Consider the following 72,089-nt stretch of genomic DNA (forward strand, 5'->3'; position numbering starts at 1 on the left):
GAAGAGAGGGGGGGGGGAAGCAGGCTCCCCGCTGAGCAGAGAGCCCGATGGACCCTGAGATCATGACCTGAGCGGAAGGCAGAGGTCCAACCCACTGAGCAACCCATGCACCCCAAGTGAATGTGTTTTAATGCCATATCCTATAATTACTGATGTGGTGAATCAACAATTTATTTTACTATGTCTATGTCTGAATTGTTCTTAACCTATAAACCAAGGATATGTGGGACTGTCGTTAATATATATAAAAATTAATACATAAAAATTCATTGAATAATACCCTGCATACTATGAGCTAAGTAAATGTCAATTATTATTTTCATAATATATAAATATGTATTTATTAAAAATAAAAAATATATAAAATCTTTTCAGAGATAAGGTACAATATTAAAAAAAGTGAAGTGCACAGATGTAGAGGATACAGCTCTGTAAAAGGAAAGGCAATGTACACAGTCATCCAAGAATCCCACATGACTGATGGTTTTTGAGTGCCATTTCTGTCCTCTCGAGACTTTGGTACCATTAACTGCGATGATGATGATTATTGCTATTTTTGATGCTACAATGACTTCTGTAGAAGCAGAAATCATGTCTTATATCACTATTTTCCCCAAAGTCTAAAGCACTATTAAAATATAATGCAGATACAAAATAGAAAGTGTATTTATGTGTTTTAACTTGACTTTTTTATTAATATTAATTCAGTAGGCCATTTTTATAAAAATTTCTACCATTACAAAGTGAAAATAAGCACATCAAGCCAGAAACATTAATGGTAAGCAAACATTGGTATACAAATATTTTAGTACTGGAGTTTGTAACGTTTCCTCAGAATAATAATGTATAAGCAAAAGTCTATTTCATTCTCCTCTAGAATTTTGAATACTTGAAAAAAAATTCCATTAAGTGCAACAAATCCTTAACATAAAATTTAAATAGTTGATAAGCTTCTCATAACACAATTGTTAGCTTAAGGTTCTCAAGAGATTTGGTTCTGAAATTAGATACAATCACTTTCCTGCCAAAGAAAACTACATCAGTTTAATGAAACTGTCACAAACTAGACCAAGCAATATACACATCAAATAGATCAGTTCTCAAAGATTGGTCTTCAAACTTCATGACTTTTATTGCAACAGAATAGCAAAAGTTGCTCAAATTCTAGCGATCTTTTTAGTTAGGAGACATTTCTTCTCAATAGTCAAAGGTCCTTTAGGATCTGGAGCATTAGGCCAGGAAGTTTTATGTGATCATATAATTTATCACTCTAACTGGGACACTTCTGAGAGTATCAGGAAGGGCTATTAATAATTACATGAGGCAACAGGTATGAACTGGGACTATGTGGAGAAAACTGTAGTTTGGGTCACTCTATTGAGTTCCATCTGAACTGAATAAAAGATTTTCTTGTTGTTGTTAGATTTACAGGTTTTTTTCTTCCTGTCCTGTACTGGAACCAGTCTTCCCAGAATGTCTCACCTAAGGGTACTTTCCACAGCTTTTCTATAGATATTTTTTTTCCCTTTTGTTTTGGACTTTAAGTGAGAATTAGCCCTTGGTCTGCTTAACAGCATTCTTGGCATTTACATTCTCTTCTTGGTAGGCATTAACTAAAGAAACATAACAAAATTTGCTGTGGTATCTATCAGGATTTTAAATTTATTTTTTAGGGGTGCCTGGATGGCTCAGTGGGTTAAAGCCTCTCCCTTCCAATCAGGTCATGATCTCAGGGTCTTGGGATCGAGCCCCGCATCAGGCTCTCTGCTCAGCGGGGAGCCTGCATTCCTTCCTCTCTCTGCCTGCCTTTCTGCCTACTTGTGATCTCTGTCAAATGAATAAATATAATCTTTTATAAATAAATAAATAAATAAATAAATTTGTTTTTTTCCAAAATGCCTACATTCCAAATAAAAAAAATCCATTCTATAAATGGATTTGAAGATTGCTAACGCTTCCATTGAAAATATTTCTTATTAAGTTCAAATCCATTTGGAAATATAAAAACCAATACTATGATTTGGGTGTTGTATTTTTTAAACAAATAAAAGTAGCTCATTATAAAGTTTTCAAATCTGAAATTTATCTGTAATGTGAACATAGAGGACAAGAATGTTATATCCAGAATGTTCTGCCTGCGGCAGTCTGAACCGATTGAGACAACAACCTTCAGTCTGAAGAGTCTGCAATGCAAATAAATACAAAATCATAGCACTGAAAACTACTGATGTTGCAGACATGAAGTGAATTAAACATAACCTTGTAAATGCTCATATTTCAATCAAGATATGAACATTTTTCATGTCATTTCATGGTTCTATTTTGAAGCAATAATTCATTATCTATGTACTGCTTTGCCATGATTAAAGTTTAAATGGATGAGCTAAATTCCACTGAGCTTTGGTGAAAACTTAAAAACTTAATATCAAATAACAGCTCTGAGCAGTTTGTAAATAAAAACATTCAAATGCAAAGCTCTTTCACTGTAGCTTAAAGCAGGGTTTTGACATATAATGAACAGTACAATCCATATAAGTAACTGGCATCTATACTGATAAATTTACCAAACATACTCTATTTCTATTAAGCCTTCATGAATTTAAATAAAAGTGTCTTTTTTTTGAGATAACAGAAAAACTTTTGACATTCTGCAAACTAAAATGGAGTTCAAGTTAAAATCACACCCTAGAACAATCTAAACAGCACCATATTCACGACGCAAAGTTCAGTATTCATTGTCCTCAAAGAAACATACCAGACACATGTCACTCATCCGAAACATTCTTACCGTTGTAACCACAGTACATAAATGGATGAGAGTCTAGTTAGGAAATGATGAAAGGTTATTTTGAAACCATACCTTTTGTTAGAGCTGTGTCTCAAGCTGATTTATAACAGGTAGGTTAGCCTTTTTATAATAATAAATAGATAAACCTAAATCTTCCGTAAGTTAGTTGCTACTCTAGTGGAGTGCAAGAAATTCTTGTTTAAATAATTAAATTTTAATTGTTTAACTAATTAAATTAATTAAATAATTAAGTAGTATCAACCATAGAGTAGGAAATTCAGGTATTTTTAAGATTTTCTATTACTTATTTATTCTTCCATTACTGATTCATTTATTCAACAGACATTTATTGTACCCCTCATAGGCAGAAGATAGACACTAAACATTATGGAAACTAAACTAAGGTAAGACAAATTCTATATACCCTGCCTGTGGCAGACAGAATAACGGCCCCCAAAGAGTTCCATTTCTTAATCGCTGAAATCTATGAATGTTTTATACAGTTAAAAAGAACTTTGCAGATATGATTAAATTAAGGATTTGAGACAGAATTATGCTGGATTATCCAGATGTTACCAATGTAGTCATTTCTTATAAATGGGAAAAGATGTCAAGGTCAGAAAGAGAAATTTGCCAATAATATTCTGCTGTCTCTGAAGATAAAGAAAGGGGTCATGAACTAAGGAATGTAGATTGTCTTTTTGAAGCCGGAAAAAGAGATTTCTCCTTAGAGCCTGCAAAAGGAATATAGATAGTCCTGCAGACATCATGATTATATTGTGGTAAGGCCAATTTTGAACTTCTGACTTTCAGAACTGTTATAGTAATTTAATAATAATATGTATTATTTAATAATAAATTTTTGTTGTTCTAGACAAAAAGGCTGTGGTAATTTGTTACAACACCAATAGGAAAATAATCCACTGTCTTAAAGAAATCTGTAGGACAACAAAACTACAGCCTAAATACTGAAGTTAACAAAAAAAAAATTAATATCTCTTTGAGAGATAAAAACATGAGATAAGATAATGAAATACTCACAACTAGAAATATTTATTGAGCATTTATTATATGCAAGGCACAATCTAATTTTCACAACAATTTTTGGAGTAAAGTAGTTTTCACCATTTCTGAAGTGGGAAATGATTTAAATTATTTAAATTTTATTTTACTTGAAGTAATATTTACTTAACAGACCAATAGTTGGAAGTAACAGAGCTTAAATCTGTGCTGTATGTTTTTAACTCATGAACCCTAATGCACTGTGTTATAAACCAGTCATTAACCCCCAGTTTAGGAGAGTTAAGGAAGTTGAACAACGAAGGAGAACTAGCCAGACAATGAATTTGTGTATACATTAATTAGTGGGGATGAGGAAATCATTCTTTAGACCAGAAGCAGTAAATCCAACATACATGTCCTGCAGAAACATCTAAATTCAAGTTTTATGCAGCTTATAATCATAATCACTGACATATGCTATATTTTATTTAATTGAAGGGATCTTGTTATATGGGATTTTACCTTTTCTCAATTCTTTGGTAGCTTCCATTGAGTAAATTTTCCCCCAGAGTAATCAGAGAGCCAGTATGACTAGATAAACACACATGCATGTAAGCACAATGGCCCAATATTAATTTATTTATCTTTTTGTATTCCCATAAAGTCTCATGAAGCTATCCATATATGGAACACCTAAATATTTCACCAAATAAACAAATTAGTGACAATAATCAGAATACTTTATGGTTTGAGGTGTCTTATATAGCAGTGTAGCATAACATTTCCACAAAAAAGGAATTCCATCTCACTTGAGTTATTGAAGTCATGTATTAAAGTATCTATTTTCAATGTCAGAATAAGAGGTGTATATTATTCTATTGAAGTAATTTTAGTAGTGAATAATTTAAATGGGAAAATTACAACATCATACCTTAAATTTAGGAAAATGAGAAAACTAAATGAAAATGTCGTGATATTTTGTTTGAGAGATACAGGGAGTCTGCAATATATGCTAATATCTATTGAAATGGAGAAGCAGCAACTCTGTGAAGCATTTTTAAAATATAATTAACCAATTTTGTTGAGTGATCAGATGTAGATACTATTAGGAACAGGAAAAAAAAAAGATAACTCCATTATTTTGAAATTAGGTTACTGGGAGCTTCATGTTGCTACCAATGGGCCTGTTCAAATGAATTCTGTTTGGGACTTGCTGAATTTGGGACTTCACATGAAATACCACCCTGCAGTGTGTTTTCTGGGAAGCCAAATTTCTGGTGGCAATTAGATTTTGTGAGGGAAGAAAAATGGGGTAGAGGTATGGACTCCAGTGAAACAACTGTTAGAATGATTTGTTTTGCAAGATTTCCCATGTCCTTAACATTGTCATATATAATATGATGATGTAAGAGAAAAGTGGATGCTAAGTTATAGAAAAAATTTCCAGCATATTTTCTGTAATATATGCCTATAGAATACACATTAGCAAACCCAAATATAGGTTTTTCCCATAGATAATCAAAACAGAAGAATTGCAGTTAAAAGACAATGACTAAGGATATTTAGATGATAGAAATAACAAGGGAATATGGGGAGGATTGAAAATAGTTAAGAAAAATGTGCAGTTAGAATAAAGAGTGAGGATGAAAATGAGTAACATACACTTTTTTTTTTCTTTTTTTTAAGGGAAACAGAAATCGAACACACCAAAGACAACAGGTAAATTGAAATGAGAGAACTAAGGGAATCTACACTGGCATCACTGGAAGAAAAGGAGAAAAAAAAAAGATTTCAAGAATGATTCTCTTGCTAAAGAGCCAAATTCTGACAATGGTCTGCGGGGAATAAATACTGAGAAAAAAAAAAAAGAGTTTGGGGATCAATTTTCCTATTTCTCTGGTTATATCAAAGAAAGTAGGTTCAGTGGAGTGGTGCAGTCATAATTTACATTGAAAGGGGATAGATAAATAATAGATGAGTCATTTGAGTTGAAAATTTACAAAAAAATTTAAGATGTTGGTGAAATGCTCAAGACAGGAAATTAAAGACATAGTAGATAAATAAAAAAAAAAGTTGGTGGTTACGTAGGACCTGAATATGTTTATTTGTAGAAGGAAAGCATTAATAAAGAGCATTATAACTCAATTAGGTCAAGGGAGAAATTCAGGAAAAAATGCAGAAAAAAAATTAAGCTATAAAAAATGAAGAGATAGAGAATAAGGATATAAAAAAAGATATTTTCATAGAGATGAAAATGAAAGTGTCTCAGATAAGATTAACTCACTGTGAGAAGCCAAAAATGGGTAGAAGCAAAGTTCCCTGAAGGTGCACACAATTGCTCTGGTGAAAGCTATATTGTAACGAAAAGATCACTGCCCTTAGAAAAAGAAAGATGTCCTAAAGCTTGCTTCAGTCACTTTGTGACTATAAACCCAGTAAGTGACTCTACCTTCTCTTAGTCTTAGTTTTCATACTCTTTGCAGAAAGTGGTTTGTACAGGGTAAGTCTCTTAAGGCAGATGAAAGTTATTATTGTAATATAGTTAAAAAGAAAAAAAAAGATCACATATTGTTCCATTGCTTTGTTAAACAATATTTTATCCTTTAAGACATTCTGGTCTTTCTCCAACATACGACTTTAGGAATTAAACTACGTGTGTCATCACATGTAGTTCCTTTGTCCATGGATCCTCACAGCATGGATTTGGATTGGAATTTCAGTATGCTAAAGATTCCCTAATTGCTTTTCCAAAGCACTCTATTTTCATGTTCTGTGGCTCTGGAAGGCTAATCTTGGCCGGGGGCATCAACGGAGTCCCTCATTCTCTTTCTATTCAGCACTAGGAGTAACTGTGCCAACACTGCAGTGTGGGAAAGGAGAATGGTCACAGCCACAGGTAACTGCTTCCCTCAACCAAAGGCACAACTCCTGCAGTATGACTCTTTCCTGGGAATTATTCTATTGCTCTGCAACTTTTCTTCTTTGGGCCTTGGGGTGACAATAGCTCTACATTGCTTGGAAATGTGTGTCACTAAAGATCTTATCTGTTTTCCTTAACTTTTCCAAGAACTTTGTAAATAATTGTGTTTTCCTTTAATTAAACTCTTTTCAACTACCCCATTTATGTGTGTCAGTTTCCGCTAAGGGCCATGACCAGTACAATCAAAGAATATATGCATGTGGACACAGTGGAGCATGCCCACATTTAGACAGGATCACACTTATTAATTATTCTACAGGATTATACTCCTTTATCAGTCCATACTGATTCCTAGCTCTCTAACATTGGAAGTGAGCTCCAGTCAGGTCACTTACTATGAATAAACTATGTGTCTTTAGCTCTGGTGTGTTCATCTAGAATACCATGCCATTTATTTATTTCTGTAATATAAATGATAATACAGAGACAGAAAGATAGGGATTTCGCCTAAGTTTTTATTTTCTGTATCACTTTAAAAAAGTTCTTTCCCATCTAAAAACTGTGGATAATTATTTCACCTAATTAATAGTTCTGGTGAGTAGATTAAATGGACAATATACAGAAAATATAATTTGAAATGTGCCTTGAACATGGTGCACAGTGTAATGTTAAATGCTTGTGTCTTTTCTTGTTTTTTTTGTCCTCTTGCTCATTATTATTCCTATTCTTACCATTTTTGTCGCCACTCCATTGAGAACAGCCATCCCACAGAGGACATGAGTTGCCTACAATTCCTAGATCTTCCAGTGAAAGGTAGAGAAAACTGCTTAGACTCATCAGTTACCCCATTTTAAGATTCCATCCAAGCTATTTCCATTATTCTCCAGATGCTTGCTTATCTCATTCAATATCAGAAACCCAGGCCTTCTAATTCATGCATTATCACCGAAAATATTATTCCTGTATCACACTTTATATCTCACAATTCAACTCAATTTCCTTTTCTTTCTTGTCTAAAAACCTCTTAATATTACCTCTTAAAACTCAGCTTATCATTAGCAAATGCTTTAGAAATCCTTCAAACCTGTCCTACCCCAGCCCTTCATCAATACTATGCTGAAGGCAACCTATTGGCCTTACTGTATTATCAAAGTCTATCCCTACCCAATATTGTTATATATCTTTACTCAACCTAAAAAGCCCATAGTTATATGGTCGTTCAATATAACTTATATGAAAGCTGTAACCAACAAAGTATAGAAAAACAGAACCAACAGGAGATTTTGTATATAAAAATTGGCTCCCACAATCAATTGTTGGACCTGGCAAATTTTAAATTTGTAGGGCAGGCCAACAGACTGGAAAATCAGACAGGATTTTTCATTATTACTGTCTTGAGGAATAATTTCTTCTCTAGGAAACCTTAGTTTTTGCTTTTAAGGTCTTCAACTGATTTGAGAAGGCCCACCTACATAATTGAGGATAATATCCTTTACTTAAAATAAACCAACTATGAATGTTAATCACATCAACAAAAGATGTTCTAGCAATATTCAGACAAGTTTACAAAAACAGGCAACATAATTTAGCTGAGTTGGCACACAAAATCAACCATCACACACCTTTAAATTTTTCCATTACATTTTTTAAAAATTTTACCAGCAAAAAAATAAAACTACTAATGTATTCTAACTACCTGCCAACAATATCTTCCCAGTAAAGTTCCCAACCACCAAGATAGATATTATAGATCACTCTTATAACCTTAAACCTCTATCATACACTTTTAAGCTTATCCCAATGCTTAGCTCATAAACTTACAATTAACTTCATTAAAATAAGAAATCAATCATAGAGGAACTCCCTCATTTTCTCATCATGAAATTCACTAAGTTGCCACCATTCATAACTATGTTCTCTTTCTTTTCTTTTGGCACGATGGATGAAAGAACCTCATATGTTTAATTAGTCCAGTTCCTCCACTTGAAATCTGTACTCCCTCAACTTTTTACTCCTCAAGGAATTTGTTTTGCAACTGAATCAGTGCTCTCATGGATTATCAGTTTCTTTCCTTCACTAGGCATTTCTATCAAATGTCTTAAGTATCCCCTCACTTAAGAACAAACAAAAACAAGACTAATGAACAAAAATGAATTCAAATAATCCTTTTGTGGGACTGTACAGAAAATATTTTTATACTATGTATTGAAGTATTTTATGTCTCTGTATATTGTTATATAGAGATAACATTTTGTAATGTCAGATATTCTTGGTCAAATTTTACCAAACCTTTCGTCCTGGTTTAAAACAACCCTATAGATCTTGGATATCAGAGCCCTCTGTCTGCATGTCATTTGAGAATAACTTCTCCCATTCCAGGGGTTGTCTCTTCATTTTCTTGACTGTTTCCTTTGCTGTGCAGAAGCTTTTTATCTTGATGAAGTCCCAAAAGTTCATTTTCACTTTTGTTTCCGTTTCCTTTGGAGACGTGTCTTGAAAGAAGTTGCTGTGGCCAATGTTGAAGAGGTTACTGCCTATATTTTCCTCTAGGATTTTACACCAGTTAGAATGCCAAGATTAACAAGGCAAGAAATAACAAGTGTTGGAGAGGATGTAGAGAAAGGGGAACCCTCTTACACTGTTGGTGGGAATGCAAGTTGATACAGCCACTGGGGAAAACAGTGTGGAGATTCCTCAAAAAAATTAAAAATAGAGCTACCCAATGACCCAGCAATTGCACTACTGGCTATTTACCCCAAAGATACAGATGTAGTGAAAAGAAGAGCCATATGTACCCCAATGTTCATAGCAGCAGTGTCCACAATAGCCAAAATGTGGAAAGAGCAGAGATACCCTTCACACACGAATGGATAAAGAAGATGTGGTTCATATACAATGGAATTATTACTCAGCCATCAGAAAGGATGAACACTCAACTTTTGTATCAACATGGAGGAGACTGGAGGGGATTATGCTGAGTGAAACAAGCCAAGCAGAGAAAGTCAATTATCATTATGGTTTCACTTGCTTTTGGAATATAAGGAATAACACGGAGGGCATTAGAAGAAGGAAGGGAAAAGTGAAGGAGGGGAAAGCAGAGGCAGAGATGAACCATGAGAGACTGTGGACTCTGAGAAATAAACTGAGGGTTTGGAGGGGAGAGGGGAAGAGGGATGGGTGAGCCTGGTAATGGGTATTAAGAAGGGCACATTTTGCCTGGAGTACTGGGTCTTACCTGTAAACAATGAATCCTGGAACATTACAACAAAAGCAACGATGTACTGTATGGTGACTAATGTAACATGATAAAATAAATAAACAAACAAATAAAATGGACCAAAAAAAAAAAAAAAAACCCACAAAAGAACAAAAACAAAATGCTGGTCAGTGAAAATTCTGGAGAATTTTACCTTCCTTGAGCTAAGTGTTTAAACTGCAAGAAGTATAAAACCCTGGGTTGTAAACTCAGTGCCACATGGCTGATCTTTCCTCTAGAGACAATTATTTATATTCCAAAGGGTTCCTCCATTTTGTTTTCAGTAAAAATTTGTTTTTACAAAAAAACAATATTTTCTTGCCCTCTCTCAGAAAAGGAGATAGGATTTTAAAAGCTCCCAGATTTATATTTTTGGAATTCCTTATCTATAGTGAAGTGTAAGATGAACTTTTTCATCATATCATCCTAAAAGTTAAAAAAAAGGAAAACTTTTATATTATTGCTGAACAGCATAATGTACTAGATCAGTATTTTTACAAATCAAGAACAAGTAAAGTATAACTAAAATATTGGCAAATAGATTTTTTTTAAAAAAGAATGCATTATAATTTAGTCACCTATGATGATATAACATCAGATATATCTGATAGTTACAGCAAACTTTTATTAAGGTAGTAAGGAATATAGACTTTTGTATAAATCTACATATAGATATATTTATATATATATATATAATATACACAAAAGAAAATATATACAATGTAAAGTAAAAGAAAATGAGAAAAAGAAAAATTGCAACAATAATGAAGTAAATATATTTGTTCATATCAGTTTCATGTGCAGATATTTTTTAAAACACATATTTGTGAGTTATATAAATATAGAAATATCAAAATAGACAGAAGCTTTTTTAATATTGTGCCTTGTAGCTTGTCAGCTCCTTGGCAAACATAATGAATTTACTACTTTAAAAGAAAAACGTGTTGGCTGGATCCATGTGAGTGATGCTTTCCATGAACATACTGGAAATCTATGAGGGAATCCCATTTCTGACTACAGCTTGTCACATCCCAGGTGGAAACATTCTTCCATCTAGCCCATCATTAAAAGATGTTGATAATTTCACACAAATATAGGCAGTTTTTTAATGAAATGCTACCTGATTTCCATCACTTTATTTTTGTACTAATTACCCTCATCTGTTGGCAAATTAAATGAGATAGACTGAATAATTATATTTATTTTCTATTCCCCCTAAAATTCCATTGAAATGACACAGCACATACAAATAAAGAATAAAATTATAACAGTGCTAGCAATGGGGAAGTATGCCACCAGTGGATCCGAAATTCAAAGACATGTCTGGAAGAAAATAAGCAGATGGGATCAGAGTGATAGGGATTAAGGAGAAGAGAATGCCAAACAAAACAAGTTAAATTCTAGAAGGTAGGTTTAGTCCACCTTATTTTACTCTACATTCCAATTTTTTTCTCGTCTTTATTTCCTCAGTTACGGAGTTCGCCAACCATCCAGTGCTCTCCTATATGAATTCTCTCAAGTGCGATCTGCGTGTCATCTGCTGCATCCCAAATGACCTGAATTTAGTTTCTCTTAGAAGATCTCCAATGAAAACAAACCCACATGGTTACTGAGAAACATCATGGCAGATGCTTCTGCAAACCATTGTAGCATTTCATGTAAAAGCAGATAAAATCCACTATAGATCACTAGACATGCAATGTAAACCCATCCCATGAAAGAGAAGAGGTACAGATATAATTACTAATTCTAGAGAAAACAAAGACACACACACACACACACACACACAGGTCTATGTATTTATCTATCTATCGGAGACTACTGAAGTTTTAGGGTGCCCCTTCCTTCTTCCTTTCCTCCCTTTCCTTTCATTTCTTTCAGCCGGCCTCCCTGCCTGCCTTTCTCTTCACCCTCCATGCTTTACTCTGAAAATTGGCAAATTCCTGAAGGAGAAAAGTTGTCAAGAATGTAAGGCTAGGGGCGCCCGGGTGGCTCAGTGGATTAAAGCCTCTGCCTTCGGCTCAGGTCATGATCTCAGGGTCCTGGGATCAAGCCCCATATTGGGCTCTCTGCTCAGTGGAGAGCCTGCTTCCCCCACCTTCTCTGCCTGCCTCTCTGCCTAGTTGTGATCTCTCTCTCTCTGTCAAATAAATAAATAAAATCTTTAAAAAAAAAAAAAAGAAGAATGTAAGGCTAATGTTGCTCGAGTATATGTATACATGTAATATATTATTTTCACTGCTAATATACAACACAGATACAGTATTAATTTCACTGCTGATACATATCACACAGATATAGTATAGTATGGATTCAGTGTTAATTTCTGATCACTCCTTCCAAAGGTATTGATTAAATTCTTCTCAAAGAGTAACTAATGTCTCTATCCTATCCCTAGTTTTCTTATGCCAATACCATTTTATACTTTGATTTACTGAGTGACTACTGAAGCATGTGCTAAACTGTAGGTGATTAAGAACTTAAAATTGAGTTAGTTAATAAATTTTTAATCTAAAGAATGCTAGACCCTGCTTAATACCAGGCATTGCATGAGATACTGCGTAAATTTTGGTAAGCAGGTGACTGATCTTTGATAGATAAAAAATTTTAAAAAATAAATATATAAATACTAGAAATTCAGTTAGTGAAAAACTGCTATAAAAATTAAAATAGAATTATAGGCTAGAAAGCAATGGAGTATAACTATAGGAGTAGTAGTTTATTTACTAAGTGGGAAGACTTACGTGATGATATTTGAGTCAAGATGGAACTGATTTGAGGGAGAGAGCTATGTGAGGATTTGAAAGGGATGTGGGAAGGGGAGAGAGGAAATTTTCAGGCAAAGGGGACGGTAAGTTCCAAAGCTCAAAGGTGGGAAGGAGTCTGGATCATCCAAGGAACAGAAGGAAGACAATTTATAGGATCTCCCTCAGACATAGCTTCATGTATTATTCAATGAGAATAATAAATTACTTGTAATTTAGAGCTGTTGGGAGGGTTGAAGGTGAAGTGAAAGTAGAACATTTAGTAGACACTGATCTGACATATATTAGAAGATGCAATTATACTAAACAATTATTATTATGGTTATAAATTATTAATTGCCTATATTTATTTCATGATAATAAAGTAAAATGTTATTTTTCAAGTTTTGCCTAACAACGTGGAACAAAAGCAAGTATGTTGAGTATTAGGATGATGATATAAAAAATGTTTGTGGAATTCAGTTTTACACCAAAGTGAATATTTAAGAACAAAGATAGTGAGCAATATGCAATATGGCAAATTAAAAATAATGACAAACTCAAGGAAGATGCATGAATTCAAATTTTAAATTCTACCACTAATTATTTACTTACTTTCAAATCACTTGCTAATTATCTTTGGACTTCATTATCATCTTCTGTGACACAGGAATGATACGCCCCTTATAAAGTTGGTGTAAAATCTCACATCAAATTATTTTATTTTCAATACAGCATTTAGAAATATTTCATTTTAAAATGTTTCATTTACCCATTAGTTGTTTTTGGATTACCACGACTAGAATGTAAGTTCTATTAGAAAAAGAACTTGCTCACTTCGGTTTATGCCTGTCTCTAGTTACTTACAACCGTGCCTGGCCTGTAGAAGTATATTATTATTAGGTAAATGACTGAATGAAAGAATGAATGCTATTCAGTTTGTTTAAATGGTACATCCATGAAACTAAAAATGTGTGCACTTCACAACACTTGCAGCAAATTTAAATGATGTTTAAATTATCAAGTTTAAACGATCCTGTAGTGCCAGATCGATAGTAAGATTCAACCTATATGTCAGATTAATGGATTCTAGTGATGATGGCATCATGCAAATCTTTAAGGCTGTACAAATTAGAAACATTGTGGACAGCTACAAACCCCAGAGACTGAATGATTATGTGAATGAGAAGAGCCAGAGTGTATAAAGTTCTACAGATACAGTTAAAAAAAAAAAAAAAAAATATATATATATATATATATATCCTCAACTAATGCCTTGATGAGATACTAACAGAAAACATTTTTCAAGTAAAATTCAAAATAAAATGAATCATTTTGATTTATTTTTTCATGTTTTGAGGAACATAACTGAGTTTGAGGGGCAGCATGGTAAATAGCGATTACAAATACCCATGAAAAGAAAGATCGTTGTGTGAAGGCTTTCTTGTGAAGACTACTAATTGTATCAGCTTTTTTTTTTTTTTTTAGTTATACTCATTCACATTCAATAATAACATCCTAATAAGCATCAACTTCAAACATAAAGGGCATGAATCATGAAAAACCCATTTTTCCCTCAGCATAGGTAAGATCAATTATGAGTTCCTGATAATAGCTCACAGATTTGAGTTTAAGAGAAATAGGGATTTTTCATGAAAAGTTTTTACTTTGAACATCCTTCCTGACTTAAAAAGAATGAGTCAATTGAATTCTTTCAGGGATAAATCAAACTCACTAAATTGATTAACCTCAATGTTTCTCCTAAGGTATATTCTCCACTGCTTATATGTAAAGAAAATACTTAATGAAACATTTTCAAGAAGCTCTCCTTCCTAGAGAATGTATGTATCAGTGACTAATTCTTATAGTACTAAGATGTTGAGTGGAACAAAGCTTTTCCTTTGAAGGCCAAATTTAGGGGTATCTGAGTGAAGAATTCTAGAATCTCTAGATTATAATTACCATCCCACCACCACTATCCACATCCTCATAATTACTTTTTCATTTACAAAACCCACAAATCCTCTTTGAAGATTATTAACATGCGTCTGCATTACGTAAAATGAGTATTATTTTCCTACTTCACTCTTCTCCCACTTCCTACTCTTCTGGTACATTTAAAAGTATGTTTTACAGGCAATTTTTCTGCGTGACCATGAAGAGTAAGAGTATTTTTTGTTCTTTTTATAAGAGAACATTAACTTTTGTAAGTTTATCTCACTTACTAAACACAAGTCCATGACACCAGAGATATTTTATTCCTATTTTATAGAAAGGAAATAGACATTTTAAGGAAGTTAAAGAGACCTGTATTTGTATGTGTGCATACATATTAATATTTGTGTATTTGTGCAACATATATGTACATATGTGCATATTATTTATGTTCATGCTGTGAACATTGTTTCTGGATAAAGAATCTTAGAAGAATGATTGCTGAATCAAACTAGGGGATTATTTTATGTTTGTTAGTTACTGGAAAATTTTCTTCTAAAGAGATTAGAACAACTTTTACTTTCATCATCTAATCATATGTGGAGTAGTATTTTAGCTCACATCTTCAGAAATACTGCATCTCATCAATTCCTTATTATATTTTTCAGCATATTGGTTTTAGGTATATTTATGTTTGTTATTTGCCAGTTATTTTTCCACTAAGACACTAGGGATATTAACCCTATGCTATATATGTTGTAAATATTTTTTGTTAGCCTATCTTGTGTCGGTCCTTGAATTGGTTTTGATTCAAATCTTCAGCCTACCAAAAGAGTGAATTGAAACCCCTAAAAGTTATACCAAGATTGGTTTGACCTCCTCAGGAAACTTAGAAAGGGATATGACCCAGATCTACATTGTTTTGTCTAAGAGACCTAATATAAGTCCTCTGTGTGCCCTACTGTCTAAGACATGCATAAAATGACTTCAACAATCAAGAAGAGAAATATTCTATACATAAGGATATACCGCCTGGGCCTTATCGTAAAACTTCAGACTTACAATATCTTGTTAAATATAATATAAACTTGTTGAATTTTAATTTTTTTTTGTTTCCTTCTTTCTTTTTTTTTTTAAACAGAGAGAGATCACAAGTAGGCAGAGAGGCAGGCAGAGAGAGAGGGGGAAGCAGCTCCCCTCTGAGCAGAGAGCCCTATGCAGGGCTCGATCCCAGGACCCTGAGATCATGACCTGAGCTGAAGGTAGAGGCTTTAACCCACTGAGCCATCCAGGCACCCCATAAACTTGAATTTTAATCATTTCAACCAAATAAAATGGTTGATGAAATGAAATATTCACTTGAAAACTTTTATGCAAAGGACAAAAACCATACTTTTCAACTTGATTATTATATTTTCCAAACTATATGGATTGACAGTGCGTGTTAAGTCACATCAACAATATAAAATATGTATGCACAGTATTCAGGTACCAAATAAACACCAACATAAATAAATCAAAAGTTTAAAAACAACCTGCATATTAAATAGAGTATTTATAAATGTATAGTCATTTTACAGGTACAGAAAGGCCTCTGATGTTTGACCATCTGGCGGTTTGGAAAGGAGATGTCCTTCAGGCAGATGCACATGTGAAATACTAAAAGTTACTTTGCAACTGTTAGTTAAATAAGTGGGTTTAGAAGCATAGCTATGAATATAATAAAACATCTCATCTCTGCTACAAACTTTAAACTGGCACATTAATAAAGTAACAGCTAAATCTTTTTATATGTTTCACTGGATTCAATGGTTTCTTCCAAACACCTTAAGTAGGAGGAATAGCATTCCTAGTTGCCTTTCTATAGTACAGAGTGATGTTTGGAGTTAGGAAAAATGGTGCTAACATCAACTCTTAAACACACAAAGGAAAGCTGAAGGAGGGAAATCAAAATTTATTAACTTCATTTTTTTCCTAAGATTTTATTTATGTATTTATTTGACAGAGACAGAGAGATCACAAGTAGGCAGAGGCAGGCAGAGGGGGAGGGGAAAGCAGGCTCCCAGTTGAGCAGAGAGCCTGATGCAAGGCACAATCCCAGGACCCTGAGATTATGACCTAAGCCCAAGGCAGAAGTTTAACCCATTGAGCCACCCAGGCACCTCTTAACTTTATTTTATTAAAAAGGAAATTGATACTTCAACACAGAGACACAGAGCTTTAATAATAACACAACACAGAAATGTGAACCAGTTTTCAAATACCAAGTCTATTGTTATTTCCACTACACCATGAAATTTCAGGTAAGTTATAAGATGAAAATTGAAAAACACTATTTTTCTAATAACCAAAAGATAAAAATCCAATATATATAATATTTATATGGAATTATATTAGGGTTAGAAATAAAAAAGGGTACAAATTAATTGCAAGAGTTGTGTTTTAAATATCATCATGGTATTTTGTGGGCTTAGGGAGAATAGAAGGAAGAGAAGGAATGTTAAAGGTGAGACCCCAGGGAGAATCATTATTATTTATTCATTCATGTTCTTAAGGAAATTACATATAGATAATTTGAGTTGCATATTTCTCCCTACATTTAGACTGAAAAGAAGCTAACATGACACTCTCCACAATGTTCTTTAAGTTTTGAATCAAATCTTTTAAAGTAAATCTAGATATAATCAACTGACACGCCAAAATTTCTGAGTAGAAATCCTAATCTTGCAAAATATGATACCACTCATACTAGTTCTTTTGCCAACAGACAAGAAAACAGTTGAAACCCTGGAGATATTGATTCAGCTTTCTTGTTTTGACTCAGTTTTATTTCTCCTAAGGCTGAACCTGAGAAATACTTCTTTTTATGTTATCCACTTTACCTCTGTTTTGTCTTCTTAATTCCCACTGCTTTCTTTTTCTAATACAAACACATGTCTGCCACAGGAAAATCTTGTCCAGGGATGTCTCAACTGATGGGTTAATTCTCTTGAGAATAACTCTTAAAAAGTTAATATTTCTACTATGAATCACATTTTGATATAATTTATATCATAAATAATTTAACATTTCCCTGTCACATTGTTTTTTCTTCCTTTCCTGTCTTCTCTCAAACACACAGCTACATTCATTTGCTTTGAATTTTCCTGCTGAGAGGCGACTGATTAGCTACATGAAAAATACAATTTCAACATCATTTCTATTAAAATTCACTTTGTTCAGTAACTGACAAAGAGAACATCAAATGTCTATAGGGTGGATTAATATGCAGTCGAGGTCTCCATGTGCATCTCTTGCTTTTCTCTTACCTGACATGTAACAAAGGGGTGCTCAGAGACATCACATGGAGGTCTGGGTGACAGAAGGCTCTGGGAGTATATGGTTGACTTTGTTATTTGATAGCTGACCCAGGAAAGATCTGACTAAGGCTTAGGAGAGTGCCTGCTGAAAAACGACTCAGCTGGGCAGAACATGTGCTGAGACTAATGGCAGCAGAGAATGCAAACACCTGCTGTCTGGTGAACTAATAGAGACAACCATAAGCTGGGAAAATAGATTTTAAAGACAGACAGCAAGACTACACATTTTCAAGAAATCCTGCATTGGGTTAGGTATATCACACTGCGTAAAACTCTATCCCGAGAACTGCTTACAACACAGAACAAACAGATCTGTGGAAAATACAACACAAAGTTTGGATATAATGGGCTGTTTGATTCCCGTAATATAAGCTGTATATGAAAGTGATGTGGGACACAGAGGCAGAAGAATAATTATTAAATTTCCTTACCTACTGACAAGCCCTTAAAACAGGCCAACTGACTTCCACCTTAAGGCTTTGCTAAGGGCAAAGGACAATCCTAGCCTGACCAAGCCCTTACCCCCAAACAGGAACCTGTAAGCCTACTTTAACAATTCCTTTAAGAAACTTTATCTCTAAACCTCCAAGATAATGTCGACAATCATTCCCAAGCATATGGCCCCCTGATAGACATCTAAAGGGTCTCAGGAAAAGGTTTTATTACTGGTAATGAATAACCTTTTCCCCAGACAATAGCTAGCCCCTCAAGGTCCTGGAAACCTTCCTTCCAAATTTCCTTAGAGACTTATATCATCCCTAACCCCCGCCCAGCTTACAAGTATATAACAGACCACTCCTCACATCCATGGGACAGCAGCTCTTCTTGCTCACAGGTCCTGTCCCCATGCTTTAATAAACCACCATTTTGCACCAAAGATGTCTCAAGAATTCTTCCTTGGTCATCGGCTCTCGACCTCACCCCACCGAACCTCACCTATGTTCTAGAACTTCATCAAAAGCACTGGCCTTGGGGCGCCTGGGTGGCTCAGTGGTTTGGGCTGCTGCCTTCGGCTCGGGTCATGATCTCAGGGTCCTGGGATCGAGCCCCGCATCGGGCTCTCTGCTCCGCAGGAAGCCTGCTTCCCTCTCTCTCTCTCTCTCTGCCTGCCTCTCTGCCAAGTTGTGATCTCTGTCTGTCAAATAAATCAATGAAATCTTAAAAAAAAAAAAAAAAAAAAAAAAAAAAGCACTGGCCTTTCCAACAGTCAAGGCCTCCTTCAGGCTATTAGTTACCGCTATACCTTCCCCCAGGGCGCATGAGAATAAAAGCCTAGGCAGTGGAGGAAGGGGAGTTATTAGGAATCCAAGAGAGTGGTAGAGAGGTAGGAACAAAGCCGTGCCCTGTCCTTTTCCTTTTTCTTAGTAAATACGGATTGACATCGCAAAGCCAATTCTGAACTAGGCCAGAAAGCATTCAGTTATTTTCAAGCCAAGTGAAAATAAAAATTTGCTATTAGGAAATATGGGTCTTATTAAGTAGCATATGTCTGGAAATACAGGAAGAAATAGAAACAGATACTGGTATGAAATATCATTCCAAGATTTTTCACTAAAAATGGGAAGAACGAGAAGGGAGCCAATGTGTAAGAGAATGACTAACGGAAGGAGCTGGTAGACAGCAAGTCCAATCCTACTGCTGAGGCACTTGTCATGTTCTTCTTTCAACTAGACTATATAGAAATATTAAACATTCAAAAGACTAGAAAAGAAGGAAGGTAAGAAGCAATTTACTCTATTCATTAAAGTGTTGCTTTGGAACACTCTGGAAAAGTTGCTCCCACATAGTTCTGCAAAAATATGTATGTCTACTTTTAAATGAAGGGCAGATGATAATCTATCTGAATTTTGTGGTTGGAAGAAGAAAAGCGTGCATTATTTGGGGGCACATTCCATGTATCCTGAACATGCTTTGAGAACTCCCCTTCCTTCGTTAAGTATCACACTATAGAATCTGACATTGTGCCTTCTCTAATAGGACTCTGAAGATCAGGTTGACCATATGACTTGGCAAATATACTGGGGCAAAGGATGACCTCACTCATAACACCATAAGGATGGTTAGGCTATAACCCCTCACATTTGCTTGGTCTGATAAAGAGTCTGTAAGAATTCAAGCTTGAGGAAGTAGAGGTTGCTCTTAATGAATCTGGCTCACAGGTAAAAATACCTGTACACAGAGGGCAGAAAATGGAAGGCTTTCTTGCTTTCTTTCTTTCTTTCTGTAAAAAGATTTATTTATTTATTTGACAGACAGAGATTACAAGTAGGCAGAGAGTCAGGCAGAGAGAGGGTGGGGGGGGGAAGCAGACTCCCCGCTGAGCAGAGAGCCCGATGTGGGGCTCAATCCCAGGACCCTGGGATCAGGGCCTGAGCTGAAGGCAGAGGTTTTAACCCACTGAGCCACCCAGGTGCCCCGAAAATGGAGGTTTTAAAGTTAGCATCAGCTTCAAAGGACTGTGGCCTCAACAATAATGAACATGTTTATGGCCTCAAAGACAGGAGTCCAGGTTGTCCGCGTGCATAACAAACACTTCTTTAAACACAGCCTGGGGGGGGGGAATATGAGTAACCACTTAGAAGGCATCCACATTACCCTCCCTCAGGCTGTTCTAAGTGGTAAGGACTTAGTTCAGTCCTGACTCTTCAACTACTGGAATCTAATTCCTTCAGTCTTGTTTTTGTCTCTAGGAAGTTCTGGAGGGATCTAGAAAAGAATTTCAAGCTACACCTGCCTGGCACTTCGTGATAGTTAATTTTTCTGTCAATCCTGGGCTATGTATTGGTCCAGCCTCTTTCAGCTGACCTCCTAGGTCAGAGACAACTTTGTTTCCTTCTTCACTCCTGCCAACACCATCTTTTTAACCATCACTGTCCTTGTCAACAGGGCACTTTTCTGTGCTAGTTTTCAAACAGCTCTTCGGATGCCATGGATTCTCATAGGCTTTGTCAGGATGCCAATTCCCTGCTCCAAAGCCAGGTGCTAATGGGAAGCATGATAATCTCTGTATTGCTCCCCATATCCTAGAGGTCATTATGCAGCCAGAAAAGCTCACTTATTTCTAACTTACAGGGCTCTCCTGGCTCCTGCTGTCCTTTGGCTCAGTCCTCACCAGGAAGCAATTTCATGGCCACAATCCAAATGTAATGTAAATAAAGCAAGACAGAAGTTAAATGTCAATATCAGTATAAGCTGTTAAAAATAAGCCTCAAGAGGATGACATATCTCTTTATATTTTCTTCTTTTTATCTTATTTCAAGAAATTTGTCATCAAATAAATGAATCTTGAATTTCTCTATTATGAGACATTGAGTAGGTATTCAATACAGGAAGAAAGTGCCTATTAAATGGATGTCAATGACCAACTTTGAAAGAATGAACGGAGAGCTGGCTATTTACAGTACAAATCTATGGCACACAATGACCTTAAATTTTCTTTTCAAAGTGCTCTCCCTAAACTATTTTCACTTCTATTTTCTTACATAGTTATTTGTATTTTCTTTAATAAATATGAAATTTAAACATGTAGATTTAGATGCTTAATATTTCTGTTCCAAGAATGGATAATTTTTAAATATTGTAAAGTTAAGTTTTCCTGATTTTACCACTTGTGTCTTTGTATGTAAGTACTCTTTCCCTTCACGTTGGATCTTAATTATGGAAAGAATCTGATCTGAGATTTGTCACCTAAAAAAAAAAAAATCATGATTTTTACAAGTAAAATAGACATTAATGGATGCTGAGGCAGGCTTTGTGATCCTTCTTGATGATGCGCATGAAAATGATACATCAAGTCTATGATTCAGCTGTTAGGATATGGATCATCACTGCTATATGATGACAGCTCAAATATGGTCTTCCTAATCTTGCTCTGATGCCAGAATGTCAGGCAGATTTTTGGGATATAGTGAGAGTATGCTGAATAGCACTTAGATTTCAGAAGCGCCACATTATTGTGTAGATTCTAAAGTTGATAAATGTGGACTCAGCCTTAGCCCACAAGAAGGGATGTGGAAGTATTTCCACATCAAGTGGAGTGGGGAGTGGTCCTTCCTAATTCCTAAGGTTATACAAGTCTGAGGTTGCAGTGCTTTATGAGAGAGAAGGCTTTGGGTCTGCAATCCATCAGTAGTAGTCACTATAATTTATTTTTCCCAAGCATATACAGTCACTTGAGAAAGGCAACTCCAGTTCTACCATGTTAAACCGCTAAAGAACAACTACTATTAGAGTTCAACCTCCAAGGATCCACAGCCGTCCCTGCGGAGGTCCTATTGCAGGGGACACATCACAGTGTTCACTGCACTTGCAGAATCTGCCCTTTTTGTCCACATCTAAAAACTGTCTTTACATCAACTCAGGCAGGGCAACTCTACCTCTGCTTCTTCTAAGGTTTACCACCTAGACTCACTGAGTCAGCCAGCATATTCTGAAGAGAAATGCTGGGACTGAAGTGTTATTATGCTGCATTAAAATACAGTCTCCACAAAACAAAACATCCCTTTTAGATTGAGGAGATGAGACGCAGTTGAAAAAAATTAAGTGTCTTTTTAAAAACCCTGAAAATCAATATGATGTATGTATTTATGCATCTGTTTATGTATCTAGGTATCCATCCATCATCTATCTATAGATAATGTCCTACATATAGATATAGCTAGATAGATATCAGTAGGACTGTACTAGTAGGAAAATACAAATTAATATATTGATATAGTATCCTGCCACACCTGCGACTTCACTTATTCATTTATTTAACAAAAGATTAAGCAATTTTAAAACATGGTATATTCAGGTTGTTACACTAGAAACGGGTAAAAACATAAGCAAAGGCTCTTCCATCACTGAAACCGATTTCCCTTGTTTTCTATATTTAAGAGAAACTATAAACAAAAATTAAATTAGTCACAGGATAAACCATAGGAAAAAACTAGGGGCCTTCAGACAGTTGCTAATACTGTGAGTGTCCCTTACCATCCTTGCTGATTAGCTGGGTAACCCCAGGCAATGTAAATAGATTTTCTTTTCACTCTAAAGTACTTACAGAGGCACAGGGGTGGCTCAGTTGGTGAAGCCTCTGCCTTCAGCTCAAGTCATAATGTCAGGGTCCTGGGATCCAGCCCCGTATCAGGCTCCCTGTTAAGTGGGGAGCCTGCTTCTCCCACTCCCTTTGCCCCCACACCCTTGCTTGTGTTCTCTTTCTCTCTCGGGCTCCTTCTCTCTCTCTCAAATAAATAAATATAAGCTTTTTTAAAAAAAAGTACTTAGAGTTGGCTACATGGAAAAATGAGGTATCTACATGTCTTTTTCTACATAAATGTTTCTACATTTCTTGCAACTTTAATACATATCATCTAAAATATGTTCTTTTAAAAAAGAATTATAAATCAATGCAAAAAAAAGTAACCATTCACCACACAGCACATCAAAAGTCCTATGCTCATCAGTCCAAGTGATTTTTAGATGAAGGTGATACAAACAAAACACCAGGACCTGACTAAAAACAAGAGGCCAGGACTTGGCTGACAGCATCTGAGGTAGCACATTATTTCCTCATGAAAGATCATAAAAAATCTGTTTCCTCTTACTCCCTTACATTAAAAAAAAAAAAAAAAAAAGTTGTAAAATATTCTAATCCAAGCTGAACAGTCATTGAACAGCTGTTTTTGCAGCAAAAAGGGAAAGAGATTCTATTTTCATTTAGGTGACTGATAGAAGAAATTCTTTCATCATTAGCATCAAGGAAACATGAGACTATATTTACCTTTTAGTTGTATGTCATTTTATTTGAAGTTGTTTATGTGTTGAACACACTAATGTGAACTGAAATTAGTGCAAAATTATGAAATCTGTGTAAGGAAACACATAAGACATCCCAGGACTTTGGACATTCATAAATCCTACAGTTGGCATTCACCACAGGGTGTTATTTTTTTTGCAACATAGTCCTGGGAAAAGAAAGAAATTGGGCTACTGACCCCCTTATATTACACATATACACAGATAGACACACACACCATACATACAGAGAACAGTCTTTCTCAACTGTCTGAGATGTAAATATTTTTTTAAAAAGTAAATATTAGTCAACATGTGTAAACTGTAAAAAAGAGTCCACTATACAATCCTATACTATAAAGACCACCTGAAAGAAAAAACGAGTAATATTCCACTATGACAAGAGTACTTATGAAATTTAGCAGTTATTCACTAATAATTTGATGTAAAATGTCCCAAATTTTCTAATTCCACTAGAACATAGATATAGTCTACCAAATCTGGTGGAAGGTGAATTACATTTTAAAAATTAAATTCTATTACAAAAGATTATATTCTTAAAACTGCTTACTCAAACTTTGGGGGAAAATATTAAAACATTTTTGCGTTATTTTAAGGATTCCTGTAAGCCCATGAGATACATATTTCTTTACCCCATCACCTTTGGTATCTTGAATATCACAAGTCTAAACCAGAAAATGACAATGAACTCTAAATTCTCTGTAATATATTTTAAAAGCTATGTAAACCAGCATTAAACTATATGTTAACTAACTTGAACTTAAATAAAAACTTGGGGGAAAAACAGTTGTGGAAACCACGGGAACATTTTTGTAATAGCAAAGACCATTTTAAACTATTCCCAACATTGTGCTCAGTACATAGCATGTTGTCTGGCTTATACTACAGACTCTCATTAAATAGTCACTCAAAAAAATGAATAAAATGTGCTCTCTGTTCTTTTGGAAATTTTCAAATATTTCAACATTTCTTTGCAAGCATGTCAACTACTCAATAAAAGTTTCTTAAATACTTGAACATATGTGTACATATTTTTATCACTCAAATAAACAGAATTAAGAGTAATCATGATCATAGAAGTATGATATATTTTTATCATTGACACACACATGAGCTTATAGAATGAATTAATTCATTTATCCTTCCTCTCACCCTCCCTCTTTCCTTTTCTCCTTTTTCATAATAAGGCAGTATGCTCTATGAAAGCACCACCCTCTCCAGAGGATAAGACCTTGACAATAATTTTCATAAAGTCATGTGGGCCTACCTGATCCCATATTCCTGCCTCCCTCCACCCAAATTAACCATGTCCCTCAATCTTTTATTATTTTCTTACTTTATTTTTTCAGATACATTTTCTTTAAAGACTTTATTTTATTTCTTTGACAGAGAAAGAGAAATCACAAGTAGAGCGGCAGGCAGAGAGAGAGGGAAGCAGGCTCCCTGATGAGCAGAGAGGCCGATGCGGGGCTCAATCTCAGGACCCTGAGATCATGACCTGAGCCGAAGGCAGAGGCTTAACCCACTGAGCCATCAAGGTGCCCCATATTTTTTCAGATATTTTTATCTTCATTGTGTATCTTTCATAAATTCGATAAATGTGTGTGTGTGTGTGTGTGTGTGTGTGTATTAGACTTTTATTTATTTCTTTAAGAGAGAACAAACATGAGCAGGGAGGGGGCAGAGGGAGAAGCAGACTCTGCTGAACAGGGAGCCCAGATTAATAAATACATACTTAATTTTTGGTTCTCTTAACTATATAAGTAAGATATCATTAATTCTTTAATCTTAGGTGACCTGTTTTCATTTATTGTGGTTTTCAGATTCATGCATTAGTAAATGGCACTGAAGATTTTTTCTTAGATTTATTTCTCTGAGAGAGAGAGAAAGAGAGCACGGGGAGGGGCAGAAGGAAAGGGAGAGTGAGAATCCTCAAGCAGCCTCCCCACTGAACAAGGAGCCCAACATGGGGCTTGGTCCCAAGACCTGAGCTGAAATTAAGAGTCACAGCTTAACTGACTGAGCCACTCAGGCATCGGAGCACTGAAGACTTTTAATTTATATTATTGGATTACCACCTTAATTTATTCATCCACTCTCAGCACGTTTGGATTGTTTCCTCATGTTTCACTATACTATTATTTATAACATCTGGTATAATGTTCTGGTACACATCTCCCAAGGTTCAGATGCAAAAATCTACCTTGATTAAATACTTAGTTGGTGACTGCTGAGTCATAGGATGTGTAAATGTTCAACTCTTTGATGCAATGAAAAACCAATGATACAGAATGGTATCTTTTCCTTGTCTTGATTTGCATTACTAATTGTTTTGAAGAACAAAAGTCCTTAATTTTAAAATTATCACAGTCATTAATTTTAAATAGTAAACTACTGTGTACTGCTTAAGAAATTTAATTGAATCCTTGGGATACAGAAGAATTTCTTAAACATTTCTAAATGTTACATAAGCATTTTAATTAGGAATGTGCTGGAATTCTTCAGAATTGGTGGTGTTTTTCTTGTCACTAAATCTCCCATATAAACTTTAGAATCAACAAGTTTCATAAAATACAAGTTGGTATAATGACTGGAATTTTGTTGGATCTATATATTAGTTTAGAAAGATCAGAGAACTTTATGAAACACAGCTTTTCTAGCCATTTCTTTAGCTTTTTAAAATTTATTTAACAAAGTTTTATGCTTTTTTTTCCTGAAAATATCTTACCTAATATTGTACTGATTGTGAAGTCTTAAATTCTAGTACAAATTTTTCTTCTTAATTATCTTTTCTACATGCTTGTCATTGGTGTAATGAAAAGCACCTGATTTTGTATACTAGTCATATCCAATTACCTTCATAAGAATCTGTTTAGTAATTCTCTAATATTTGTCTAACAATTTGGTTTTATATGTAGGTATTTACATAAATACATCATCTTCACAACAATATTTTTCCTTTTTATAATTTTTAATCTCTAATTTCTTTTCTTATCATTTTTTCCTGGCTAGGACCTCAAATGGACATTAAATAAAAATAGTAATGGAGTAATTAATAAAAAGAGTTAATAGTAATGCTGTAATGGAGTAATAGTAATAAAAATTTGTATCGTCTCTGATTTTAAAAGAAAAAAGTTTCTGATACTTTCCATTTGGGTTCCTGTTTATCTTAAATAATTTTAATAGATATTTTTAACTGTTTAAGGGACTCTTCCCCCTTAATTTACTAATAGTTTCAACATAAATATAGGTAAAATTTTATCAAATTTCTTGTTTATATTTATTGAAATATTTATGTACTTTTTCTCTTCAACAACTACTAAGTCTTAATCAGCCAAATCCAATATTTTAATTTATATTTTATTGTTCCTTTAAGGGCTAGCAATTTTCCTTTTCCTGCCTTCAATATTCGAAGAGACATTTTTATTCAGGTAAATTTAAGTTAAGAACCCAGATATAATTTGGATCAATTTGTAATGGTTTTTTCTTTACCCATCAACTTGTAAAAGCTACCATCTGATGGTATCACTATTTTGATGTTTTATATATGTGTGTGTGTATACGTACACATTTATATATAAATATATATATATATGTGTATTTTATTTGGACAAATATATCAGCAACTATTTTCAGTTTTTTGATTATTGAGAAAACCTAACATATCCATTATACAAATACAGATTTAACATAGGGTAAAATAAATGATTTAGCATTAAAAAAAACTAATATGAATCCCCATTCCATTAATTACTAGCTTTGTAATATTCTGAAATTCATATGCTTCTTTTCATATCACTTGTTTATCGGTAACAATGTATACTTTTTGTTTGTGAACATGAGAGACCTAGTCTGTTTGAAGTAGACAAGAAGTAATTGGTGTTATTCTTTATTGCCTCTGTAATTACTATTATTGATATTGTTCTATAACAAATAAGAAGAGACAGACACAACCCAATTTGAGATTTTTTAGGATCTTATATTACAAATTGAAAAATTTCAAATAATCTAAGAATAGCAAACATGAGTACTTAAAACTAGTACCTCTCATTTCTAAGATTATAACTAAGCCTTGAAGCATTCAAATGAAATCCACATTCTGTTCTTTAAAGGGAGCACCAATCATCATTTATATTCACCGTATAAAAGTCAGTATGTATTTGCAAAATTAGGCTTAATTTTGGGCTGATTTTAGAAAGATAAAATTGTTTCTATAGATATATGATGACTAATTAGAAAAATGAGCTTTTCAAAATTTACTTGTCCCAGGACTTTTGAACAATGAATTTGCTCATCATGTATTAAATATATTCTCTATTTCTTTTTTAAGAAATAATTTTCTTATTATCTTTTTCATATCAAGAGGGATTAATGCATAGGGATAAGGTAGTACAAAATTTAGACTTTCAGTGATTTTTATAGAAAATTAATTTGGCAGGGCACCTTGGTGGCTCAGTGGGTTAAAGCCTCTGCCTTTGGCTCAGGTCATGATCCCACAGCCCTGGGATCAAGCCCCACATCTGGCTCTCTGCTCAGCAGGGAACCTGCTTCCCCCTTCTCTCTTAGCCTGCCTCTCTGCCTACTTGTGATCTTTGTCAAAAAAATAAATAAAATCTTAAAAAAAAAGAGAGAGAAAATTAATTTGACACATCAGTTGCATGCTCTTTACAATAGAATTCTGGAAGTCCTGATTCTACAAACAAAAAAATATATATATACACGAAATAAAGTTAGACTTTATATATTCACTCATTAGTTATAAGTAAAAACATTAAGGATTTAGTATGTTCTTTCAGACAATCCCTCCCAGGTTTTACTTACTATAGAATAAATGTATTTCCATGACAAAGGCTATGTTAAAATCCTTTATATCACATTTCTTTGAATTAGAACCTTTTTTTTCTTAAGGTTTTATTTATCCATTTGACAGAGAAAGAGTGATCACAAGTAGGCAGAGAGGCAGGCAGAGAGAGAGGGGGAAGCAGGCTCCCTGCTCAGCAGAGATCCCAATGTAGGGCTCGATCCAAGGACCCTGAGATCATGACCTGAGCCGAAGGCAGAGGCTTAACCCACTGAGCCACCCAGGTGCCCCAGAACTTTTTTTTTTTTTAATTTTATTTTATAGTTAAAAGCCCTTTTATCTCACTTCCTATTACATATTTGAGGTAATAGTCAAAAACATACATAATAAGGAGCACCAGGGTAGCTCAGTTAGTTAAGCATCTGCCTTTGGCTCAGGTCAAGATCCCACATCCCTGGGATCCTGGACATATGAGGCTCCCTGCTTAGCGGGGAGTCAGCTTTTTCCTCTGCCCCTTCCAGTGCTCTTGCTCTCTCTCTCTCTCTCAAATAAATAAATTATTTAAAAACAAAAATAAAATATTTATAAATATTATAAAAATAAAATTAAAAAAAAACAAAATAAAATAGTTAAATATGATTTGTAAATATAAGGGGAAATTCATAACTGGAAGGCCATTTTAATAGGATATAAAAATACTTATATAAATCATAGGGTGTTTTTATTAGAACAAACTTCCAGATTTAACATTGAGATTTAGAAGTTCAAATGAAAACACAGAATATATGGCTGTTGCTGTACTTAAATGGAAAACTGTCATTTTGCAGAATGAAATCGCAATCATCTTTAGGTTTAGCTAAAGATGCTTCTACTCAACTTTACTCACATTTCTGAATTTCTCTAATGTGTTTACACTGAAATTTACATAGTAGCAGACAGTACCTCACCAATATATATTCTGTATAGTCAAATGTAAAGATAGAATTTTAACAAAAACAGGAAATGGGAGCATAAGTATCTGTGTATAATACCAAAAAAAAAAAAAAAAAGAAAGAGAGAGAGAGTCAGGAACTATGACTGTATGACTGTAGGTTAACGTAGTTAGCACTTATACTGGTGTCCTAGTTTTTCATCATTCCAATTTTATCAGACAAGCTACAGCATTATTCTGAGTTCACAGAATTTTTACTACGAAACTACAGAAACTTAGAATCCAATTAAAAAGCCAAAAATAGATCATCTTTCTTTACCTATCATTCAGAGTGAAAGACTTTGCATTGCAGTACCGAAAACATGAATCTACATTAATATAGTATAGCTAATATAGATTTGAATTACATAACTCTTAGATAATGATATCTATTTATCTATTCATCAAGCCATTGTATTAACTTACTAATTTATTATTCATCAAAGATTATTCAGAATCCAATGAATGCCAAGTATTCTGTTAGAAGTTGAAGGACAACAATATTTCTCTCTGTAAGATCCCAATAATATAGTAAAAAAGAAGGGTCAGGTGTTTATACATTATCTCTTATCATTAAAGCCTCACACTAATCTTGAAATTCACTTAAAGAAGTAACAAACTTATTTAAGATCCACTCCCCATATAAATTCGGTCTGTGGTATCTGCCATCTTTAAGACTTAAATCAACTCTCATCTCATTCATGATGTATCCCTTGTCCATCTGCCCTCTTGTCTAGCCTCCCTAGCAAGACTATATTTTTCTATTATGTCCTGGGAAACAAAAATAGAAAATATGCCTATCTTATAGTTCTGTAATACATTACTGTAAATGCTCAACAATTCACACTGAATTAAAATGTTTACTAAAGCAAGCAACTCACAGAAAAGGCACTATGCTTATTTAAGACTCTCAGGAACTAGCCCAAAGGGCATAAAATATTTAGGCACACTTTAAATATATATGTAATAAATAAATTAATAACCTTTTAATAATTGAAATTTTTGGATGACATTTCAAATAAAATGGAAGTAGAAGCTATTTTATGTCATTTGATTAAAATATAACAAAAGTATAAATAAATTTATAAAATATGTATGGAAGTTACATTCTATCCAAAAGGAGAGAGAAAATGACTGCAAAATCATTATCAGTGCTTCTAAATAACACTGGCTTACTCTAATGAGCTTAAGATTCTGCCAGGATCTATTTCTATTTCTACCACTAGTGAGAAAAATCTATCAAGAAATGATAAGTAAAATTTAGATTTAATAAACTTCAAAATATAATGACATAACTATGTTTTAAAATGTCTAGATGAAGATACTTCAAAGTTGATTATTCTTGCTAAATTAAAATTGAAGATTAGCAATTTTAGCAAATAAATATTTGTATTTATTTAGTAGCCAGACAGAATCTAACTAATGACCAGTCACTTAAATAAAAATTCTGATCCAACATTTTGGCTTAGTAGATATAGCTTCATGGCCACATTATTTTAGCTGATTTACAAAAAAATAGAGAACATGTCTACTTAGGTATATTCTACTGTCTAAAACCAATAAGGAAAAACTTTCATTTCATCACATTCCCACCACATTTTCCAAAATTCCACAATACTGTTATTTTTTATTTTGAAATTTTAATATAATTTTTTATTTTTTATAAACATATATTTTTAGCCCCAGGGGTACAGGTCTGTGAATCACTCACCAAAACACATACCCTCCCCAATGTCCATAATACCACCCCCTTCTCCCAAACCCCCTCCCCCCAACAACCCTCAGTTTGTTTTGTGAGATTAAGAGTGACTTATGGTTTGTCTCCCTCCCAATCCCATCTTCTTTCATTTATTCTTCTCGTACCCACTTAAGCCCCCATGTTGCATCACCACTTCCTCATATCAGGGAGATCATATGATAGTTCTCTTTCTCCGCCTGACTTATTTCGCTAAGCATGATACGCTCTAGTTCCATCCATGTTGTCGCAAATGGCAAGATTTCATTTCTTTTGATGGCTGCATAGTATTCCATTGTGTATATATACCACATCTTCTTGATCCATTCATCTGTTGATGGACATCTAGGTTCTTTCCATAGTTTGGCTATTGTGGACATTGCTGCTACAAACATTCGAGTACACGTGCCCCTTTGGATCACTACGTTTGTATCTTTAGGGTAAATGCCCAATAGTGCAATTGCTGGGTCATAGGGCAGTTCTATTTTCAACATTTTGAGGAACCTCCATGCTGTTTTCCAGAGAGGTTGCACCAGCTTGCATTCCCACCAACAGTGTAGGAGGGTTCCCTTTCTCCGCATCCTCGCCAGCATCTGTCATTTCCTGACTTGTTGATTTTAGCCATTCTGACTGGTGTGAGGTGATATCGCATTGTGGTTTTGATTTGTATTTCCCTGATGCCGAGTGATATGGAGCACTTTTTCATGTGTCTGTTGGCCATCTGGATGTCTTCTTTGCAGAAATGTCTGCTCATGTCCTCTGCCCATTTCTTGATTGGATTATTTGTTCTTTGGGTGTTGAGTTTGCTAAGTTCTTTATAGATTCTGGACACTAGTCCTTTATCTGATATGTCGTTTGCAAATATCTTCTCCCATTCTGTCAGTTGTCTTTTGATTTTGTGAACTGTTTCCTTTGCTGTGCAAAAGCTTTTGATCTTGATGAAATCCCAATAGTTCATTTTTGCCCTTGCTTCCCTTGCCTTTGGCGTTGTTCCTAGGAAGATGTTGCTGCGGCTGAGGTCAAAGAGGTTGCTGCCCGTGTTCTCCTCAAGGATTTTGATGGACTCCTTTCTCACATTGAGGTCCTTCATCCATTTTGAGTCTATTTTTGTGTGTGGTGTAAGGAAATGGTCCAATTTCATTTTTCTGCATGTGGCTGTCCAATTTTCCCAGCACCATTTATTGAAGAGGCTGTCTTTTTTCCATTGGACATTCTTTCCTGCTTTGTCGAAGATTAGTTGACCATAGAGTTGAGAGTCTATTTCTGGGCTCTCTATTCTGTTCCATTGATCTATGGGTCTGTTTTTGTGCCAGTACCATGCTGTCTTGATGATGACAGCTTTGTAATAGAGCTTGAAGTCCGGGATTGTGATGCCACCAACGTTGGCTTTCTTTTTCAATATCCCTTTAGCTATTCGAGGTCTTTTCTGGTTCCATATAAATTTTAGAATTATTTGTTCCATTTCTTTGAAAAAGATGGATGGTACTTTGATAGGAATTGCATTAAATGTGTAGATTGCTTTAGGTAGCATAGACATTTTCACAATATTTATTCTTCCAATCCAGGAGCATGGAACATTTTTCCATTTCTTTGTGTCTTCCTCAATTTCTTTCATGAGTACTTTATAGTTTTCTGAGTATAGATTCTGTGTCTCTTTGGTTAGGTTTATTCCTAGGTATCTTATGGTTTTGGGTGCAATTGTAAATGGGATTGACTCCTTAATTTCCCTTTCTTCTGTCTTGCTGTTGGTGTAGAGAAATGCAACTGATTTCTGTGCATTGATTTTATATCCTGACACTTTACTGAATTCCTGTATAAGTTCTAGCAGTTTTGGAGTGGAGTCTTTTGGGTTTTCCACATATAGTATCATATCATCTGCGAAGAGTGATAATTTGACTTCTTCTTTGCCGATTTGGATGCCTTTAATTTCCTTTTGTTGTCTGATTGCTGAGGCTAGGACCTCTAGTACTATGTTGAATAGCAGTGGTGATAATGGACATCCCTGCCGTGTTCCTGACCTTAGCGGAAAAGCTTTCAGTTTTTCTCCATTGAGAATGATATTTGCGGTGGGTTTTTCATAGATGGCTTTGATGATATTGAGGTATGTGCCCTCTATCCCTACACTTTGAAGAGTTTTGATCAGGAAGGGATGCTGTACTTTGTCAAATGCTTTTTCAGCATCTATTGAGAGTATCATATGGTTCTTGTTCTTACTTTTATTGATGTGTTGTATCACATTGACTGATTTGCGGATGTTGAACCAACCTTGCAGCCCTGGAATAAATCCCACTTGGTCGTGGTGAATAATCTTTTTAATGTACTGTTGAATCCGATTGGCTAGTATTTTGTTGAGTATTTTCGCATCTGTGTTCATCAAGGATATCGGTCTATAGCTCTCTTTTTTGGTGGGATCCTTGTCTGGTTTTGGGATCAAGGTGATGCTGGCCTCATAAAATGAGTTTGGAAGTTTTCCTTCCATTTCTATTTTTTGGAACAGTTTTAGGAGAATAGGAATTAGTTCTTCTTTAAATGTTTGGTAGAATTCCCCCGGGAAGCCGTCTGGCCCTGGGCTTTTGTTTGTTTGGAGATTTTTAATGACTGTTTCAATCTCCTTACTGGTTATGGGTCTGTTCAGGCTTTCTATTTCTTCCTGGTTCAGTTGTGGTAGTTTATATGTTTCTAGGAATGCATCCATTTCTTCCAGATTGTCAAATTTATTGCCGTAGAGTTGCTCATAGTATGTTCTTATAATAGTTTGTATTTCTTTGGTGTTAGTTGTGATCTCTCCTCTTTCATTCATGATTTTATTTATTTGGGTCCTTTCTCTTTTCTTTTTGATAAGTCGGGCCAGGGGTTTATCAATTTTATTAATTCTTTCAAAGAACCAGCTCCTACTTTCGTTGATTTGTTCTATTGTTTTTTTGGTTTCTATTTCATTGATTTCTGCTCTGATCTTTATGATTTCTCTTCTCCTGCTAGGCTTAGGGTTTCTTTCTTGTTCTTTCTCCAGCTCCTTTAGGTGTAGGGTTAGATTGTGTACCTGAGACCTTTCTTGTTTCTTGAGAAAGGCTTGTACCGCTATATATTTTCCTCTCAGGACTGCCTTCGTTGTGTCCCACAGGTTTTGAACCGTTGTATTTTCATTATCATTTGTTTCCATGATTTTTTTCAATTCTTCTTTAATTTCCCGGTTGACCCATTCATTCTTTAGAAGGATACTGTTTAGTCTCCATGTATTTTGGTTCTTTTCAAACTTCCTTTTGTGGTTGAGTTCTAGCTTTAGAGCATTGTGGTCAGAAAATATGCAGGGAATGATCCCAATCTTTTGATACCGGTTGAGTCCTGATTTAGGACCCAGGATGTGATCTATTCTGGAGAATGTTCCATGTGCACTAGAAAAGAATGTGTATTCTGTTGCTTTGGGATGAAATGTTCTGAATATATCTGTAATGTCCATCTGGTCCAGTGTGTCGTTTAAGGCCTTTATTTGCAAATTCTTTCAGTTGTTGTTTGTTCTGAAAGCTTTTAATCTCTCCTTCTATTTTCAATGATAGCCTAGCTGGATATAGTATTCTGGGCTGCATGTTTTTCTCATTTAGTGCTCTGAAAATATCATGCCAGCTCTTTCTGGCCTGCCAGGTCTCTGTGGATAAGTCAGCTGCCAATCTAATATTTTTACCATTGTATGTTACAGACTTCTTTTCCCTGGCTGCTTTCAGGATTTTCTCTTTGTCACTGAGACTTGTAAATTTTACTATTAGGTGACGGGGTGTGGGCCTATTCTTATTGATTTTGAGGGGTGTTCTCTGAACCTCCTGAATTTTGATGCTCGTTCCCTTTGCCATATTGGGGAAATTCTCCCCAATAATTCTCTCTAGTATACCTTGTGCTCCCCTCTCTCTTTCTTCTTCTTCTGGAATCCCAATTATTCTAATGTTGTTTCGTCTTATGGTGTCACTTATCTCTCGAATTCTCCCCTCATGGTCCAGTATCTGTTTGTCCCTCTTTTGCTCAGCTTCTTTATTCTCTGTCATTTGGTCTTCTATATCACTAATTCTTTCTTCTGCCTCATTTATCCTAGCAGTGAGAGCCTCCATTTTTGATTGCACCTCATTAATAGCTTTTTTGATTTCAACTTGGTTAGATTTTAGTTCTTTTATTTCTCCAGAAAGGGCTTTTATATCTCTCGAGAGGGTTTCTCTAATATCTTCCATGCCTTTTTCGAGCCCGGCTAGAACCTTGAGAATTGTCATTCTGAAGTCTAGATCTGACATATTACCAATGTCTGTATTGATTAGGTCCCTAGCCTTCGGTACTGCCTCTTGTTCTTTTTTTTGTGTTGAATTTTTCCGTCTTGTCATTTTGTCCAGAGAAGAGTATATGAGGGGGCAAGTAAAATACTAAAAGGGTGGCAACAACCCCAGGAAAATATGCTTTAACCAAATTAGAAGAGATCCCAAATCGTGAGGGGGGAGAAAGGGGATAAAAAGAGGTTCAAAAAGGATGAAAGAAAAAAAGAAAAAAAAAAAAGAAAAAAGAAAGAAAAAAAAAGAATTTAAAAAAAAAAGAAAACACCTAAGAAAAATATAAAAAAGAAAAAATATATGTATTAGATAAACTAGTAAAAAATCGTTAAAAAAGAAAAAGGTAACAGTTAAAAAAAAAATTTTACCCGAAGGCGAGAAAAAAAAACAAAAAATGAAAAAGAAAAAAATTAAATTAACCGCAAGACTAAAAAAAATCACAGGGCAAAAGCCATGAGTTCAGTGCTTTGCTTTCTCCTCCGCTAGAATTCTGCTGCTCTCCTTGGTATTGTAACCGCACTCTTTGGTAGGTGAACTTGGTCTCGGCTGGATTTCTTGTTGATCTTCTGGGGGAGGGGCCTGTTGTAGTGATTCTCAAGTGTCTTTGCCCCAGGCGGAATTGCACCGCCCTTACCCGGGGCCGGGGTGAGTAATCCGCTTGGGTTTGCTTTCAGGAGCTTTTGTTCCCTGAGCGCTTTCTGTAGAGTTCCGGAGGACGGGAATACAAATGGCGGCCTCCTGGCTCTCGGCCCGGAGGAGCCGAGAGCCCAGGGCCGCACTCCTCAGTGTGCGCTCAGAGAACCGCGCCCAGTTACTCCCGTCTGCCTGACCTCCGGCCGTGCTCTGAGCTCACCGAGCCTGCGACCGGTTCAAGGTCACCCCGAGCTGCGAGCTTACTGTCGGCTCTGTCTCTGTAGCCGGCTTTCCCGTTCCAATACCCGCAAGCTCTGCGACACTCAGACACCCCCGATCCTTCTGTGACCCTGCGGGACCTGAGGCCACGCTGACCCCGTGTGGGCTTTGCCCCGGGTAGCCTCTGGAGCGATGTCCCTCAGCGGAACAGACTTTTAAAAGTCCTGATTTTGTGCGCTGTTGCTCCGCCGCTTGCCGGGAGCCGGCCCCTCCCCCAGGGGTCTATCTTCCCGTCGCTTTGGATTCACTTCTCCGCCGGTCCTACCTTTCAGAAAGTGGTTGTTTTCTGTTTCCAGTATTGCTGTTCTTCTTCTCTTCGATCTGCCGATGGATTTTCAGGTGTTTGCAATCTTTAGATAAGCTATCTAGCTGATCTCTGGCTAGCTGAATTAGTCTCGGCCTGCTACTTTTCCGCCATCTTGACTCCTCCCCTCTCCACAATACTGTTATTAACAACACTATCTTATTCTACCATTTTTGAAATTAAGGGCATCTAATGATGTCTTTTTCTTTCTTTTTTTTTTTTTAAGATTTTATTTATTTATTTGACAGAGAGAGAGAGAAAGCACAGGTAGGCAGAGCAGCAGCAGGCAGAGGGAAAGGGAGAAGCAGGCTCTCCACCAAGCAGGGAGCCCGATGTAGGGCTCTATACCAGGACCTTGGGATCACGACCTGCGCCCAACGCAGCCACTCAACTGGCTGAGCCACTCAAGTGCCCTATTGATTTCCTTTTAACTTAGTCATTATTTCGGACTCTTTTTCTGATATATTCCTTGGTAGTTAACATTCCTTTTCTCCATTTCTGTTAAAATTCTAGAATAATACATGAGTTTAGGTGCTACGGTCCCAAATATATCTAAATTTCTTGCCATAAATTAACCAAGATATTTACATATCTTGAAAAGAGAAAAAGAAATACATCACTAAATATAATGCCACCAACATGAAAAACATGAGAAATACGTAACCATTTGTAATTCTGATTAGTTTCACTACTTTCTTGGATTTAGAGATTTGGTTTGGTTTAAAACATATTTTCTGAGTATTAAGGCCACCAAACTAGAATAATCATATGGCTGAAATAAACTTTTAAAAAAGAGTATGGTGTTCACATTATAATCAAACATTTTAAAAATTTTCAGATTCTTTACAACAATTACTATATTTACCATTTTACAGATGAAGAAATTAATGCACATTAAGATTAAATAATAGGAAGTGGCAATGCTGGGAATCTGATTCAGGTAGTCTGGCTCCTAGTTATAGGATTATACACAGACTATATTGCCTTACTTGTGGTTTATCACTTGCCAGAAAAAGATTACTTTTTAGATTCTTTCTGTGTTGCAAAGAATTTGGTCAAATTTTCTGGTGACAGAGATTAATGATTTGTCAAGAACTGGATGTTCATGTTTTTTCTTAATATTGCTTGTTTCTCTCATGATGAAATACACTTTGGGATTTTTTTTTTTTTTTTTTTGCCATTAAGGATTAGTGAACATAACTGATTTTGTTTTTTCTTTCTCTAATTGCATTATAATTTTAAATCATAGCAAGTATGGCAATGTTTCTAATAAGTCAAAACCATGAAAATTTCAAACCTGTGATTCAAGCAGTGAACATATGATTTTAAAATTTTTATTTGAATTTATAAAGAACTTATCAAACAACACCCAAAGAGCAAATACTCCCATCAAGAAGTGGGCAGAGGACATGAACAAATCTTTCTGTAGAGAAGACATCCAGATGGCCAACAGACACAAGAAAAAATGCTCAACATCATTCAGCATCAGGGAAATATAAATTAAAACCACAATGAGATACCATCTCACACCAGTCAGAATGGTTAAAATTAACTAGTAAGGAAATGACTGATGTTGGTGATGATGTGGAGAAAGGGGAACTCTTACACTGTTGGTGGGAATGCAAGCTAGTGTGGCCACTCTGAAAAACAGTACGGAGGTTCCTCAAAAAGTTGAAAATAGAGCTACCCTACCATCCAGCAATTGCACTACTGGGTATTTACCCTAAAGATACAAATGTAGTGACCCGAAGGAGCACGTGCACCTGAATGTTTATAGCAGCAATGTCCACAAAAGTCAAACTATGGAAAGAACCTAGATGCCATCATCAGATGAATGGATAAAGAAGCTGTGGTATATATATACAATGAAATACTATGCAGCCATCAAAAGAAATGAAATCTTGCCATTTGCAATGACATGGATATAACTGGAGGGTATTACGCTGAGTGAAATAAGTCAATCAGAAAAGAGAATTATCATATGATCTCCCTGATATGAACAATTTGAGAGGCAGAGTGGAGGGTTTGGGGTAGGGAAGGAAAAAATGAAACAAAATGGAATCGGGAGGAGACAAACTGTAAGAGACTCTTAATCTAACAAAAGAAACTGAGGGTTGCTGGGGGAAGAGGTATGTGGAGAGGGTGGTTGGGTTATGGACATTGGGAAGGGTATGTGAAAGAGTGAGTGCTGTGAATTGTGTAAGCCTAGCGATTCACAGACCTGTACCCCTGAGGCAACTAATACATTACATGTTAATAAAAATAATTAATAAAAAATTTATTTGAGATAAAAGGCATCCTACAATATGTACTTTGTTAATAAGTTATTGCAAATACCAACCTAAAATCCCTTTACTTCAACAAATACAATAAAAATCATAATACACTGACCATTTCTCATCATTTGCTCCATTTTTGACAAAGTAATCCAAGATACTTTTCAACCTATTTTAAATCTTTTATTTAATCCAAATAACAAGTGACACTATAAATAATTTGTGAATGTCTGCCAACAAAATGTATCTTTCCTAATATAACTTAAGATAAACTACATTAATCATTTGTTAAATGGAAAACAAACCAAATTTATATATCCCTAGTGCATCAGTTAGAATTATTTTTGACTGCAGCTAACAGAACATTTTCTCAGATATCTGTTTCATGTATTTCAAGGAAATTAGCAATGGGCAGTTCTCTGAATGTTTCCTGGCTTTTTCTCATGGCCTCAATACAGTGTAACAGCTAAAGTATTACAATCTTACAGGACACCATCCACAAAAAAGGCAGAGTTCTTAATCCCCTCTCTCTTATCAGGGAAAAAAATGTTGCCCATAAGCTTTAAACAGATATCCCCTAAGAGTCTTTGGCCAGAAATATGTCATATGCCTAACCCTAGACAAATTGTTAGAAAAGTGAGAAAAGGAACGTCATTATGGAAACAAACCCAAAATAACTCATCCCCTTTGGACTGGGAACTTTATTGTAGAAACTCTATTTGAGATCTGTTAGCAAATAAAGAGGAAGAAGGGCTTTGGGGAAAACAACCAAATGTGTGTAACTTACATAGAAAAATATAATTAAAGACTATTTTAAAGGAAATGTATAATGTAACATTTAGTCATATAAAGTCATAACTGACATTATTTCTAATATAAAAACAAGTGTTTTTTTCCTACACTATGCAATAAAAGAACAGTTTTCTTTAATTACCAATGCAATTGGGATATTATCTTGTCTTGAAAGGGCTTCTCAAGTTAAAGAGGATGGAAATAAGTCTGCAAATATGAAACCAAATAAAATATTCCAAGAGTAAAATGATCCAAGTTTCCACTTTGTATTATCCTCACATGGCCTGTCTACTGCATTTATGGCTTGCAAAAAAAAAAAAAAAATACAAGTGTTCTACCTGACACATTATAATGGAAATTGGAAATCAAATGTAGTCTCAATATTTCAGCTGAAAAAGAGCATGGGTTTAGAAACTAGGATAATTGGATTCTTAGCTCAGTAGATACTTATAATCCTACTTGATCAGGAGCTCTGTGAAAACACAGCCCTCATTTCATCCATGTTTCAATTCTAATAATGCTCACCTATGATGAGCATACAGATGTTCTTAGTACACAATCGTTATGATGTTTGAGACCTATAGTAATAAAGATCACTCTTCTGTATTTTGATCTAAGTTAAAATGTCAAGAAAACTGTTTTCCTTTTTATTTTTAAAATGACTTAAAAATACATACATGAAGAAAGCCTGGTGCTGTACTTCTTTTAGTATGCTGGATGTTAAGAAAAACTTGCAGATTTGCAATTTTTGGTAGAGCCAATTTTTATTTTATTTTCAATAGAGAAGATTCACTTATTTCTGGACATGTACATCCATTTATAACATTACTGCATACCCTGTTTCAAGAATACCCATCCCTTATTGGGCAAACCAAGGGATAAGTACATAATGCACCCTAGGCAAAAACCTCCCTTTATAATTTAAATCTTGAGCTTGAAAATTATTGCATATGCTACTGACACCATTATTTCCAGATGCAACTGTTTAAGAACTTTATGGTAATTCTACTTCCTTTCCCATGTGATTGCTGCCTGCTGGATTTTATTTTTATTTTTTATGTCATTTTTTTTAGGTTTTTATTTAAAATCCAGTTAGTTAATATGGAGTGTAATACTAGTTTCTGATGTACAATATAGTGATTCAACACTTCCATATATCACCCAAAGATCATCACAAATTCACACCTTAATCCCTTTCATCTACTTAACCTCTCTCCCCACTCTCTCCCCTCAGGTAACCATCAGTTTGTTCTCTACACCTAAGAGTGTTTCTTGGTTCACTTCTATCTCTCTCTTTCCCCTTTGTTTTGTTTTGTTTTGTTTCTTAAATTCCACAGGCGTGAAATCATATGGTATTTGCCTTTCTCTGACTGACATATTTTGCTTAGCACAACACTCTAGCTAGATCCATGTCGTTTCAAATGGAAAGACTGATATTTTTATAGGCGGGTAATATTTGAATATATTGCATATATCACTTCATCTTTATCCATTCATCACCCGAAAGACAGTTGGGCTGTTTCTGTAATATGGCTATTGTAGGTAATGCTGCTATAAACCTCGGGGTGTATGTATCACTTTGAATTAGTATTTTTGTATTGTTTGGGTAAATACTATGTACTATGATTGCTGGATCAAAGGATAGTTCTACTTCTAACTTTTTGAAGAACCTCCATACTGTTTTCCGCAGCAGCTGCACTAGTTTGCATTCCCAACAGTAAGACAGTGTTCTGCTTTCTCTACATCCTTGCCAACACCTGCTGTTTCTTGTGTTGTTGATTTTAGCCATACTGACAGTTGTGAGGTGATATCTCATTGTAGTTTTGACTTGCATTTCCCTGATGATCAGTGATTTTGAGCATCTATTCATGTGTCTCAAGACCATATGTATGTCTTCTTTGGAGAAAAGTCTGTCCGTGTCTTCTGTCCATTTTTTAATTGAATTATTCATTAATTTGGGTGTTGGGTTTTACAAAATTTTAATATATTTTGGATACTAACCCTTCATCAGATATGTCATTTGCAAATATCTTCTTCCACACATAGGTTGCCCTTTAGATTTGTTCATTGTTTACTTTGCCGTGCAGAGCTTTTTATTTTGATGTTGTCCTAACAGATTATTTTTGTTTTTGTTTCCCTTGCCTCAGGAGCTACTAAAAGTAGTAGCTATGGCTGAGGTCAAAGAGATTACTAACCTGTATCGTCTTCTAGGATTTCTCATTTCAAGTGTCACATTTAGGTCTTTAATCCATTTAGTATTTATTTTTGTATATGGTATAAGAAAGTGGCCCAGTTTCATTCCTTTGCATGTAGCTCCCCAGTTTTCCCAACACCATTTGTTGAAGAGACTGTCTTTTTCCCCCACTGAATTTTCTTTCCTGCTTATGGAAGATTAACTGAACATATAATTATGGGTTCATTCCTGAGTTTTTTTATTCTGTTCTGTTGACCTATGTGTCTATTCTCCTGGTGGTATCATACTGTTTAGATCACTACAGCTTTGTATGTAATATAACATAAATTCCAGAATTGTGATGCCTCTAGCTCTGCTTTGCTTTATCAAGTTTGGTTGGGCTATTCAGAGGTTTTTTTTTTTATTTGGTGGGGTTTTTTGTTCGTTTGTTTGTTTTTTTGTTTTTTGGTTCCATACCAATTTTAGGATTGTTCATTCTAGCTCCATGAAAAATGTTGTCAGTGCTTTGCTAGGGGTTGCATTAAATGTGTATGTGTAGATTTCTTTGGGTAATATAAATATTTTAATAACATTTGTTCTTCCAATCCATGAGCATGGAGTATCTTTCCATCTCTTTGTGTCATCTTCAATTTTTTTCATCAGTGTTTTATAGTTTTTAAGAGTACTGGTCTTTCACCTCTTTGGTTAGATTTATTCCTAGTTATCTTTTTGGTTTTGGTGCAATTGTAAAAGGGGCTTACTCCTTAATTTCTCTTTCTGCTGTTTCATTACTAATGTACAGAAATGTAACAGATTCTTTATACTGATTTTGTATCCTATGACTTTACTGAATTTGTGTATCAGTTCTAGCAATTTTTTGGTGGAATCTTCTGGGTTTCCTTTACAGAATATCATGACATCTGCTAAGAGTGAAAGTTTAACTTCTTCCTTGCCAATTTGGATGTCTTTTATTTCTTTTTGTTGTCTGATTGCTAAGGCTAGGACTTCCAGTACTATGTAAAATAACAGTGGGGAGGGTGGACATCCCTGTCTTATTCCTGATCAGAGAGAAAAAGCTTTCAGTTTTTCCCCATTGAGGATGATATTAGCTGTGGGTTTTTCATGTACAGCCTTTATTATTTTGAGGTATGTTCCCTCTAACACTACTTGTTAAGGGTTTTTATCACGAATGGATATATTACATTGTCAAATGCTTTTTTTTTCCATTTATTAAAATGATCATATGGTTCTTATTCTTTTTCATTAATGTGGTGTATTACATTGATCAATTTGCAAGGATTGTGCCCCCCTTGCACCTTGGGATTTAATCCCATTTGATCTTGGTGAAACATTGTTTTGATGTATTGTTGGATTTGTTTTCCTAGCATTTTATGGAGAAATTTTCCATCCATGTTCTTCAGGGATATTGGCCTGCAGTTCTTTTTTAATAGAATCTTTATCTGGTTTTAGCCTCACAGAATGAATGTGGAAGACTTCTTTCCTTTTGTATTTTCTGGAATTGTTTGACAAGAATAGATAATAAATTTTCTTCAAATATTTAGTAAAATTTACCTATGAAGCTATCTGGCCCTGGACTCCTGTTTGCTGTCTGCTGGACTTCTGTTTTGATTATCTATTCAATCCATTGCTGGTTATCAGTCTGTTCAAGTTTTCCATTTCTTCCTGTTCCAGTTTTGGTAGTTTATATGTTACTAGGAATTGTCCACGTCTTTCAGGTTATCCAAATTGTTGGCATATAGTTTTTTACAATATCATAATTATTTGTATTTCTGTAGTATTGGTTGTTATTTCTCCTCTTTCATTTGTAATTTTATTTATTTGGGTCCTTTCCCTTTTCTTTTTGGTAAGTCTTGGTAGAGGTTTACCAATTTTATTAACTTTTTCCAGAAACCAGCTCCTGGTTTCGTTGCTACCTTCTTTTTTTCCTCTCTCTCGCTCTCTCTCTCTATATATATCATTTATTTCTGCTTTAATCTATTATTCCCTTCCTTCTGCTGTCTTTAAGTTTCATTTGTTGTTCTTTTTCTTGCTCCTTTAGGTGTATGGTTAGGTTGTTTACTTAAGATTTTTCTTGCTTGATGTAGGTCTATATCGTTACATAGTTCCCTCCTAGGACCACTTTTACTGCATCCCGAAAGTTTTGGACTGTTGTGTTTTCATTTTCATTTGTTTCAATGTATTTTTTATTTCTTCTTTGATTTCCTAGCTGACCTGGTCATTGTTTATCAGCATGTTATTTAACTTCCATGTATTTGTGGTCTTTCCAGGTTTTTTCTTGTTGTTCACTTCTCATTTAATAACATTGTGCTCAGAAAATATACATGGTAAGACTCTTATCTTCTTATATCTGTTATGGCCTATTTTGTGACCTCTTATGTGATCTATTCAAGGGAACATTCCAAGTGCACTTGAAAAGAGTGTGTATTCTGCTGTTTTAGGATGGAATGTTCTGAATATATCTGTTAAATCCATCTGGTTCATTGAGTCATTTAAAGCCATTGTCTCCTTGTTGGTTTTCTGTTTAGATGATTTTCTACTAATGTAAGTGGGGTAATAATGTCTCTTGCTATTATTATTACTTATTAGTTCCCTTATGTTTATTATTACTTGTTTTATATGTTTGGGTTCTCCCAAGTTGTGCACATAAATATATATAGTAGTTATAACTTCCTGTTGGATTGCTCCCTTTATTAGTATACTGTGTCCTTCTTTGTTTCTTGTTACAGTCTTTGTTTTACAGTCTAGTTTGTCTGATATAATTATTAACTCTGTCTTTCTTCTGACATCCATTTAGATGATAAATATTTCTCCATCCCCTCACTTTCAATCTGCAGGGGTCTTTCAATCTAAAATGAGTTTTTTATAGGCAGCATATACATGGGTCTTATTTATTTACTTTTTTAATCCATTCTGATACCCTGTGTCTTTTGACTGGAGCATTCAGTGCATTTACATTCAAAGTAATTATTGGTAGGTACACATTTATTGCCATTTTATTAGTTGTTTTGTGGTAGGTACACATTTATTGCCATTTTATTAGTTGTTTTGTGGTAGGTACACATTTATTGCCATTTTATTAGTTGTTTTGTGGTTATGTCTGGAGATTTTCTCTGAATCTTGTCTTTCATGTTTTGCTGATTTTCTGATGTATTTCGATTTCTTTATTCTTTGCATATTTATTAGTGGTTTTGGGTATATGCTACTCTTAGGTTTGTATATAATCTCCTCTGCATATTAAGTTGCATATTAAGTTGGTCTTTTAAGTTTGAACCCATCCTTTTTTCTTCTCCTCCTTACCTTTTAGGTATATGCTACTATATTTTATATACATTGTTGTGAGTTCTTGTCACATTGTAAGTAACTGTCACTTTTGGCTAATCCTTTACACTCAAGAGTTGTTTCTTCCAGGAATTGTTTAATAGTCATGAACTTGTTTAGTTTTTGTTTGTCTGGGAAGTTCTTTATCTCTCCTTCTATTCTGAATTATGGCCTTGAGGATACAGTATTCTTGGCTGCAAATTTTTTCCATTTAGTACATTGAATATTTCATGCCACTCCCACCTGGCTTCCTAAGTTTCCATTGAAAAACCTCTTGCTATTGTTATGGTTTCCCTTGTAAGTTACCAATGTCTTCTGTCTTGTTGCTTTCAAGATTTTTTTTCTCTGTCACTATATTTTCATGAATTTAGCCATACTAAGTCTTAGTGTGGCCTGCTTTGGTTAATTTTGATAAGAGTTCTCTGTACCTCCTAGATCTGGATGTTTGTTTCTTTTCCCTAGAATAGGGAAGTTTTCAGCTAATATTTCTTCAAATAAATTTTCTGCCCCCCCTTCTCTTCTTCTGGGAGGCCTATAATATAAATGGTATTATATTTAATGGAATTCCTAAGTCTGTTTACATTTTGCATAATCCTTTCTCTGTTTTGTTCAGCTTTGTTGTATTCCATTACTTTTTCTTCTAAGTCATTAATTCATTTTCTTGTTTATTCCAGCCTGCTGTTCTTTGCATCAAGCCTATTTCTTTTTTTGTTTTGTTTTTTTGTTTTTTAATTAATTAATTTATTTATTTGCAGCATAACAGTATTCATTATTTTTTCACCACACCCAGTGCTCCATGCAATCCGTGCCCTCTATAATACCCACCACCTGGTACCCCAACCTCCCAATCCCCCGCCACTTCAAACCCCTCAGATTGTTTTTCAGAGTCCATAGTCTCTCATGGTTCACCTCCCCTTCCAATTTCCCCCAATTCCCTTCTCCTCTCTAACTCCCCATGTCCTCCATGTTATGCTCCACAAATAAGTGAAACCATATGATAATTGACTGTCTCTGCTTGACTTATTTCACTCAGCATAATCTCTTCCAGTCCCATCCATGTTGCTACAAAAGTTGGGTATTCATCCTTTCTGATGGAGGCATAATACTCCATCGTGTATATGGACCACATCTTCCTTATCCATTCGTCTGTTGAAGGGCATCTTGGTTCTTTTCTAATCTCACTTATTGCACTTATCTCTGATTATATTTTTAGCTCTTTCATTTGTGGTAAGAATCTTACTGGTATCTTCCGTTCTTAAGCCCAGTTGGTATTCTTATGACCATTGCTTTAACTTCTCCATCAGACATGTAGCTTATATCTGTTCTGCTCAGAGCTCTAGCCATGGTCTTATTTTGTTTTTTCCTTTGAGATAAATTCCTCCATCTTGGGATTTTGTCTGTCTCTGCCTTCTTCTGTGTGTTAAAAACCCAGTTATGTTTCCTGTCCCTGAAAGTAATGGCTGAAGAAGAGGTCATGTAGTGCCCAGGGTCTGGCACTTCAGGAATTGTCTCCACTGTGTTGCATGTGCTCTGCTCTCGTGTTCTGGCTCCTCTATCCTTCAAGCCAGTCATCGGCAGAGGCTCTCCCTGCCTGTTGTGGGCAGTGTTTTTCCCTACCCTGAATGTGGTGAGTTTTAATTAGGTATGCTATGGTCTGCTTGTGAAATGAGAACTGTCACCACCTCCATCTGGTCAGGAGACCTGGTGTGGGCAGGGGTTTCTGCTGGTCTTCTGAGGGAGTCCCCACTGTACTGGGACTGAGGCAAGGGTGATTGAGAAGGGCACTTCTACCATAGCCCAAGAAGGGTGATACTTGAAGTAAGCAAGTTAGGCAGCCTGTGTCCATGCTGCTCTGTTTCCTTAGGAGGCTCTGTGTTTATGCTGAGGGGCAGGGAGGGGAAATAGCACTGGCCAGCTTCTTTGTAACCAGAGATGTGTCTCCATAAATGCTGCCTCTCTGGGACACAACTGTGAAAAGAGCAAATAACCTCCCCACTGTGTGCTCCAGGTATTCTTCAGATCACTGTTTCCATGCTGTATGTCTGCAGGTTGTCTACCTGCCTTCTCTCCAAAAACAGTATAGTGTCTTTCGGGCTATATCCCAACCAAGCATGCTGACCTTTAAAACTCTAGGCTTTAAGCCCCGTTGGTTGCAAGAATTCATGAAATTCACCCCTGAGGTTTTCCAAGACAGTGCCTATTGGGAAACATTCTCCTTATGTGTTCCTCAATGTGCTCTTCTCTCTCTCTTTCCCTCTCTCTCTCTCTTATCCCTCTCTCACCCTTCTCTTTAAAAATGATTCCCTATGCTCCACAGCAGCCAGGATTTGTTTTTCCCCTAAACCATGTCTCTATACTTCTTACATTCTTTGATGTACACTCTTCTCTCCCTTTAGCTGTAAAGTTTGTTCTGTCAGTCTTCAGGTCAATTTCTGGGATATTTAGGATGATTAAAAAGTTATCTAGTTGCATTTGTAGGACAAGGTGAGCCTAGGGTCCTCCTACTCTGCCACCATCTTCCTGTCTCTTTCCTGCCTATGGTCTGCCAACATATTCTCTTTAAAATTCCCTTTTCAGTAAGGGAATAAAGATAACTTTTTTGTTGTTTTTACTCTCCCAATGGGTCTGGTTTTGCCAAAATATTACTTTTTTGTTAAGCAATATATGATCTGCTTTTAAGAATTATAAAGTTAGACTCCTATGATTTCTTTAAATTTAATTTTGTTAGTATATTCTCAAATCTCCATGCCTTCTTAATGTAAATTTTTAACGTATAAGAAAAGCAGTAGTCATATCTGGAGATCAACTTGTAAAAAAGGTAAAAGTGGAAATAAATCTTTAGAAAATGTAATTAGAACACTACATTTTCAGAAGCAAAACTTCATCATGAGAGGACATAGATATGCAATACCCATAAATCTTAATTTATTGAATTCCTTCCATCACTAGTTGCATCAATATTAACTTGTGAATATTAATGTCTTCCTTTGTGTAATATATATATATAGTAACATATTGGATTTTTGTCAATTTATTTCTAAATGTTTCTAAATATTATAAATTTTTTAAAGATAACTATTAGTAATACAAAAATTTTATGGCTCAAGAAAGCCCATCCAGATCTTCTTGTATTTTAACCTATACATATTTGAGTATAGGTGCAAGATTCTGACTTGTGTTGCATTTAGCAGCTAGTTCTTCCCCGGCTTTAGCATGGAATCAAGCCATTTTCTCAGCCTTGAGAGTATAATAATAATTGCTTCCATCATTTCTATTTTGTCAAATTTCATTTGTAACTCAAACAATAAAAATAATTTGTTTTCAAAAAATTGCATTTTGAGGCCACCTTTTGAAGAAAATTCTTTTTCACAATCATCTTTCAAATTTTTTTCTCATAGAGCTTTAAAGCTTTTTAATGATTTCTATTTTCCCTTTCTTAGTTTTGGCTTACTATTTTCATTGCTTAGGCCATCATAATCATGATCGTGATTGACCTTCTCAAAAATATGTGTCTTGGTTAATGTGATATGTGCTACCAGCACATATTTTTTTTTTTCCAGCACATATTATTAACTCAGAGTTCTGTGGACCATGGGCCTAAAGCTTAGGGGTATTTCCACTAGGAAGCACCTTTTCATTTTTGCTAGTATAGCAAAAACTTGGAGAGTTTGGAGAATTGGAAATTTTCAGAAGTTCTAAAAAATGACAACTCTCTTCAAATTTCCACCAGACAATAACCACCTAGCTTCCAGTACAACTAATAAAATAGAGATTTTCTTGGAAGTAGAAATATACAAAATATAAGGTCTACAAATTGTAGATCCCTAGCATAACTTATATTTTTCTATTTCTTAAATTGATGTTTTTCAAATATTGGATTCATAGTATGAAAATCCCTTTCTCCTATAGATGGTAATATAACAAAACTTTCAGTATTGTCTGGTTATTTTCAGAACTATCACGGTATTTGTCAGTTGACTTGCCATTAAATTGCTTGTTCTCAAGATTGACTGCTCATTAGAATCTCTTAGGTTGCATTTAAAAATTATCAAGCACAGGTTCCACTTTCAGAGATTCTGATTTAATTGCTTTTAAAGGCTCCCCCCATGTATGTCCAGAGCTGAGGACCATGGTCATAAAAACCCGATAATTACTGATAAAAAATGCAGCCTATGAAAAGAAACATGAGTCTCAGGTAGTCTAACCTTTAACTTCTATATTGATAGAACTTATTACTGATCTCTCTAATTAGTTCCTATGTATATCATTGCACAGCAAAAATCTTCTATTAACTTATTTTTATTTCTCAGACTCAACTCAGTCTGATCCTCCAGAGGGGCAAAGACATGGTTGTAGTCAAATTTTCTAGCTGATCAAAATATTTCCTAACTTCTATTATGCAGATAAAAGGCAACTGTTACTAAAACTTGAGTAAACTATATACCATGTACATTTATAACTTGTTGAATAGGGTCCCTATATTTATTATTTTCCTCCTCTGATCTACACGTTCTAATGTTATACTGATATTTTTGTGCTGATATTTTTCTAGGTAATAACTTTGGGGAGGATAACTTTTAGAGAACAACTTTTTAAAGTTAACATGACTGCACATTACATAGTTTCAAACACCATTATGTAGTTTCAAAAAAAAAAAAGAACTCAAATGTATTCTACACAGATAATGTAGAATGTGATATGGATAATTATAATAATAGTCATGCCTGAGATGGGGCAGCCTAGTTCGATTTTTGTTACATTATCTCTAATCCCTCAGAAAGTACCTGCATGGAAGGTATTATATTGTCCATTTCATAAGTATAATAAAAAAAATGTCTAGATCAGTTAATTTCATACAGTTAGAATGCATCAAATTCATGTAGTCTTCAGAACACAGTAGGGAGAGACTTCTGTTATTCCAAACCTGTAATGTATTCACTATACCAGGATTAATCAATATTCCTGGAAAAATAAAATTTTTTTCTGAGTCTTTAAAAAGTGGTCAGCAGCATCAACTTGTACAATGCAGGAAAATATAATCCCTCTTCTAGGAAAAGTATATACAAAGAAAACATGGGTAATCAATGCAACTTTCTAACAGCAGGTGATTCTCATATTTATTGGAACCTTAAAACTTTCTCAGAAGCTCTTGGTACCTTCCTCTTCCCCAATCCTCCAATCTCCAAAGTAAATGCACTCACCAAAGTAAAGGAAATGTTAGCAGCTAGTTTTTAATCCAAACTCTCTCTCCTAGGGAGAAGAAGGGAAGTAAAGAAATAAGTCATATCCCCTCCTGATAATAAATACTAACAGAAAGATAAAAGAAATCCTTACCTATGGAATATTTTAAGCATGATTTATCTAGTGTCTAGGTTGTTTATAGTAAACAAACTTGGAATTTACATAGGTATTGGGTCATGGAACTCTGGACAATGTCACAAAACATATCTAATCATTGGGATACAAAACTGATTTTTCATGACCAAAATAGCTTCCACTGGTTAAGTGATGCCCTGCATGCACCACCTAGATACTCATATGTTAACTCTAAACCAAAGTGCTGCTTAAATGAAGGAAGCTCCTGTAGAGGTGTGCTGATGTTACTTCTCCAAGTTTGAGCTATGTCTTCCAATTATTTGTACCCCATTTTTGGCATCTTTGAATTAGTTATATTGCTGTATAAAATAAGATTATAAAACTGATTTGGCAAGCATCCTACAATAAAATAATTAATAATAAATCTAACAATATATGTGTTCAATGGTCTATATAAAGAAAACTGTACAATTGCATTAAATAAATTGAATAAAATTTAAATTAAGTAGGTATTCAATGTTCAATATTAAGAAGACTCAATATTGGTAAGATGTCAATTACTTCTCACATGAAACACAGATTCAATACAATTCTAATAAAGTCTCAACAAGTTATTTTAATGATCTCAACAAACTTGATTCTAATATTTATATGCAAGGGCAAACAAAAACTCAAGATAGTCATGTCACTGAAGCAGAAGAAAAAATCTGGAGGACTAACACTATAAAATTTCAATACTTAGTATAAAGGCTAGAGTATTCAAGATAGCACAATATTGGTGAAAGAAGAGGCAAACAGATTAATGGAACAGAATAGGGAACCTAGAAATAGACCTACAAAATACATTTAGCTGATATTTGACCAAGGAACAAAAGAAATTCAATGGAGAAATGACTGTTTTTTTGTGATGGATGGTACTAGAACAACAGTGACATCCAAATCCAAAAACAGCAACAACAAAATGAATAGACACAAGTCTTATACCTTTCACAATAATTCTAAGTGGATTACAGACATAAATGTACAACAGAATACTATATGCAGAACTATTAGAGTATAATTTAGGAACAAATATAAGTGGCCATGGAACTGGCAATGAAATTTTAAACCGCACCAGAAGCATAATCCATGAAAGAAAAAAAGAAAAAAAAAACAGTAAATTGGATTTTATTGAGTAAAAACTTTCTCTGTACAGAAGATACTACTAAGAGAATGAAAACAAAGACATAAACTAAAAGAAAATATTTATAATCCCCTATTTGATAAAGAATTTGTATCCAAAATATACAAAGAACTATTAAAATCAACCACACAATTTTTAAATGGTCAAGAGATCTAAATAATCCTTTCCAAAGAAAACACATCAATGAAAAATAAACATATGAAAGATATTAAGCAACAGACATCAATAAGGAATTATAAATTAAGACAATGAGATATCACTATACCTATTAGAATGGTAAAAATTTATAAATACGACAATATGAAGGGATAGTAAGAATGTGGAGCAATAGGAGCTTTCGTTCATTGCTGGTGGGAATGAAAAATTGTATATCCATTTTAAAAACCCAATCTGGCACTTGAAACTAAACATAGCTTTAGGATGAAATCCACCAATCATACTCCTAAGTATTTACCCAAATGAACTGAAAGTTTATGTCTACAAAAATGCCTGCATGTGAATGCTTATGGCAACTTTATCCGTAAATGCTAAGACTGGAAGCAGACAGTATGTCCTTCAATAGGTAAATGAGTAAACAAACTGTGGTACATCTATGCAGTGGAATATCATTCATCAATAAAAAGAAATGAACTATGAAGTCACCAAAGACAAAGAGTTTAAGAGACTTAAGAGCTTTGAAGAGCTCAAAAGACAAATTTAAAAACATACTGCTAGATAAAAGAAGCCATCCTGAAGAGACTCTCCACTATAAAGATTTCATCTACATAACTTTCTGGAAAAGGTAAAACTACAGAGACAATAAAGAGACAAGTGGTTGGCAGGATTTGGTAGGAATGGGCAGGGTTTAATAGGTAAAGCAAAGGGAATTTTTGGTGCACTGAAACGATCTTGTATGATACTATACTGTTGGATACATTATATCATGCATTTATCAAAACCCATAAACTGTAAAATTAAAAGTAAACTTTAATGTAAACTATGGATTTCAGTTCATAATAATCAATGCTGGTTCACTAATTAGAACAAATACACATTCTAATGCAAGATATTGACATTAGAGGAAACTGCTAGGGAATGGAGGGTATATTGGACCCCTGTCCCATCTACTCAATTTTTCTGTAAGTATGAAATGATTCTATAAAATAAAATCTATTGATTAAAAAATAAATTATAACATTGTGTATAAATGTAGGCCTGGAAGAAAGCCATCATTCATTACACATAAAAGAATCAAAGTAAGCTACACAAACTAAAAAAGAAAGACCCCATCTCTGTAAACATTTCCATACCCTGGTCCATGCCCTTCATGTCATCCAGGTCCTCTATCTGCTGTCTAACCTTACCATTGCTATTTATCAAGACAATAAAGCACCGCTTTCTGTGACAATGACAGAATAGTGTGTGTTCCCTGAGAGGTACTGACAGGTCTGCCTATGTAGGTGAAAGAGTAGTACTTTGATGGTCACATGCAAATGGAAGCAATAGATCAAGTCAGCTGTACAGTTCCTTCCCTCTCTCACTGTTCCCTGAATTAAGTGTGCTGATGTTACACACAGACTCCATTCAGTTGCCATCTTACCTAGACATCCTGTGATTTAGCCACCATGAACTTGTAAAGTTGCCTCTATAAAAATAACTATCAATTATTTTACTGATATAATTGATGCTATGTTAATACATAATTATTTTAATGATAAATTTTTAATAAATTATATTATGACATTCAGAAACAATGAGCACTTATTATATGCCAGGTAATATAGTTCTTTCCAGTGATACATTTTATCCTCACAACAATTAAATGATAAATTCATAATAATTATTCATTTTTTAAAAGGAAAGAAAGAAAGGATTTATAAGGCTACATAATTTGGCCAGGATCATGGCTAATAAATGATGTAGCCAAATTTTAAACTAAGGCAGTGTGATTTCAGACCCCATGCACTTATTGCCTCTGTTACGCTGTATCGATAGAGCTTCTCTCAAATATTCTAGACTGTAGCATTAATCTGAAGTACACCGACATGTAGCAGAGATCATAATGGACAAGGAACTATAGTTCCTGTATAGTTTGCCCTGTCAGGTAATGAGTTTTCAGAAAATTCAGGCGTTTTCAATTTCTACAATACATTTAAATCTACCTAGCTCCCCAAATGTGTGAATATTGAGAGGTTGTATAGAAGGGCATATGAAAAATTTTTTATGCTGAAAACCACCATAAGCACATATGTTTTTACTGTGATATAGTGAAGTGAAAGCACAAATCTTAAGGGTATAGTGCTAAATATTATGATAAATGTATACACCCTTGTAACCAAAACACCAATGAAAATATAGAGCATAGCAATTACCCTAAAAGGTCCCTCATGCCTTTCCTGTGGCTCCTCCTCCAGTGGCCTCCACATAGAAGCTCTTGAACTTTATTAAAATAACATAATATTGTCTGTACTTCTAAGTCTGGTTTCTTTGCTGAGTGTAATATTTTTGAAATCGTTTATGTTTTTTGCATATATTACTAGTTATTGCTAATTTGTTTTATTTTCTAAGTAGTATTTCCTTATATAAATATATCAGCTTGTTTATCCACCCACTGATGAATGTTCATGTTGCTTCTGATACTGTGCTATATTGCATAAAGCTAAAATGAACAATCATTAACTTGCATATTGTGGACACGTGTTTTAATATCTTTTCTGCAAATACCTAGGATTGAAATTGTTTCATCATAAAGTAGGTATATGTTTAACTTTATAAGAAACTGACAAATAGTGTTGCCCAGTGATTTGATGATCTGACACCACCCTCTTAACAAAGTCTGAGAGTTCCAATAGTCCCGTCATCCTCTCCAACATGTGGGATTGTTAGTCATTTTACTTTATCTCTTCTAGTGGGCATACTGAGATCTCTCACGGTGGCTTTACTTTTCACCTTTTGGTGAAAACAATGTGACAGTCTTTCCATATGTTTATGACTGCTAGTATAAGCTCTTTTTGGAAATATTACAATCATGATTAAGAATTGGTAGCCTGGTGTAAAGATAAAAAAAAGCAGTAACACAGAGTCCTGAAATAGACCCGAACATATAATGACATATAATTTTTAACAAACTTACAAAGGAATATATATATATATAATTACATTAATACTCATAGATTTATTTATTCCTAAAGTTGACAAAATATTTATATTATAAATATAATAGATTATATTTATAATATAATCTGTTTTTCTACTATTTGATTTCATAACTAGGATACTTTACAAATAAATGATTCATTTTAAAATGACTACTACTTGATTATATGAATGTAACTGGAGTAGTCTAATCTCTTATTTATATACATTAGATTTATGACTTTATATTATAAATATTATCTAATGAGCATTTAAAAAAAACAGATTTATCAAGTTATTCCATAATGTTTAAACTTGTGGTAGGAACATTTAACATAAGATTTACCCCCTTAACAATTTTTTAAGTGTATTATACAAGTATTGTTAACTATAGGCATAATATTTATATCAAATCTCTAGGACTTATTTATCTTGCACAAATGAAACTTTGTATGTGTTGACAGCAATTTCCCATCCCCCTCTCCATCTCCTGGAAACCACCATACGACTTATTCTCTACTTCTGTGAGTCTGACTATTTTAGATACTTATGTAATTGGAATCATGCAGTATTTTTCTGTGACTGAGTTATTTCACTTAACATAATATCCTTAGTGTTCATCCATGTGTTTATATATAGCAGCTACCTGGGTGTTCAGAGGAAGAGTTTAAAGATGAATAGTGTTCCACTATTTGTTAAAAGACAAATCGTGTTCCACTTTATGTATATACATTTTCTTTATTCATTCACCAAACATTAGATATTTAGTTGTTTGGTCCCCACCCCCACAATCTTGGCTATCGTGTCTAGTGCTACAATAAATATAGGAGCAAAGCAAATATCTCTTCAAGATCCTCACTGAAATTCTTTTGGGTAAATACCCAGAAGTAGGATTGCTGTATTCTTATCAGTTCTATTCTTAATTTTCTGAGAAATTTCCATACTCTTCTCCATAGTGGCTGCACCATTTTACATTTCCAAGTGTACAAGTGTTCCAGTTTCTCCAAATCTTCACATTTTTTCTTTTCCATTAATAGTCATCTTAATAATTGTGAGATGACATCTCATTGTGGTTTAGTTTGAATTTCACTGACCAAAAAACAGATAATGGATTGTTTTTGTCAGGTTTAAAAACTGTTGCTTTGGGGCACCTGAGTGGCTCAGTCATTAAACATCTGCCTTCAGCTCAGGTTATGATTCCAGTGTCCCAGGATCAGGCCTGCATCCGGCTCCCTGCTTGGGGGAAAGCCTGCTTCTGCCTCTCCCATTCCCCCTGTTTGTATTCCCTCTCCTGCTGTGTCTCTTTCTGTCAAATACATTTAAAAAACAAACAAACAAACAAACAAACAAAAAACCCTGCTGCTTATTAGAAGATATCAGCAAGAAAATGAACAAAGACAACATATGGGAAAATATTTACAACAGATATCTGACAAAGGACTAAAATCCAGATTACATTAAAAACTACTACAAGCTGATTTATACATGCATTTCTTTTTTTTTTTTTTTTTAAGATTTTATTTATTTATTTGACAGAGAGAGATCACAAATAGGCAGAGAGGCAGGCAGAGAGAGAGGAAGGGAAGCAGGCTCCCTGCTGAGCAGGACTCCATCCTAGGACCCTGGGATCAGGACCTGAGGCGAAGGCAGAGGCTTTAACCCACTGAGCCACCCAGGCGCCCCTATACACGCATTTCTTAAGAAATCCTAAACACTATACTCTAGCATGGAGTATTAACAGAGTTCTCATGAAACACTCAACCCCAGAGGTCCTCCAGGCATCTGAGCATTACCTCTATAGCTGAAAACTTAATGCTTGAGTTGTTAAATTTAGTACAGCATTCAAAATAAGAGAAAAAAAAATTTTTTGGGGGGGGGGGATGGTTGTTTCTATTTTTTTCCTTAGAAAATCTTTCTGAGGAATCTCACTGTCAAACACAAAGGCCGTACCTATTTCCAAAACTGCTTGCCAGCTGCCACGACGATTTAAGCTGTCCAACGTTTCACCAAAAACAACAATTTACCTCTACCCCTGGCTTCTATGTGGGCTAACAAAAAGAGGTTTTGTGATTTGTTCAAGGTTCTACTTAAACTATGCTGGATGTAGGAATATTTCCATTTTCTGATACAGCCCAACAAATCTTTACTTAGTTTCTCTGACGAGCTAGATGATAAAAATATAGATATACCAGAGTCTCAGATCTCAGTGAATATATTTTCTCTTGTCTCCCAATAAGTTGTTTTACCTGCCTGATAGAAGGGCAATCTAGTGAAAGGAATATCTCTCTCTTTCTCTCTCTCTCTCGCACACACACACACAGAGGGATGGTAACTCTAAATACAGTGAGAGAATAACACATGATTTCTGATGATCTCTGTGAAAACATAATGGCAATAGTTTCCCATAATATGCATTCTTCCTTATCTTCCACATGATAGTTTGCCCCAGTAACTATCCTACAAAACTCTTCCTCTGAACACCCAGGTGGCTGGCTTGAAGGGACAACTTACCTTCTCTGGGTCCTGGTTCTTAACTATTTTTGTATCATTTGTACAGTGACCTGCTCATTAGGTATCACCTGAATTAATTTCATTGTCTTCTCATTCTTCTCACAAATGGTACATTTCAATTAAAAATCTCTGCAGATTTTGTCTTTTGTTTCAGTAATACAGCTACACCTAGATCTGAAGTAATTACATTCTTGTGGGTTGATCTAGTAGCTTAGCACCATCTATAGCATTGCTTCCCTAAAAAAGTATATTCCTAAAATATGAAAACCCACTTATAAACAACTTTAAAACATAAATAATTCATCAGTTGGAAACTTATGAAAAAATAAAATAAGATGAACTTATACGTATTCCAAGAAGTCAGTTGGTATTAACAGCGCTTCATACTGCTCTGCTAACAATAGCACGTGTGTGTGTGTGTGCACATGTGTGTGTGTGTGTGTGTATTTTGTCCATCCTCCCAAACCACTGCATGCCTAAATAATGATAGTAAAACCATATAATCCTAGTCTGTGGATGTGCTCCTTAACACTTAAAAAAAATGCTAGACTTCTATATAAAAAAAATAGAAAGTTGGTATCCAATCTCAAGGTTCTCTATAATTAAATGATATAGGACTTAATTTATTATTTCATTTAGGTCCTTTAAGCTACTCATTAAGTATTACACTTTGGGAAAATTCTAGTTTTCTGAACATTCTAAAGAAAAACAAAGTATCCTATTAAATTATTAGCAATTGATTATTTTATTAAGAAATGTTAAGTCTTATACTCCCCAACTTATAGTACATAAACAATAAACTCAAGTATATGGCATTCTGTAGTGAACAGAACAGGAAATTAACAATTTATACTTTTAAATTAGCCTTTTATTTATATCTTTAAGATTCAAATATGAAGCAATGTATTCACTGAGGGAACAAAGGGAGAAGATTAAAAATTTCCAATTCTCTCCACATAGTTCCTCACCCTGCCAGTACTTTCCAAATAATCAGAGCATCACGGAGCTTAAATGGGCTTTAGAGATCATCTTGTCTAGCACCTTTTTATTGTAAATTTTTAAACCTCCAAGGGATGCCAGTTCTCTAAACAAATATACTCCAACAGAGGAAATATCTTGATCATACATTTCTACTATGGTTATTTAAAATTCTAATTGGGGCATTAAAGTAATTATTAAATAGAATTCCATAAAATATTTATACACTGTATAGTTCAAAATAATCACAACAGAGCATTTCTCTCTTATGTGAGTTACATTTGAGGGAAAGAAAACACAAATGCTATGGTTTTCCCATGATCATTTATAAAACTTGTTAGTCATGCTGACATTTAAGTGGTTCTTTAAGAATAAAAATCAGTTATCCAAATAGAGTATATCAGAAATAATACTCAAATTTTTCCAGCTTAAATTCTATTCATTTGCAAACTCAGAAATTTCTATTAGCCATACATGAGAAGAGTCAATTATAGGATCTAGTAGGGCAAATTAATTTCTCTTAAATGCAAAACATGAAGTTATAAAAATTTTAGATTCCTGTAACTCTTGGGAATATATTCAAGAGCATCTCCATTCAGTAAAGAAATTCCTAGACCTATCATTAAAAGATATGAATTACGTATTTTTAAGATCTCAATTGAGGAGAAATTTTATAACTTCCTTCTATAATTCATTCCAAGCTTTTAAAATCCTATTGTCAGGAATTTCTTCTTCCTATCTAACCTACATCACTCATTCTTCAGTTAAGGCTGTTACTTCTTGTCTTTCTCTCCCCCCCCCCCCCCCCGCTTAGTATAAATTGAGAACTGCTTAGGTAGAACTGATTTAGAGATTGAAACAAGTTGAATTATTTCCTGGATTATTATCTTTTAGAAGAGAACATTCTAAAAACAGAGAAATTTGGATAACTTAAATAGAGTTAAATATAGTGTATTACCAACCACAAAAAAACTTCACTGAAATAATTCATAAAATTCTTGAGAGGTGGTGGAATTGTTCATAAATTTACTTTTTCTAAGTTGTATTATGTTAATTCCTAAGGGAAACATAGGTCAATGCTTTAGTACATTAAAAACAATAGAAATGTGTAGGCATATATCCAGAAATTTCAGAATATTTGTAACTGTCTTTATATACAGAGTTCTACATGTTCTGAAATTTTTATTCTTAAAAGAAGGCATTTTAAATATCTTTGATTTATCTGAGCTTATTCTTAAATGAATATTATAGATCCTATTTAAGTTAATGAAATTTGTCACCAAGTGATTTTAACACCTTAGGGAATATGACAGAAACATAGGTTGAAATGGAAAACTGTGTGCTCACTTTCTTGGTTTTTTTTCAAAACAAGTTCATATACCTCACATTATTAGAATCCCATAATTTGATCAGTAGCTCTATGCCTATGGTTTTCAATCCTTTCAAGGTTAGAAAAACTATGAAAATTCACAAATGGACACAGAAATCCATCTTTAAGGAGAATGATACTTTATACTCTGCATAAATTTAGAGATTTCTATAGTACCTGTATTTGACCTGAACTTGTGTATAACTACAGACAAAAATTAGCCAGGACACAGCAAATCTAGAACATTCTATCCACAGAGAAGAAAGCAGAAATTCAACAGAAAGGGAAAAATCACTTTTAAGAGACTGCAATTCAGACAACCTGGGTTAATCAGGGTGCTGACATTACAAATCTGTTGTACTTGACATGACTTTGTAGATTCAGTGTTGGGGAAAATGGAAACTTTTTTGGCTTATACCACTGCCCTACTTGAAACACTAAGACTTAGGGATTTTTCTTTATATATTTTTTTCTCATTTTCATCCTCTTCCAGCTACCACATCAGTATATTTTATGTAATCAAAATAGTATATGTTCAGTTTCTCTTCCAGATAAGTTTGTTGATCTTTAAAAGAAATCATGTGAAAACAGAGATACAGAAAAAACAAATTTGTACAGATATATCTCATATCCAGACAAGAAACTGCCACCACATAAAAATCTCATCAAGGGGGAAAACAAACAACAAATAATGCTAAAACTCTGAAATATGACCCAAAATCTACACAGACTCCATAATCTGAAATTAAGATTTGTTGTTTTTCAAATTATGGATCGCACCTGAGGTTCTAGTTAAAGTTACAGGTTTCTGAATATCAGCCTTGACTTACTCAATCAAAATTTCTAAAGATGGGCCTTGGAAACCTACATCTTTAACAAGCTTCTTATGTGATTACCTGAGCTACGAAAGTTTGACAACCACCACCGTAGAGTTCCATAGACATGAAAGCAAGAAACAAAAACAACACATCTTCCAACTAAAAACAAACAAACAAATAAAAAAACCTTTGGTTAAATCAAGAAATGGGCAGAAGACATGAACAGACATTTCTGAAAGAAGACATCCAAATGGCCAACAGACACATGAAAAAGTACTCAATATCACATGGCATCAGAGAAATACAAATCAAAACCGCAGTGAGATAACACCTCATACCAGTCAGAATGGCTTAAATTAACCAGTCAGGAAACGACAGGTGTTGGCAAGGATGCAGAGAAAGGGAAACCCTCATTCATTGTTGGTGGGAATGCAAGCTGGTGCAGCCACTCTGGAAAACAATATGGAGATTCCTCAAATAGTTGAAAATAGAGCTACACTACCACCCAGCAATTGCACTACTGGGTATTCACCCTAAAGATACAAAAGTAGTGATCTGAAGGGGCATGTGCACCCCAATGTTTATAGCAGTAATGTCCACAATAGCCAAACTATAGAAAGAGCTTACATGTCCATCAACAGATGAATGGATAAAGAAAACGTTATATATATAACGTTTTCATATATATATATATATACATATATATATATATATATATATATATATGCATGCATGCATGCAATGGAATACTATGCAGCCATCAAAAAAACCCAAATCTTGCCATTTGCAACCATGTAGGTGGAACTAGAGGGTATTATGCTAAGTAAATCAATCAGAGAAAGACAATTATCATATGATCCCACTGATACAAGGAATTTGAGAACAGGACAGAGGATCATAGGGGAAGAAAGGGAAAAATGAAACAAGATGAAACCAGAGAGGGAAACAAACCATAAGAGACTCTTAATCTCAGGAAACAAACTGAGGATTGCTGGAGGGAAGGGGGGTAGGACGAAAGGGACAGCTGCATGATGGACATTGAGGAGACTATGTGCTATGGTGAGTGCTGTGAATTGTGTAAGACTGATGAATCACAGACCTGTATCCCTGAAACATATAATAGATTATATGCTAATAAAAATTATAAAATGTTAAAAAAAAATCCTTTGATGATATCAAGGTTTAAGTCTCTTCAGACTGTTTAGCTTGGTTGAAACAAAATATCCCTTCCTCTAGCCAGAAAGCCATCTTATTAATACTGGTGTTGGCTATGGGAACAAGATAAAACACATAATCAAGTAAAAGCAATCATCCCAATGCAGAAATCTCCTTGAAGACAGAAACTATGTGGTTCAGGATTTTGTCCCCAGCCTAGAGTAGGCATATAAATAATTGTCAGATGAACAGGTAGCAAGATCAGATAATTTGCCCTACCAGCCAAAGGACAAATAATTCTCTTATTCAAAGCACAGCAAAGTCTTTTCCAGAATGCATGAGCGACAACAATACATTGAATAATCCAGCTTCTATGTACATTGAAGGCAATGGTGTGTGGGGGAGACTAATGGAAAATTACCAGCCGAGAATGAAAGCAAGCTCTGTTCTTGACCTTCTCTGTGCTTTTCCTTTTTGCTATGCAATTGGACACTGTTATTGTTCTCATCACTGCTGCTTATGGTATTCTGTATGAGCAATATACTGACATACTGTTATATTTTTCTACATCTTTCTACTGTATTTCTTCCCCTTTAAATTTTCAGTAATATTTTCAGATGTGTGTTTTTATTTTATTGCAAAAATGTTAAGCAAATACTTACAATATTAAGAAAGTTTAAATGGTGCCTGAATATCTTAATGCATTGTTTTTAAATCATTAAACTTTTGGAATAAACTGAGTGTCAGAAAGGAGAAAAATCAATACCTAGAGAAGAAGGAAAACACTCTAGTAAAAGGCTGCTAATATTATGGTGGACCAAAACAAAGAGGTTTGTGAATAAGAATTTTATACTCTGAAGAATGCATACATCTAGAATGATAAAATTTGCATTAAAATATTCCTATAAAATAAAAGTTCAAAATCCAATAGTCAGATGAAATTAAGGTCAAGCATTTGATCTACTTATTATATATAATTCTGACTTCCTGAAAATTTGGTTTGTAAAATTCATAATTTCTTTGATGAAATATTTTTTTTTAACAAATGAGAAGTCAAAACTTAATGTGAGGTTTTAAAGTGGTATGAATTTTGTAATACCAGAAATAGTACAAAGATTACACCACCCATTTCCAATCTAAATTTACACTCAGCACACATTTCCAGTATTAAATATTCTTTATAAATAAGACATCCATGAAAATCCAGTGTCACTGTCACAAATAGCATTAATAAGTAATCTATTTGTCCCAGAAAACTTTAATGTATCATCTTCTAAATGCTAAATATCATGATACAGCCTTTGGAAGAATAAGAATGAAAATATATGGAGTCATAGTGATACAAAGTCCAGACGGAATACTTACAAACACAGTACCTACTACTATGAAAATAATAAAATAATGGAATGAAAAAATAAAACTGACAAGATAAAAAGATAAAGGGAAGAAGAGTATTGTAGAAATATTAAAAACCTGTGATTTCTAGAGAATTTTTAACAGACCAAAATAGAGTATGAAGGCAGGGAAGCACTGTGGAAACAACATGTACACTAACTGCTTTGTGGATCACATGGGAGAGCTTGACCCAGTTTTACTAACAATTTCCTTTCAGGCTTGAATCTCCCATTATCCCTACTACATGAAACTTTCCAGATCCAGGCACACCTGCCAGCAAACTATCCCACTCATCCTTTTTGCATGGGAAAGAAAATAATATATAACTCTTTTGCATGTATAACTCTTTTCTCCTGAATCTCTCAGGCAAGAAAGTATAAAATAAGATTATTTTTAAGGCCTCAGGGTAAAATACCATCAATGATACTCAACTCTAGTTCATCAACAAACCTATGTAGAAATGATCCATTTCCCACACTTAATGGTCCTCTTCAACTTGTGGTTATAGTAGCAGTAAAACACCATGATCCATGCTTCCTTCTGCTTGGGTGTGAGAGGTTAGAAATGTATTATCATTTGTGTTGAATGAGACAAATATTTGAAAATTTGTTAAAATAAAAACAAACAGACTTTAGGAGTTTAAAAACGGGGACACTAATATTCATACCTGAATATTCCATTTTCATAGCATTTTATACATTTTAATTAAAAATAATTAATTTTTTTACTTATTTTAAATCTCCATTTCCATGCGTCCTTCTAACACCTATATTCATAATGGTGAGTGAAACATTGTTTGTGCCCAAAGAAGTTGAATAGAAAACCTACTGGTGTACAAGCCCAGTGCATATGATAAAATAACAGATATAAATAGTTCTTTACAGTTTAGAGAGTTCTTATTCATATGTCTTATATAATCTTTATCAATTCTGTGAGATTTTATTGCCACCACATGCATTTATTTAGAAAGAAATTAAGATCTTCAGATTATTCTTTAACTTACACAGCTAATAAATGTCAAAGCTCAGTTTTGAATTAAATCTTATTACCAATCCATGTATCTTTCCCAAAAGTTATACTCTTGGTGACAAGAGGATATGATTAATGAAGCCAAAATCAAGGGTGACATCACTTACTCCAAAAACAAGTTAAATTTGTTCTGATTCAATACTGTATCACTTTATTTAGTATTAATTATAAGTCAGCACTCTTGTAAAATACTTATCACAGATAATTAAGAATCATTTGAAAAGAGATTGCAAATAGTTCAGTGGAAATCATAACCACAAGTGGGTAAAACAAATTAACCCTCATGCAATTCTTACGGTTCATCAGTAGAACTCCAAATGCATACCTGGCTGTGTAGGTATCTATATAAAATAGATCTATCCACTTATAGATAGGTAAGTATAGAAATCTGAAATATCAATATATATACAGAAACAACTATATTTTTCTATCATTTGTACTATAATACACCTTCGTTAATAGAAATAATATATTTTTAAATTATTTTTGAAATACTTCAACAAATATCAAAATGTTTCACTATTTTTAGTGTTACTTTTTCCTTTCTCACTCTTTTCAGTTTTCCTTAGAATCTAGATTTGGAGTTTTAAGCTCACTCTATGATAAAAACTACCTCCTTATGTTTTAACTGATTAGTTCTCTATTGTCTCCAAATCCCATTAATCAGTAAAAAATGAATTATTTAGCAGAAAAATGACTTATGGGGTGCCTGGGTGCCTCAGTGAGTTAAAGCTTCTGTTTTTGGCTCAGGTCATGATCCCAGGGTTCTGGGATCGAGCCCCACATTGGGATCTCTGCTCAGCAGGGAGCCTGCTTCCCTTCCTCTCTCTCCCTGCCTGCCTCTCTGCCTGCCTCTCTGCCTACTTGTGATCTCTGCCTGTCAAATAAATAAATAAATAAATCTAAAAAAAAAAAAAAAAAAAAGAACAATGACTTATTAGAAGCAAAATTTTTCTCTAAACCAATATGGACTTCAGATATACAAAGAGATATATAGGTTTACTATAACTTCTGCCTAAAACATTGCCAATGATCCATGGCCATTTTCATGTAGCAGACATACGATAAATGCTTGTAGAATTAAGGTAGGAAAGTGGGGGAAGGTTTTAGTTCATGGATAAGTGATACTGAGTAAAGTCATGGTTCTGTTGGTTATAGGCAGTTGAATTCTCTCAGCAGGTGTGATTCACATCCCCAGGTGAATTATCCCTTGCTCAAAGTCAAAGAAAAAAAAAAAAAACTAATCCATGGTATCACTTTTTTTCTCCACTTATAATCAGAAATAAAACAAGGAGGGAAAAGAATCAGAAGCAATAATGAGAAAAGATTAATTAAACTTCTAAACTTCATGAAAGTTAAAAGTTTGGAGAAATGGAAGCTTGTACTTTAGATGACCCAGAGCATCCATTTCTAATAACTCCATAATGACAATTTTCTTTGTAAATGAATCCCTTCTCATGCATGTTATTTTAGATTGATCACAAGAATCCTTTGAAAGGTTGAAAATTATTCCTGCCTGGATCTTAATGAACTTGTATATTAGGATAGGATTTTTAGGACAATTTGGTTCCTTTTTCCCATCAATGTGGGAACTATCAGAGTTAGTCTCAGCCAGAGACGCTTTTATATGCATCAGAGAAAACTTTACCCGGTTTCCGTGGCTTTCTTCATTGAAAGCCTGTGAGGACAGGGTTGCAGAAGAGCTCCCAGAATATGACCACCAAATGCCTATTTTCATTTTGATAAGAATTTAGATTGTTTTACTACTATAGAGTTTTCTCTCTCCCTTAAAGAGCAGCCATTCCAGTCTAATACACAGTTAGCAGAGCAACAGACTGTTGGCTTTTGTGGTCGATTATTTCTCATCCTCAATTCTTTAAGACAAAATAATTCATTTTTTAAATTTTTACATTTTTTTATCCAAATAATTCATTTTTTTAGCAACCTCTTCTTCCTTGCAGCCATTCAAAACAGTTTTTGAATGTCTGCTAAGTATACTGCGCTATGAGAACAGAAACCATCTTCGCTCGGCCTTCAGTCTAGTAGGGGATGCAGACAGGTAAACAAATCGGTACTCAATATACTGGGATGAAAGCTTTAAGAGAAGGAAATGCAAGGCACACAAAAGGCACACAAGCAACATAAAGATAATGATATTTTCAGAGAGGATCATACTTGTGCAGGACTTTTCAGAGAAGGTATGGCTTGAGAAGGTATAGAAGTGAGAAGAGAAGTTACTTCAGCCAAAGGGAATAGGGGGTGGAAAGAAAAAATAAAGTGAACAAGATGCAGTATTTCGAGAACAAATGTGATTAAAAATATACTTCTTTAGAAGACTAAGCAATAATGTACTATTAATAATGTATTATTAATAAATAATAATAATTTAATAATAAAATAAGAATTCTGGAGTAATAGAAAACAGAGTGAACATGTGTCAGTCAGTCAAGATAAATAATAGTAAAAATGGAAAGAATACTAGCTAATAAAAACTGAGACATTGATAGGGATAATGCATAGAAATTTCCAATTCATAAAAGCACCATGTGTTACATGAATTACTCCTGAACAGTATTATGAAGCTACTTTGGGTATTAATATAAGGCAAATAAAAATTTGAGGTCATTTCTTTGTGTAGTTGCGAGTGAGTTTTGGGGGACTGCAGCTATGAAAGAGAGGTTGTAGAATGATTTTCATCCACACAATAGAGAGGGATCAAATGTGGAAACCTTCCCAATTTCATCAGTTTTCAACTCTGCCCTCCTCAATATCCATCACTGGGTTCACCCATGCCCCACCCTCCTCACCTCTAAAACCCTCAGTTTGGGGGCATCTGGGTGGCTCAGTGAGTTAAAGCCTCTGCCTTCGGCTCAGGTTATGATCCTAGGGTCCTGGGATCAAGCCTTGCAAGGGGCTCTCTGCTCAACGAGGAGACTGCTTCCTCTTCTCTCTCTCTGCCTACCTGTGATCTCTGTCAAATAAATAAAATCTTTAAAAACAAAACCAAAACCAAAACAAAACAAAAAAACTAACACTTCAGTTTGATTCCAGAGTCCAGAGAAGATGTGGTCCAGATATATAATGGAATATTACTCAGTCATCAGAAAGGATGAATACCCAACATTTGCATCAACATGAATGGAACTGGAAGAGATTAAGCTAAGTGAAAGAAGCCAGAGAAAGACAATTATCATACAGTTTCACTTATTTGTGAAACATAAGGAATAGAATGGAGGACATTAGGAAAAGGAAGAGAAAAATGAAGCAAGGGGATAACCAGAAGGGATATAAACAATGACAGACTATGGACTCCAGGCTGCTTTCTTCTTACATGAAAAGGGAGCTGTGAGGTTAAGTGGTAAACCATCTGACACTGCAGAGAGAGAGCAAGAAAGACTCAGTCCAAAGTACAAGTCCTTCACTAATCTAATAGATTGATCCTTATGCCTAAATATCATTATGACATAAACTTCTTCCTTTTGAATTTCCTCCAGCCTTCAGATGAAATAGCCATGGGAAAATAAGTGCCAAATGCCTTCAGTATGCTGCTTTGAAAATCTGTCCCTGTGGTCATTATAAAACGAACCAGTAAATTAGAATTTGTTATAGCACTAACATTCACACACACACACATACATACTCACAAATATTGTTAGAGTGAAGTCAGAGAGGACGGACACTGGAAACTGCATGGTAACCATCAACTCACCTATCAAACCAAAAGCTAATAAGTAAAATCACAGTGAGAATATAGATAATTTAAAAATACTTCAAAGCTCTCCAGGTAGAATTTTCTAATTAAAAAACAAAATCAATAGATACCTCAAACCAGAGATCATTTACATTCATTAATCATCAATAGCCATACCAAACTAAAGGGACCCATGAAAGCCAAGTCTGATGCTGTGTTCAATTAATCGATCCTACTGCCTTCACAGTGAACGCATGGGAGCAAGAACTCAGAAAGAACCAGAGGGGCAAAGTAAATATGCTTGTTGACTGAAAGCACAGAGTGGAATCCAATGCCAAACGTTATGCAAGGACTCACGACTTCTTATCCTTCCTTTTTCTTTTTGCCAACAAATTACAGCTCTTGGGAAAAGACATAGCAAACAGTATAGAGACATGCAAAAGATAGAACAAAGAAAAAAAGATAAGCATTCTTGGTTCCTTTCTTTATATAACCCCTCACACATATTTTATTCATCAACATTTCCTGGTACTGAACCACCAAAACATGTGCTATATCAGTTCACTTCTCTATTTTTCTTGGATTTCCACCAATTCAAGCCTTCAACATTTCTGCTTTCACTACTTACATAGCTTCCCAGCTGGTCTCCTGTTCTTCAGTTCTGCCACCATGCCAGCCACTCTTTCATTCTCCACTCAACTTCCAAACAGTTTTCTAAAATAAAAAACAAACAGGTCAGCCTCTTCATGAAAACACTCCTAGGACTTTCCATAGGAAAGGGGTTTTTATTTATTAATTTGTTTATTCATAATTTAGATACATCAAAATATTAAACTGCACTGTTTGATATGCACAGTTATATGGGTTTTGCCAAATATGCATACTCATATATATCCACTACTATAATCTAGAAGAAAGGAAGGGATTTTACAAAATAAAAATAAGTAAAACTAATTGCTCAGCCCCGGTCAGCCTCTGAGGACTACTAACTAGGATGCCCTTGCAAATCTTCTAAGCAGTAGATAGAGGCACCTCAGTGGATACTTGAACGAAACAAAGAGATAGCTGTGTAAAGATCTGGAGAGAAGACAATCAAGGCATAAGAAATCAAACCTAAGTGAGGAAAAATTTTGATTTGCCTGAGCTATAAAGAGCCCAGAGGCACTGTGAACCAAGAGAAGACTAGTCTACAAGATGAGCTTTGGAGAGGTGGTGGGTTCAACTCTCTTAGAGCCTTAATGTATGGTAAAGAGTTTAAGTATTCTAATTGTGATCAAAGGAATGGAATGCTTTGATTTGTGCTTTAAAGGTACCTCTGCTGGATGCCGAATAGAGAATGAATTAAAAAGAAGAGAAATAAAATCAGATTATTCACAAAAATACTGTAATAGTAGCTCAGGTCAAAATCATGGCATTTTGAGCAGATATCTTAAAAGTTAAGATTACAAGAAATGGATGAAGTGAAGGTATATTTTAGAAATAGAAGAAATAAGATTTTCTCTAGGATTAGACATGATGGCAGAATGTGGCAGGGAAGAGAAAGAAATGATGTATGTCGAGTTTTTGGCCAAAGCAACTCTGGGGGAATGAAGACACTTAGAAAGAAATTAAGACCTAGTCTAGACTTATTAAGGATTCATTTATGATACATAAGTATTATCATACAAATAATGATAGATTTTAAAAACATATTACCTTCTCAATTCTCAGCCCAAGTAATACCTCTTGCGGAACATCTCCTTGATGTCTCCAGGTTTAGGTATATATTTCTTCTCTGTTCTCGTATTACTCTATGTTCCCCTCTAATACCCTACATGATAGTAGATTCAGTCTTTTTCATCAGACCTTATGGTTTCTACCTTGGGATGTATTAAATTAATATATTTTAATATATGTTTTTCCCTTATATTTTGATTTTTGAATAATATTTTCTCCTAAGGAAGACATTCTACAAATAATATTTTGAAAATATCAAAGTCTCAGACAATCACAGTAGGTTAAAAGGAGCACATGCAGCAGAGACTAGAAGAGAAAGATTTATCAAGGGACAGACAAGGGTATGAGACAATTTGCCTGAATGGAATGTTCCAAATGTAGATAATACAAATGTTCACCTAATGTCAAGAGGACTGCCTTGCTTTCAACAACTTTATGATACTTTATTAAACATGCCTGAGACTCTTCTCCTTTATATAACAATTTAAATTCATTTTTTGCCTTCAGTTTTGTATGTTAGACAATTTAAAAGATGATCCTTTATTCTTTTTTAGTATCTATGTCAGAAAGATTCATTTTTTTTTATGGCCTTCTTTTTTTTTCACCTCATTGATAGATGATCTGGCAATATTATATTAAGCTTTAGACAAGTGGTATTTACTTACTTATTGTTGAGCTGACATAAATGCTCTAGGTAAAATTACCATTTTCTACTGAACATATTTTTTTTTCTCTATTGTATGATCCTAATCAAAGCTGGAATTTTTTCTACTCTAAAGATACACCAACATAAGCAAATCCCAAGATTTTCTAGCACTGATCTTTTCAGCCTAATAACTTTTACTAATATAGTTGATGCAATTAACTTTCACAAGCTGTGGTTATATAGGCATCCTATCTTATCCATTATATATACAGAAAAGTTTTGGTAAGGTTACATGTTTTTATTAAGACACACAAAGTTAAGACAATGAAGTACAAATTTTAAAATATTACCTAGTACTATGTTGAAACAATATTTATAATTTATTCTACTGTTAAATGTCTATTACCTATACAAAACTGTCAAGATTCAACTACCAACAACACTTTTATCTACCCCTACACATTTAAAAACAACTTAACCCCAGAAAAAGCCATGTAGCTCCCAACAAGTTTATAGAAGCCAGAAAGATAGTTGTCTAAAAAGGATTCAGAGATTGGTGAATTCAGAAAGTAAATAGCTGACCCTTGAAGAACACAGGTTTGAGATGCACAGGTCCTCTTACACACAGACTTTTTTTTCCAATAAATATAGTACAGTACTGTAATACATTTTTACTTTCTTATGATTTTCTTAATAATATTTTGTCTCTAATTTATGCTATTATGAGAATACAGTATATAATACACACCTCATACAAAATAAGTGTCAGTTGACTGTATCTCTTATTGGTAAGGCTTCTTGTCAATGGTAAGCTATTCATAATTAAGATTTTGGGGTGTTAAAAATTGTATGCAGATATTCAACTGTGCAGGGGTCAGTGCCCCTAACCCTTACATTGTTCAAAGTTCAAGTGCCCCTCTTAGTATCTCTTCACTCACAATTTTTTAATGTATGGCCCAGTCATGATATCCTTAATTTGCAAAGCAATAGCATTTAATTAAAATATACTTATAGGTAGGATATTTCAGTTGAGGAGAGGGAGTGATGGGAAAACATGCAGTTTTGAAAAGAGAATGGACCTAAGAAAGGAAATTTATAAAATATTTAGGGTCAATCAAACTGCAAAAAACTCCAAGTATATTGTTACCCAGGTTAGAAAATTGATGCAACAGAGAAGAGGTAGGTGAGGAGGGGAAGAGCCTGCTTCAAGTACGTGCTACGGATAACACATACCAAAAAGTATTTCAAACATAGATTATAAACTAAACCCTAACCTAGATATTATGATATAGAAAAGGCATGCCAATTTTCTTTAGGAATTCATTAGTTTATTTGGAATAAAGGAAATTATAAAATTGAAAACAAATTAAACACAAAAATCACCATCACTTATACATGTCGGTAACTTCATTAAGCCTTCGAAAATAAAACTTTCCTATTAATTATGTCTTGATTGATTTGATTGACCATACCACTCATTATACATAAAGTTTAAGTCAAAATGGCAAAATTTTAATAATCCGGTTCCTTTAATGTGAAATAATTTTTGCATAATTTAATCTGTAAATTAACTTAATATGTATCACATGATTACATAAAGAAAATTCTTTTTTATAATAAGGGAAAGATTATTTTCATTATTTTCTTGCTAGAGATGTTAATGCTTAAATGGGTTACTAGAGTTTTATTGCCTTTCATTTCAGCATTATTCTCTAGCATCACTGTGTTTATCACTGTTTCTCTAATATATTAAACCTAG

Source organism: Mustela lutreola, chromosome 3 (genome assembly GCF_030435805.1).
Source record: "Mustela lutreola isolate mMusLut2 chromosome 3, mMusLut2.pri, whole genome shotgun sequence".
Taxonomy (NCBI): Eukaryota; Metazoa; Chordata; class Mammalia; order Carnivora; family Mustelidae; genus Mustela; species Mustela lutreola.